General features: G+C 43.0%; 2 protein-coding genes and 1 long non-coding RNA gene across 5 annotated transcripts; all 3 read left to right on the top strand.

The window, feature by feature from the left end:
- The first annotated feature begins 4,674 nt into the window (after nt 1-4,674).
- On the top strand, nt 4,675-37,052 carry arhgef11 (Rho guanine nucleotide exchange factor (GEF) 11). 3 transcript variants are annotated; one of them, XM_048970859.1, is made up of 41 exons: nt 4,675-6,792; nt 18,163-18,251; nt 18,329-18,433; nt 18,650-18,699; nt 18,779-18,836; nt 18,984-19,180; nt 19,264-19,335; nt 19,480-19,587; nt 19,681-19,729; nt 19,952-19,989; nt 20,208-20,297; nt 20,460-20,519; nt 20,610-20,714; nt 20,854-20,952; nt 21,088-21,130; nt 21,485-21,581; nt 21,659-21,781; nt 22,026-22,049; nt 22,151-22,271; nt 23,024-23,117; nt 23,326-23,352; nt 23,518-23,647; nt 23,736-23,942; nt 24,059-24,106; nt 24,188-24,336; nt 24,491-24,631; nt 24,822-24,898; nt 24,985-25,110; nt 25,347-25,464; nt 25,661-25,839; nt 26,734-26,809; nt 26,921-27,103; nt 27,204-27,285; nt 28,014-28,094; nt 29,368-29,417; nt 29,559-29,729; nt 29,835-30,050; nt 34,064-34,159; nt 34,430-34,734; nt 34,854-34,986; nt 35,228-37,052. In XM_048970859.1, the coding sequence occupies exons 1-41, from the start codon at nt 6,758-6,760 to the stop codon at nt 35,269-35,271; spliced, it is 4,296 nt and encodes a 1,431-aa protein (XP_048826816.1). In that variant the 5' UTR covers nt 4,675-6,757; the 3' UTR covers nt 35,272-37,052. The 3 variants fall into 3 exon arrangements, with proteins under 3 accessions (XP_048826816.1, XP_048826817.1, XP_048826818.1); XM_048970860.1 differs by lacking the exon at nt 23,326-23,352; XM_048970861.1 differs by lacking the exon at nt 34,064-34,159 and having other exon boundaries at nt 4,678-6,792.
- A 16,566-nt stretch (nt 37,053-53,618) lies between these two features.
- Nucleotides 53,619-55,148, top strand: LOC125705225 (endonuclease domain-containing 1 protein-like). Its single transcript, XM_048971668.1, has 2 exons — nt 53,619-54,002; nt 54,271-55,148. The coding sequence occupies exons 1-2, from the start codon at nt 53,676-53,678 to the stop codon at nt 54,937-54,939; spliced, it is 996 nt and encodes a 331-aa protein (XP_048827625.1). The 5' UTR covers nt 53,619-53,675; the 3' UTR covers nt 54,940-55,148.
- A 221-nt stretch (nt 55,149-55,369) lies between these two features.
- On the top strand, nt 55,370-57,179 carry LOC125704866 (uncharacterized). Its single transcript, XR_007381262.1, has 2 exons — nt 55,370-55,474; nt 56,805-57,179. It is a non-coding gene; the product is annotated as an uncharacterized LOC125704866 (long non-coding RNA).
- The last annotated feature ends 391 nt before the right edge of the window (nt 57,180-57,570 follow it).

Below are 57,570 nucleotides of genomic sequence, written 5' to 3'. Positions count from 1 at the left end.
CAGTAATGTTGTTTAAATCTGCTGCCGAAGGTGCCATTGATGTATTTATATTGATAAAAATTACAAGTAAACTAGTCACACTTCTAATCAGAGCAGGTAGACAGGTGTCATTGAACCAGAAATTAAAGAATAAGATACTGTAAGAATGTAAACAGGACAGTAGGGGGCGCTATTATAGGTGCAATATCATCCCTACTTGTACAGAAAATGATGTTAAATAGCCTTACCATCATTAATGAAATATGAAAAGTTTTCATAGTATTTAGAGTTTAAGTAGCTTATTGTTTGAACACGTATAAATGTCTTGGATAGACTTAGTGTTTTTCTTTACCTGCTGATGCAAAACGCAGATATGAAGTCAGCCTGGCTTTAAGTATATATTTAATCATAACTACAGAGCAGGCATTTTACCTATACTACAATCCATCCTTATTTGATCTGTTTTTCCAAGTGTTTCCAGTGCTCTACTATAAAATAAAAAACTACTGAAATATGACTAATGAAATTTCATTTAGAATAAATCCTTCATTGAAGATGTGAGGCCAAACATAAGTCAAAGTAAACTATTGTCATTTGGACCATACAATTCGACAGTGCATAGTAACCTGACGTAACGCAACATAACCTGAAGTATCGGGCATTTATCATTGCGTTGAAGGTAGAAAACACAGTAAACGAACAATGTTTAGTGCAATGTTTAAAACATCTTTCATGTTTGTGTAATCATAGTGATTTTGCCATTTTTCTCACCATACTATTTTGGCGCAAAATAAGGGAGAGACCCACGGTTTGTTGAAACAAAACTTTATTGTCCTCTAATCCAGTGAAGGTAATGTGGCAATCAGAACCTCCTTAGCTCATGTAGCGTTAGCCAAATAATCCATGTGACTTTTCAGTAAGAATCCAAGGGGAAATAGTAGGGAACATTACCAGAATGTGTAATATGTATGTTCATAGTTTCATGGTGTATTTAGATGTTAATGAAGTTATGTATTTAATAGATTGAATATTTCTGTGAGAGCACCGCATGTCAGACTTATGTTTTTCTATGCATTCAGACACAGGAAAGAAGCAGGGTGGCGAAGAGTAAACACAGTTGTGGCCAAAATTAGGCCCCCTTATGAAATTAGGCAACACTCCTGATTCCAATATTAAAACGACCATTAACAACAAATGTTTGTTTTTTAAAGTGTATCTGTGTCCAAAATAACAAAGTCCACTAATTGTAGTTTGGATATTTTATTGACACACTGAGTGGAAACAAGGGCAAAAATGAGACATCCAAAATTAGCCCCATGCCCATGAATAGTCAATACTGTACCCTTTTTGAGCCACAACTGACAATCTATTAGAGTAGGTCTTTACAAGATTAGCACAGGTCTCCTGAGGGATTTTGGTCCATTCCTCCATTGCAAATTGTTCTAGCTGGTCCAAATTGTGTGGTTTCCGAGCATGGACATTCACTTTGAGCACTCGCCACAGATTCTCAATGGGATTGAGGTCTGGGCTCTGTGCGGGCCACTCCCAAGATCTTGGTTTTGGTATCCTTGAAAAACTGTTGAACTAATTTTGATGTATGCTTTGGGTCACTGTCTTGTTGGAAGACCCAGCAACGACCTAAGCCTAAACTACGAGCAGATTTCTGCATATTCTCCCTCAGAATGTCAACATAATTCTTTTTTCATGATGCCATGCACCCGAACAAGGCTCCCTGTGCCTGAGGCTCCCTGTGCCTTTATTCGCACAGCCCCACATCATGATGCTCCCACCACCATGTTTAACTGTGGCAACTGTGTTCCTAGGGTTGAAGGCCTGTCCCTTTCTTCGCCAAACATAAGCAACATCCATGTGCCCAAACAGTTCCAGCTTAGTCTCATCAGACCAAAGCACAGACTTCAAAAAAATCTTTACATTTCAAATGTTCACGGGCAAACCTCAGTCGGGCTGTGATGTGCCGCTCTGAGTAAAAGGGGTTCTTCTGGGACAATGGCCGTGAAGCCCACCACGGTGAAGAGCCCTCACAACTGTGTTCCTTGAAACATCAACTCCAGAAGAGGCCAGGTCAGCAACAATCATCTTGGCATATGTCCAGAGTTCCTTGCTGACATCTCTGACTATTTTTCTCTCCAGAGTTCTTGAAATCTTGCGCTTACGGCCACGGCCAGGTTTGTTTCTAACAGAATTTGTCTCCTTGTACTTGGCAATGATGCAATGTACAGCAGTTCTAGACACTGTGAATCACTTGGAAATGGCAGTGTAGCCTTGCCCCTTATCATGAGCCTCTACTATCTTCTTTCTGAGCTCCAGACTGATTTCCTTTGTCTTTGGCATGGTCAGTAACAGTAGTCCCTCTCATGTGTTCAAGAGCCCTGTTCCTTGGGAGTCTTTTTATGCTGATTGAGTGTTGTTAGGAAGCCAATTGACTGCAGGTGTTGTTAGGAAGCCAATTTATTGCATAGGTGTGGTTTCAAAGCTGATTGGTTAATTAGTGTAGGCGTGTTTTGAAAGCAAACATTAACATGGGGCTAATATTTTCGACCACCCCATTTTTTACTATATTTGTATAAAGCAAGACTAAAAATATATTTTATATTACAAAATGTATCAAAAGCTAGTAAATAGCACTGGTGGATGTTTGATTATATCAAGTTTCATCAATGTTGCAAACTTTGGGAAGAAGTTTAGGAAAATGTTCCATGATTCCAGGGGGGCTAATAATTTTGGCCTCAACTGTACGTCAGAAAGAACAGAAAAAAGGTATGGAATGGTGGATAACAATAATAATAATAATAATAATAATAATAATAAAGGTGGGGGCGGCATGGTGGTGCAGTGATTAACACTGTTGCCTCACACCTCTGGGACCCGGGTTCGAGTCTCCGCCTGGGTCACACGTGTGTGGAGTTTGCATGTTCTCCCCATGTCGTCGTGGGGTTTCCTCCGGGTACTCCGGTTTCCCCCCATAGTCCAAAAACATGCTGAGGCTGATTGGAGTTGCTAAATTGCCCATAGGTGTGCATGTGTCAGTGAATGGTGTGTGAGTGTGCCCTGCAATGGACTGGCCCCCCATCCAGGGTTGTTCCCTGCCTCATGCCCATTGCTTCCGGGATAGGCTCCAGACCCCCCGCGACCCGGTAGGATAAGCGGTTTGGAAAATGGATGGATGGATAATAAAGATCACCCATCTGTAGTTTCATTATTACTATAGCACGTTTCAATAAGAAACACATCTAGATCAAAGGAAACTGAAACCACAACAGCAACAAAGATTTTAGTGTAATTATACATACTACTATGTCTAGTATAAGTTAACTTGCAACCCCAAATAGATCAAGTTATCAAATACTGAATAATTAATCATACTGAATGTCACATACTGAATAATTAATCATACTGAACGTTACTGAACTATAATACGTGTAGTGCATACATTCCATTGTATTATATATTAAATTTATATATTATATATTTTTTTATTCCCGTACAGCAGTCTATACTGTGGACCTCTTAATTCTGAAATGATTAAATACCATTCAAATTTTATTTATATGTCATTTTAAAATAACTGGCTAAGCATTTTACATTTATTTATTTATCAAATGCTTTTGACACCAGAGAGGAAAGACAGCAAGATCAAGCCAGTTAATAGGGAACGTTACCATAACTTTAGCAAACGTTATTTAAAGGTCTCCTCAAAGGTGCAGAAATTGTTCTTACTATAAGGTTAATGGAATGTTATTTCGACATATTACATTTCAACCTAGGTTCCGTCAATGCTAACACGATAATGTTATTACCTGAAATCCATTTTATGTGATTTATGTAATTGCTCCCAAAGGTAAACATTAGTGTACCCCCAATGGTACAAAAATGTTCCCCACAGTCCATTTCCGTACCTTAAAATTAGACTAAAAGTACATTTACCTACAGCTAAGGGTACAATTGGTAGACCCCTGGGGGTGCAGCCCCAGTGACAAATAATTGTATCCTCAAAGGCACAAATTGGAACTCTCTTCCGACAATGTAGTCAACACAACATGCATTCTGTAATAATCACCAGTTCTGTGAGACACTTGTGTATAATGCCTTGGGTTTTTGTGGGCAGAACATGTATTATTTTTTCAATTATACCATACTTGCTTCGATCAAACATCTAGTCATCCAAATGAATAAAAATGGCAGGTTACTTTGCACCAGTCAGCTGGGCAATTGGGTATAAATGTTTTATGTACCACTGAGTAAGATAACTAAAGAGAAAATGAATCTTTAAACAATTAATTAATACATTCACTCATCTTCCAAATGGACATGGCCACTCTGATACTGGAGCCTATCCAGTGAATTACAAGGAACACAAGAAATGGGAACAACCTGATTGAGACACATAGCGGGGGGAAATATTCAGCCCCATCGGGGTGAAAGTCTACGGAATCCCCATATTTTTTTTTATAAATAAATTACAAATGTCACAACTCTGAATTAATTTAGACAAAAGTCTCTGCCAAACCAGCAACGTAAACGTGAATTATGGGCGCTCATCACCTGTGCCGGAATCTGAGAAAGCGAACTGCGCAAAGCAAAAACACAACATGGAGCTGTCAGGTGCGAATAAAGGTTTATTACATAATGCTGCCATATAATAAAAGCGACTGACAGCAAAAGGGCAGCCGTTGACCATTCAAGCGAATGAAAGACCGGGTCTGATTGGTTAGTGCTGGATCCCAGTTTTCCGCGGAGCGTCTGTGTACCAGTTGGCCGTAGAGAATCTGATAGGGATTAATCAGACAAACAAACTGTGCCAGAAAACAGGAATCATATGTTATAAAAGAAAGAACAAAGAAGGGGAAGCAGCACTTACAAATGCTGAATCTAGCATCGCGGGATGCGCCGGTTTGATTACCACTCGGACTGTGATCTGTGTCGAAATGAGAGCCGCCGCTTGAACCTACCGAAGTACCTCCCCGGCCCACCATGAAGGCGGAGAGAGAGTTCAGCCCGTCGGCCACTTTTGCTTTCTCGTGTACGTACTCGACGTTTCGGTAAAATTCCGTACGAGAGTCGCTCGTGCGGAATACTGCTGGACTGAGACGGCGCCCGGACGGATCCCGACGCCAAGGCGGCTCCCAGAAGCCCAAGACAACAGTCTGTGTCCCTTAGGCGTCGCCAGGCAAGAGCGGTGCTTGCTTTCCGGCCTGGAATTTCCCTGGATCTACAGATGAAGGAGCTTCCGACACAAAATCGCATATGGGGGGTTCTTCCATGTATTCTTAAAACAGCAAAGCAGCACGTACTTTTCCAGTCAGCGTAGTCTACCAGCGGTCCATCGCTAATAACTTACTAATACAGCCAATACTTTATGTGGAGTCCAGGTAGCGCCGGACTGGTGTGTTACGCGCGAGCTGTGCAGCATCGCGGGTTAGTTTACAGTTTAAGCTCGCGGGAAGCCGCGCCTGTAACACCGCGGAGAGTGTGAGCTTAAACTCGGCGGGTCTTCGGGCTGTGGTTAATGTGCGATTACACCTGCTAGTACGGCCGCTGACATCCAGTATCGGACTTCGGCGCACTTCGTACCATCAAGAGGGTGCTTCACTCAACGACATACAATAAAAATATTATTTAAAAAATAAAGCGAAAGCAGAGTAGGGAGTACTAGGGCAAAGCAGCTCGCGGATGTTTGCCTGAATTCGGCCATGGTCGAAATCCTTATGGCGCTCAAGTGATTTACCAGCGTCACGTAATAACATCATTAATAACCTTAAAGTGGCGGGTCGATGTATAGTTTTCTCTCGTATCTGCGAATTATAAGTCCGGGATAAAGGAAGACGTGGCTTGTGTGAGGCACCGAAGTCGCGGTGCTTGCAGGACAACAAAAACGACAAGGAGCCCAAAACAAGAACAGCAAGGTGTCTGATGGCGTTAGTGGGGAGCGCAGCGCGCATGTAGAGACAAAGGGCTGCGGCTGAAGCGGCGCTGTAGCCCGGCCGCGGCACCCGGACCTGGGCACCGGCGTGTTGGCGAAAGTGGAGGCTCGGCAAGCTGCGACTCCGCGGGAACGTCGGGGGAAGCCGATCGGGCGCGTCCCTGTTCAGCTAAAGAAGCGTTTAAATTCCATGTTGGGACATTATATCTGCCGTACATTTATAGGGCCAGTGTTGTAGAGTAGGAAATGCAGAATCTGAATAAAATGCCATTTTCGAGCTTTGGCTTCGTGGACAAGGAAATATGTGTGGAAACCTGTTCCCGTGGATATCTTAGCAGTAGATCAATGGAGTGCTGGCTTAGTGCGTGAACATTTTGACTGGAAGTTAATCCTTTTTATATATATGTATAATTACCAGCATTTCATATAGTTATTTATTTTACTTTGTCATTCTTTAATTATGGAGTCATTTAAACAAATGGGTTTTATAGAGGCATTAATTACATTTATTTTCTGAATTGAAGCTAGGATATTCTTTTAAAACATTTTTTAACATAGATAAAGATTCTTGGTCCTACAAATGAAAACACGAGAAACAACGCAGTCTGTTTCCTGGTTCAGTATGAAGCGTTTCACACTCCAACGGAGTTAACACGAATTCCCAGGACTTTAAGGGAGAAGCATTTATTAAAAGAACAGCTCGTTAAGGATAAAGAGGCGGATAAGTGTCCAAAAGCAAGAAGAGGATGAAAATTATCCCAGAGATCATCGGCAATTTCTGAGGAGCAGCTCAATTGGTGGATCAGATCCAGCGCATGAGACCTACAACCAGCATTCATGAGTATCCGCCTCCCAGCCTCTACTCTAGACAGGTATGTTTAAGTGCGCATGCCATTACAACTACAGTTTCATTCTGAAGTCTTGTTATTCTATGTGCAATGTTTAAAGCATCTATAACGCATTCCATACATGTCCTTCACCTTTAAAATCTGGTCTACATTCTCTTGAAGTGAAGCTGACCTGTTTCAACTGATCAGTGCTTGGTAGTGGCAGCTTCTGCCTGGACTTGACATTCATAGTGTTTAGTTATGCAGTTCTCAGTCAAGATCTGCGTGAAGATATCTTTTTTTTGTATTTGAAACATCTCAGGTACTGAGTATCTCCATTGTATGATCTGCTTTAATATTGATTGTATTCATTTATTTGTCTGTCTTCTGTCTGCCCGTCACTCTGACTGTGCCTCCTTGTTCATATGACTTTTTTGCGGAAGCAGTAACTCCAAGTAATATGGACCACTAGCTTGGTCCAGATGTTTCTACTTTTGCAGTTCCTTTAAACACTTGAAGTTTCACTTTCAGGCCTGCTGCATAAATTTTCAAAGTCAAGGTTTATTTGTCACTTACAGTTGAACTAGGATTGGTTGGGATCCTCCTTTTGCACATCCAGTTATTCTTCACTTTTCGTTGCATGTGCACAGTTCAGCCTCTTGTATTTCTGTTAAAAATATCAACCTGTAAGATTTACAGATTTAATCCCCTTCACTGCAGTATTAGATTTCATCAACTTTTGATCCTTGCATCTTCACTTTCAGTCATGTGATTGATTGTCAAAGAGTAATCAGTGTGTGCATTATGTATCTTGAGAGAGCAGTGGATCCACTTTGCAGGACATTATAAAAAGCTTGCAAAAGGCTTTCTATGAATGTTGTGCCTTTATACTGTAGTATGTTTTCTGGTCTTTCCCACTTTTGTTTCCCATCCACATCCTCTTTGTGTCATGTGCCGATAGGCTGACCTCTAAGAAAGACACGCAGTTTCCCAGTTACAGGAGATTTAGAATTGATTTGCTGTGGCTGATATGAATAAATTATATTTTTGGTGACAAAAATTGGAAATGCAAGTGAACTTACTAGTATTTTAAGCTGAGTAAATAAACTTCAGTAAGTGAGTGGTGGTCTTGCTCTGTGCCTAGTCAGTGCCTTTCCTGTTGCTGCTGATTGATGATGCTGAAGTAGAGTTGTGGTTCCGACTATATACTTTACTCTTTCCGCATATACTAGTTAGCTTAGAGTTAAATAATCTAAAGGTTAACTTAGAATTTGGAGCCTATGTTCCTATGGCAGGTTGGGGAGTTCCAGGCTTCTTTGCATGGCTTTGTGGTTTTTCATTTCTGCTGAATATTTGGAACTGCTGTAACTATATTAAGCCAAACCCATGATTGTGATCTTTCTTAAAAATGCGAGCTTTTATCTTCATGAACAATTAAATCTGATATGTGTGTACTAGGGCAGAATTATTTATAAATAGGACTAGATTTCAAATAAGCCATGGTGATATCATATCGATTTTATATGGCGCATGTGCAATAATCACCAGGCCTTCAGATCAGACGCGAAGCATTTGGCCAGTTGCCAACTTTTCGATGCTATACAGGCATTTATTTACGCCCAATATTTCGTAAGCAGATTAGTAGTACAGCTAAAATATTGAGGCATTTTATGACGCCCAAAAGTTAGCAAATTCGGCATATCCTTATGTTTAATAAATGTGTCAGACTTTAAACTGCAAAAAGTACCAACACTCCACCTATGTCTTTTTACCTTGTTTTTCCGCAAGTTCTCCTCTTAAAAGATAACATGGATGCTGAGCTTTTACTTTCTTCACTGACACTTCAGTACAAATCATAGTATACCAAAACGGCATAATGTGGTGTGCCCTGCTAACCAAATTTAATAAAGATTACTAAGTTTTGGGTGTCACAAAACGCATCTCAATATTTTCGCCTTTGATATGAAGCCCTACTGATTATTGCACATGCGCCATATAAAATCGATATGATAACGCCCAGCCCTAATTTCAAAGCGAAATTGTGATTTGAGACAACGCAATTAGTAAATCGCAAAGGCTGCGATTTAGGACATGCATTATACAGTAGGGTTTAGAACTGTTGTGGGAATAGTTTTCCAAATTCATGCTGTGCTTCCTGAGTGACAGTCATGCTCACCAATTAGAAGTGGCCCGAGATGATGGAGTATACGCTCACAAACAGCAAACATTTGAAACCCAAGGAAAATGTTGCATTTGCGGTGCGGAAAAAATACTGATCCCGCTACTAAGCTATAAGTGAATTGCTTTCCTATTTCATGGTCCGAGATTGTTTCAGAACGGTCCTATCATCGATAAAACTGGCGACCTCCTTTTAACCACCAGCAGTGACATGCTTCAGCCTATCACGTTTTGTTTTTGTTAATTAATGGACAACTGCATTAGCATAACCCATCAAAACAATGAGACAGTCAGTAATCCTCACAGCAGAGGAATCTGTGATCCCCAGAAAAGCCGTAAAACCCATAATACAATCATGTTTGTCATGCGTTTTGTCATGCTCATTGATTTAGGTATCGATTTCCATAGATTGATCTTTTGAAATGTAATTTTAATCCAACAACGGTAATAAAATAAAAGCCTCGCTTTAATATAAATGCTAAAAGAACAGATCGCTTTAATTGCTATTACAATTGGGTATAATAGTAATGAATCCTTTATTGCCTTTTTGCCTCCCTCAAGTTGCTCTTTGTAGAGTAAGCTGTCTGTGAAGGGCAGCCACCTGTTGGGGCACCCAGGGATCTGGGGGTTAAGGGCCTCGCTCAAGGACACACGGGCTGAGGCTGGGTTTCAACCGACAACCTTGTGATTACAAGCACACAGGCTTAGCCGACTGAGCCATACACTACCCCCCAAATGGGCACGGTATTATATAGATATGAAGAATATATAAGATACAAAAGAGTGATGCATATAATGTGTTCTCATTCGTTTTGTATTTGTAAGAGCAACAAGGCAAAGGAATGATAAGCCGCTTCAGTCAAATACAATGCAGGGTTTTTGCCAACTTTGTTCAGCTGCCTGGAGTGAGGCTTTCTGTTTGAGACGAGTCTGCTCATACATTTACGTATATGTAAGAGATTTATTACCCTGCAATTAGTCTGTAGGGGTTGCAAACTGCACTAGCGTTTTTGATGCAGCTAATTCTAAGTTCATAATGGAATAATTTAGATTTGCCATAAGATTTCTTGCACGAGTCTGAAAGCGTGTTACCCAAACCCGTGAGAGTTTGCAACCCTCAACATTTTATAAAATACATACTACATTTGAAATTTTTCCAGATTTCAGAACAGCCACTCTTACGGACATTGCGGTTTTTGGTTGAGAGTATTAGATTCGCTGCTGATATTATTAGGGGCCAAGCTGTTTGCTGCAAGATCGCTATTGTTTTTCTTTTTTGCCGCAATTGTTTTCTTTATTACTTTTATTTAACTTAACACACCACATATTTAAATTCTTATCCTTGCATTAGAATACAGACCAGTCAACATTTTGACGGTATTTCATGTAGTAATGCTGCGTCATGTTTTACATTTATTGCACACTGAATATTGAACGGATGCTTGAATTACAAAGCATTATATCACAAATCAATTCGTAATTACAATGTCTGTCAGAAAACTCATGATTAGATATTTTCCCCAAATCGCTCAGCCCTGAACAAGAACATACATAAGAACACAAGAAATTTACAAATGAGAAGAGGGCACTTAGCCCATCAAGCTCGTTTGGGGACATAAAATCTATCTATCTAGCTCTGATTTGAAGGAACCCAGGGTTTTAGCTCTAACTACACGCTGTGTAACACAGTGCATTCTCAAATTCATTTCTGTTAGGGCTGTCCAATTTTGGGAAAAAGTGTTGCTTTGGTGTCAAAGCTGTCACGGTTACTCTATGCTTAATTATTTAAAAGTATTGATAAAATCTTCCTTCACAATTGCTCTATAATATGGTGGAAGGATGATGTCGCATACAGGATGAGTCCAAATAAAGAGAGGGGAAAGCATCATTTGTAAGAACTTCGCATTAAAAACGAATGAAAAGACAGTCATCTGTCAGTATTGCAAAGGAGAACTTTCACCACAGCACTACTGCAATGCAAATACATCTTAAAAGAGCACATTCAGGTTTGACGGACTCACCCAATAATGTGAGGTTAGCCATAGATATGCCCCATTTGGCCTCTCGAAGTAGCCTAGCCTGTTTTTGACATCACTTTGACTTTAAATTATTTTGCTTATGATTCCAGTATGTCAGAAAACATCCATCCATCCATCCATTTCCCAAACCGCTTATCCAATTGGGTCGCGGGGGGTCCGGAGCCTATCCCGGAATCAATGGGCACGAGGCAGGGAACAACCCAGGATGGGGGGCCAGCCCATCGCAGGGCACACTCACACACCATTCACTCACACATGCACACCTATGGGCAATTCAGCAACTCCAATTAGCCTCAGCATGTTTTTGGACTGTGGGGGGAAACCGGAGTACCCGGAGGAAACCCCACGACGACACGGGGAGAACATGCAAACTCCGCACACATGTGACCCAGGCGGAGACTCGAACCCGGGTCCCAGAGGTGTGAGGCGACAGTGCTAACCACTGCACCACCATGCCGCCCATGTCAGAAAACAATGTTGCTAAAACAAAGGTTAGTCGTGTTATATTTTAAAAGTTATATTATAAAATTATATTTTGAAAACATGTTTTCAGTAGGGCTGAATGATACTAGAAAAGTTTCAATATTTAGGAGTTGAAAATGAACTACGTAGCCACATAGAACTTAATATCTACCAACAGAGTCTGACAGATAAGTTGGTGGTGTTGCTGTGAAGTGGCAAGTCATAATTAAGGCAGTGCTGACGACAAATCACTAGCTTTTTCTCTATCATCTGATTGTAGCATAAAATATTTCCAAGCAGCGAAATACAAATGTCTTTTTGCTACCAGTTCTTGTTCTTCACTCTGTTTGCTTGTTTAATTTCTCGCAAACGCACCACACAGTCTATGAATGAGTTCAACAGCAAGGAAAAGAATGGTTATGGTTGTCTTCGAGACCGCATGCAAAAGCAGCGCTGATAAACTTTGGGTTTATTTTTTAAACCTGCACTAGACAATGTTGAAAAGGAACCATTCTTAAAATGGCAAGGCTTGTTTGGTTTCCTAAGACTGAATAAAAATATTTTACTGCAGCTTATTGATGATTTGAACCCAGCAGATTGTTGCGGTCCTTGTGATGTGACCATTGGATAAGCATAACGTGTCTTGTTGACTGTTAAGATCAGACATCGTCCCAGCCTAGTGGCGCAGTGCGTAGGGCTATCGCTGCACACTGCTGCTTTGCATGTGTGGACTTGTGTATTCACCCTGTGTGTGCGTGGGTTTTCAGTGGATCCTCTGATTTCCTTATACTGTCCAGAAACATTGAACTTATTGACATATGTGTGACTGAGCGTGCACCCTGCAATGTGTGGTTAGTTCCTGCCTTGCGCCAATTGCAATTTATTATATAAACTCAAATCGTCATATTAATTGAAAGATTACTCAATTATTAATATAATCGATAGTGACGTCCATACTTTCCAAGCTGGTGGCCCTCAGCAAATTTTAGTAAGCATGCAGAGTGTGTTTTATTCACGCTAAAAGCTTTCCAGTAAGATGGGAATATGTTGGTCAAAATCCACTTCTGTCTTTCAGTTTCAATCCATCATGTTTTCACAAAGGTTTTGTTTTGAACAGTTGGGTAGTTTTCTGAAATGTCATTATAGTTGAATTTCCGGGGTAACATTAAAAACTCAGCAGGGTATTGTATAAACAACAACTGATGTTACATTTATGGTAATAGATATACCAGGGTGGCTAATCTTATCCAATAAGAGCCAGTGTCTATGCAGGTTTTTAGGATAACCTTTAGGTCAGCTGTTGAAATCCAAGTGTGAGGACTTTTCAGCCAATCGGTCCTCTAATTAGCAATCTAAGTAGGGAGTTGCAGTGAGCCTGCACACACAATGCTGCATAATGTCGTTACGGTCAACAGCCGGCCTCGTATACGATAATAGTCCCATGAGATTATAATACTTGATGATGATGATGATGATGATGATAATAATAATACAAAAACTACACTATTTTATTTTGTGTATTTACTGTACTGTACTTTTTATTTTAGTGTACTCTTTCTGCTTTCTACTAACTATGCATTTCTCAGAACACATCCAAGTTGGTATGGTTGTTTACAGTATGCAAAGATTCTGCAGAAATCCATCCATCCATTTTCTGAAACTGCTGAATCCCAACTGGGGTCGCGGAGCCTATCCTGGAAACAATGGGCACAGGCGGGAACCAAACCTGGCCAGTCGCCAACACACCGCAGGGCACACGCACATACATACATATACACACACACACACACACACACACACACACACACACACACACACACACACACACACACACACACACACACACACACACACACACACACACACACACACACACACACACACACAGAGGACCAATTTAGACTTGCCAATCAACCTATCCTGCTCTCTTTTGGACCGTGGGAGGAAACCGGAGCCCCCGGCAAAAACCCACGTGAACACGGGGAGAGCGTGCAAACTCCACACAGAAAGGACCCGGGACTGTATCCAGGAGGGGGTGCTAACGACTCCACCACCACGCCACCCCTAGATTCTGCAAAAATTAAAAATAACATGAAATATCATCATTTGCATTTTAATTTTCCACTCATATATGCGTAAGTTGTGAAAAATTAAAAGATAAAATTGTGTAATGTGGGCTCACCACCTGCAGCTGTGGGGGTGGAGTGCAGTGTAGATCGGGTGGTGGTTGAAGGCACGGGCTCCGATGGATTCATCGTCAGCTACCAAAACTGGCTCTTTATATGTAACCTCTCTCATGGGAAAGGAGCCTGGGCTGGTTCGGGAGGTGAGGAGATGCCGACTAGATATAATTGGACTCGCCTTAATGCATGGCTCGGACTCTGGAACCAAACTCATGGAGAGGGTTGGTCTGTATTCCACTTTGGAGTTGTCCATGGGGAGAGGCACCAGGCAGGGATGGGTCTACTTATAGCCCCCTGGTCCACGGCCAGTACGTTAGACTTCACTCCAGTGAGCAAGAGGGTCGCTGCCCTTCAACTTCGAGTCGGAGGAAGGGCTCTGACTGTTGTCTGTGAAATAGCGTCGTACACCAGTTCAGAGTATCCAATCTTCCTTTGCTGGAAGGCGTCCCTTCTGGGGACTTCATTGTTCTGCTGGGGGACTTTAACGCTCACATGAGTAATGACAGTGAAATCTGGAAGGGTGTGAGTGGGAGGGATGGCCTACCTGATCGGAATCTGAGCGGTGACCTGTTATTGGACTTCTGCGGTAACCAGAACTTGAATCCTGTTCGAACACAGGGGTGTTCATAAGTGCATCTTGCACCAGAGTACCCTAGGGCACAGTTTGATGATCAGTTTTGTAATTGTATCATCGGATCTGCCCCCACATGTTTTGGATACTCAGGTGAAGACAGGAGCTGAGCTGCCAACCGATCACCACCTGGTAGTGAGTTGGATTTGGTGGCAGGAGAAGGGGAGTGCGAAGTTCAGATTACTGGCTTTTGGGTGTCTCAAAACGCATCTCATTAATATTTTATGTGCACTAATAATCTGGTTACCAAATTGATGGTGTAACGTCTATATGCTACCGAAAAGCCGGTTTTCCGGACAAATGTTTAACCTGTCATTTAAAGCCCAGGTGTGCCATATACCATCCTATAGACAGCCCTATTTTAATGAATGTTTCCTTTCTAGTATAAGTTAAAAAAAAATTAGTGTGAAAGGTACAGCTGCTCCTTTTGCATGCGCTCTCTGAGCCAATCATAATCGTTTTTGTCCTTGCTGTCAGACTCACTCATAGGCAGTGAGGAGAAAAGTGAAATGGTCACTAAAATATATTAGCCTATAGCTGTATAGAAATATTTTGGATTCCATAGAGACAATATTGAGCAAAGGCAAGTGATTTTTCAGCACAACTTGCAATAATGCCAGCAATTTACATGACACCCTTCATAAATAAGTTCTGTTTGTCCCTGTTTGGCTTCGTATGAGTATTTGTCACAAAAAATCTCAGTAGTATTTGAGATTTTTCCTATGTGGTACATAATTTGGGTCTGGTTTCTATGCTTAATCACAAAAATAGTTGTGTCCTGTTTGTATCATTTGTACATTTGATATTCACGGTTGTGGTTATTCATAAATTGTGTAGACCTATTAGATGGATCGGGTATCGGCCATATGTGACCAATCCACGTACTATACTTGTTTTGGTTTTCGGCATTGGGTATAAAGATAGCTCCTATTTTTTGTTAAATCAATTTGTACAAAAGTCGCACTAGAACTCTTCCCTATATTAGACATGTGTGCCTGCCGCGCAAATGAGTGTGAGCGCAGTGACTTCTGCCTGCTGTGATGTCATCCACATACCCTTCATAGTAAGGGGAGCATACGAATATCAGATGAGGGTGACGGTCTGGAAGTGTTTTATGCTTTTAACAACTAGTAGTACAAGGAGTTGCAGTCTTTGTAAAATATTTTGAGAGATGGAAGTAGCATTTAGTCTAAAATCCCATTAAACAAAGCACATCCTTTGCAACTGATCCAACATGCAGCTTCCTGACTCGTTTTCAAGCTTCCCAAGTTCTCCCACACCACACCACACCATTGCTACACTCCCTCCACCGGCTTCCTGTAGCTGCCTGCATCAGATTCAAAACACTGATACTTTTCAACAAAGCCAAAAATGGACCAGCACCCTCCTACTTAAAATTCTGTCTTGCTCCATGCTCTCTCTGATCCTTCAACACCACTTGACTGGTCCCACAACCTCTCAAAGTGCAAGGAAGACATGCACCTAGATTCTTCTCTATTTTGGCACCCAAGTGGTGGAATGAACTTCCCCTAGATGTTCGAACAGCTGAGTCATTGGGTGTCTTCAGACAACGACTAAAAAGTACAAGGATTAACATTTTTCGGGAACATCTTTCGGAAGTACAAGGATTAACATTTCCCGGGTTTATACTCTTATTTAAAAAAAAAAAAAAAAAAGTATTACTTGCCAACTGAGTTTTTTAAAGTGATCGTATTCTTAGCTGGATTCTGTGGAACCCGTATCAGAATGTAATCATTGAGACTTATAAGCACTTATGTAAGTCGCTCTGGCTAAGGGCATCTGCCAAATGCTGTAACTATTAAAAAAAAAAAAAAACAATGGATGATTTGCGGTTCACTAGCTTGGGCTATTTTGTGCACTCGTTACATCTTGAGATACACAACGGACTGCAATCGTAATGAAGTGTAAGTCACGCTGTTGCCAGTGGGAGACAAATTGTGGGGCATTTTAAGCATTCAGCACATGCATATACTCTCTTGGAAGATATTAACACTCAACTGCAAATACATAAAAAATACTTAATTTATAAACGAGGTTTCCGTATGCCAAATTTTTAGCATACATTTTTTTCATTTGTATTTACTAGTTTAAAATGTTAATATGTATATATTATATATGGTTTTATTTAAATATTAAAGTAAAAAGAGCTCATGTATTGGAATCTGTATTGGCAGCTGTGTATCGGAATCGGATCGGAACTGAAAAAATGTGGATTGGCCCGTCCCTAATGAATTGGCCTTTCACTGCCATTATTTATGCATTTTAATGAGTCTTTAATGCTGCTGAGCTATAAGTGAATTACCTACGTATTTCATGGTCAGTTTGTTTGTGTAAAGATCCTATTATTAATAGAACCACCACAACCTCCTTTTAACCATCTGCTGCGATGTACTTCCACGTATCACACCTTTTGTTTTTGTTAATGGGCCTTCAAATTGGCATTCTGCTAACCCATCAAGAAAATGAGACGGTGATCCTCATAGCGGCAGAGTTAATGTCGCCTGAAAAGCCGTAAAACCTGTAATAGTCGTCATATGCTTTTATGCTCATTGATTTTAAGTATCGATTTTGAAAGATTAATCTTGTGAAATATTAATCCCACACCGGTAATAAAATAAAAACCTCGCTTTAACATAAAGCTATCTGGTCTTTTACTATTTAATTGCTGTTACAGTTGGATATGGGTAGTCCCTCTTATTTCAAAAAGATATACAAAGTGACACAGAATCTTTTCTCATGTTCGTTTTATATTTGGTGGACTAACAATGCAAATGGAATGTCAAGCTACTTCAGTCAAAAACAGTGCATTTTACTTTTCATTTCAAATAAAGCGCTGGGTTGCCAACTTTGGTCAGCCTGCTGAAGTGAGATTTATATGTATGTAAGACTTTACCGTAATACCTTGTATATAGTCTGTAGGGTTTGCAAACTGCCCTAACACTTTTGGTGTAGTTTTTAGGTTCATAATGGAATAATATAGATTTGTCGTAAGATTCCTTGCATCAAAGTCTGAAAGCGTGTCACGCCTAATGCGTGAGAGTTTGTAACCCTGAAAACATTATTTTTTTTGTTTCACCTAAATTGATTTATAAAAAATAACATTACACAGTTGTTAAAAAGTGGAAACTTTGACCAACATAAAATCCCCAATTAATTACATCTACCTCAACCCAACATGGGGCGCCAACTCATCACAGGCCACACTGACACACCATTCACTCTGCGGGCAATTGGGTAACTCCAATTAGTCTCAGTATGTTTTTGGATAGTTGGGGGGTGGAAACCGGAGTACCCAGAGGAAACCCCAATACGACATGGGGAGAACATGTAAATTCCACACACATGGAATCTTGGCGGACACTCGAACCCAGGTCCCAGAAGGGTGCTAACCACTGCAACACTGTGCCACCCCTGATATAACAACAACAATAATAAAATCACAATAGAATTAAGCTACCAACTTCAATAAAGCTGTTGAGTGAAAAGCGCCCAACCATGAATCCAGTTCACGCACTGCTGATTGTAGCCCTTTGCACCTTGCATATGTGCCAGATGGGTCCTGTAAATCTGTAATTCTGTGCCTTTCCTCCATTTTCAGCACTGGGGCTTTATTTGTATTTCTTTATTTCTTTTATTTCCCTCTCAATGCCTCACCATAGTCCTTTTGCTGCCTGGTGTGTTTTCTTCAGTTTTGTCTAATTTGTTCTTAGTGATTGCCATCTCTCCCTCTCATTCCTTAACAAACGAGAAACCATAACTAGTATGACTAGTTAAAAAAAAAACAATTGTTGGTCCTTTAGCCTTCCCAGTGGCCTCTGTCCTGGGCATCCATCTCTCGCATGTCAGTCCCAGTAGCTAAAACACTACATATAACTGCATCTGCCTCCCCTCATCTTTTCAGGTTTACCAGCTTAATCATGGGGGACTCGGAGCGCAGGGCTTCTGGGAACCAACAGAATGAATCTTCAGATTTGAACGCGGAAAGCACAGGTACGACGTGCCACCAGCAGTTGTCCCCGTGTCTTTGTTGGGGACTGCTCTTTAAGGGCTTTCCCTCGTCTCCCCAGGTCAGGGTCTGGTCCAGCGATGCGTAGTTGTACAAAGAGACGAGCTGGGTTTCGGCTTCACTGTGTGCGGAGAGAGGATCAAGCTGGTGCAGAACGTACGGCCAGGTCAGAGACGTACCCCTGCTTCGCCGTTCCATGTGCCATGTGTATCTGTGCTCTTACCTCATTGCCAATGACACTGGGTCCCTTTAGACCCCATGAGCTGACCTGAGCTGCCTGTGGCAGTGTGCTTTGTTTGTACAGTGCTGTAGGACTGCTGTAAGGATAAATTGTATTTCCTTATAGACTGACTCGGTCTGTCTTTTTCCTCCTCCTCGGCAGGGGGTGCAGCTGTAAAAGCAGGAGTCCAGGAGGGTGACCGAATCATTAAGGTTAGCCAAGCTCCACCTCCTATAAAAAATGTCCGGTCCTGTTTCATTTGAGTTAACTTGGTGTAATTCCGTCTGCTAGGTCAACGGCTCGCTAGTGTCAGCCATGACACACCAGGAAGTGGTGAAGCTCATCAAGTGTGAGTAGCATCTGCCAGGCAGGAGAGCGAGCCTGATTTTTTTTTTTTCCGTAGGAGAAAGAATGTGAAGTAGAATGTCTACTGACCAAAAAACATAATTGCATATTAGTTCATAGCACTGTTTTCTCTCTGCCTGTATCATTACAGCTGGAACGTATGTCGCCATGACGTTACAAGGGCCGCCCCCTTCAGCTCCAGCTGTCCCTTTACAGCATCTCCAAACAGACCTTTCATCCAATCACAGAATAGCAGTGGGAGGAGATACACTGCCAACTCCTCCCCCTCTCCCTCCAGCTTCCACCAGCAATATTTTCCAGAGAATCACTGGACCTAAACCTTTCCAGGTAATTCAGATTGTACACACTTCACAGCTGAGATACACGGATAAACATCTGCCTATTTGTAATCCCTCACCTTTCCTTTCCAGGACCCACAGGTGCAAAAGCATGCTTCTCAAATCCTCAGGAAAATGCTGGAACAGGAAGAGGCTGAGATTCAGGTAAGTTCAGCTTCCTGTGCCCTCTAACTGCTATTGGCAGTGACACGAATGTCCGTCCAACACAGGTTGAGCATTCATACGGAGGAAGGTAGCGGTGCTCCTCTGGACCAAACAGCCAGACTGACCCATATCTGTTTTTCACAGAACCTAACGGAAGAACTGTCACGAAACCCCTCCCCATCACTGCAGGAGCGAATAAGAAGTGCAGAGAGGCGTGCTCACCAAGTCAGGGTGAAAGTTCAGCAGGAACTGGTGAGAATTATCAAGTCAGCAAGGCAGAAGTGGAGGAGACTATATGAGACTGCCATGGGGTCTTGAGTGTTTTTTTTGGATTCCCTATTTTAGGATGGAACACGATCTGAATCATTGGCCAAATATTTTAGGGCCGGAGACGGTGAGTGTATGTTGTTGATTATCATTATGCACGTGTGTGTGTGTGTGTGTGTGTGTGTGTGTGTGTGTGTGTGTGTGTGTGTGTGTGTGTGTGTGTACTGACAAGTACATGGTTACTTGTGTGTTTGAGGTGGGGACATTTTATGACCAAGCATGTATATATCCGTTTTAGGTGTTCAGAATTGATGAATAGATGCGTATGTATGTTTTTGTTGGTTTGCAGGGAGCCTCTCCGTGGATTCAAACGAGGGAGATTTTGAGGTGAGGATCGGTTCAGGCAGGGTATGTGTATATGTGCATTCATGTCTTGGTGGGGACACATTTTGAGAAGAAAAAGTCTCTCAAGCACAAGGCATTTATTTGCATCTTTTTTACGTATTCATTCACTGTCGAAGTTGTATGTGTGTGTGTGTGTGTGTGTGTGTTAGTCAGCATGATTACTGACTAACAGCATAACCCCAATTCAATCTTTCCTTCAGGCCTGTGAAAGCCCCAACTACTCACCCTTATTCTCCTTCAGAACGCCTCCCTCTTGGAGGTGCAGTGATGACATGTCTTCCATTGAAACGGTAAAGACTTTCTTTGTTGCTTGCTTGCGTGCCTGCGTACACACACACACACACACACACACACACACACACACACACACACACACACACATACACAAAGCTCGCTGTCTGATACTAACTGTGTAACTCTTAACAAATCTGGCCATGTGCTCCTTTCCTCAGGGTGTTCACACCCAGATCATTGGTCCAGAGGATTATGACGATGCCGGTTTCCTTAATGAGGTGAGTCCTGTTTCGTCTTGTGCAGTACGGATATTTCGTGTGGGTGTGGACCGTGGGCGTGTCAGTGCTGACGTGCTGCCACTGTCCCAGACCAACGGGCCCTTCCAGGACATCGAGGTGCTGAAGACCCGGCCAGCCCACATGATTGTCTTCATGCGATATGTCTTCAGTCAACTGTTAGACCCTAACCCACTGGTGAGTGCCCCCCCCCAGGAAATAACGATGTACTGGGTTTGAAATAAACTTTCACGATATCCGTGATTGCACTGGGAATATGTTTAGCTTCACCTGTGATATTCCAGCTCATGGCATCCATATACCTTGTCCTCTGCAGCTCTTCTACCTGTGGGTGGAAGCCTACTTGGGTGCCAGTGCCAAAGATGCCCGTACCCTTGCCCCACGGATTTGCTCGTACTTCCTGGACCCAGATGCTGTACGCACCTCTGACAGTATACACAGACACAAGTCATTCACTCACACATGCAAAAATGCTCACAAATTAGTACTTGAACACACATTGTGATTTTTAAACTGAACATTGTAACTTTTTTTTTTTTTTGCAAAATAGCCCCTGAAAATTCCTGTTCCGGAGGAGGTCTTGTCTGACATTGGTAAGATATCTCTTGTGACAAGATACTGCCTTAATTAATGGATAGTCTCCTGACAGCGTTTTATTTCTCAAGGTGTTGTCAGTGTCCTTGTATTAATTGTAGCTTTTCTTTGTGCCAAATGCTTTATTGCTATTTCTCAACTACTGAATAATTACTGTAACTGTTTATTGTAACAATCATCCAGGGCCTTTTGTTGTTATCCTCTGTTTGCGTGTATGATGATGCTTTCTTATTGTTTTTCTAACACTGTATGTCCGCCTGTCTATGGGTGCGAGTTGGATGCTGCTTTTGTTGCACATAGCATTTGTATCTTCACTATTCTTCATTTTGAGCCCGTTGTATGCTGTCGTGCAGAGAGTCGCCTCCAGGCACAGGAGGATATAAGAGGCCCTCTGTCAGAAGTACAGCAACAGGTGCTGCCTGTTATCCAGGACCAAATACAACGCTATAGGTACAGCCTTCAGTAATGTGGCCGCTGTGTGCTTTTGTGCTTGTACGTGTCTGTATATTAAGTGCCTCTACCAACAGGAACCAGCAGACAATGGGACTGAGTTCTCTGTTTGGAGAGGGAGATCTGCAGCAGCTGGATGGAGACCCCGTCAAGGACAAGCAGGTGGTGGACAGACAAGTGTCCGCACTCTTGGAGATACTGTGAGTATCAGCGTGTGCGTGTCTGTGTGTACGACTTAACGACAGGCCCGGAATTACAGTGAAACAAGTATTTAACAAAACTCCAGAGTACCTTGTCTCAAAGGTCACGCTACTGCCGGAGCAATGAAGAGGGTGCAGCCTGTATCACATGACAGCAGGAGAATGCTAGGGGTTCTGTGTATGCGTGTGTTTGTCTGGGAGTAACGTTGACTTCTTTTTCATTTTTGGGCCCCATTTCTTCAAGGTTAAAATTCGAGGAAGACCGGAGGTAAGGAAGCCTTTTGGGGAAGTTTGGTTTTTCTCTGCGTTCAGAAGGACGTGCAGTGAAGTGAGGCGTAAACTCTCTCTCTCTCTCTCTCTCTCTCCCAGCTCTTCCCTGGTGTCTGCCGTGTTGCTCTATCTGCGCTACGCCGGCATCAAGACGCGGCCTTACCCCGGACTGCCGGCCGAGAAAGACAAGTGGTTGGTCTTTTTCCCTAAGACCAAAAAGGTACATAGTTTTTCTCCCCTCTGTCAAGGTTTATTTTACTAGCATAAAACCTAGTTCATACTTTCCGCGTGTGCGAGGCAGCTTGTGTTAATACAGTGGATGTGGATGGTTACAGTTGCCGCATGCATACTGCAGTGATATTCCTCCAGACCAGCAGGGGGCAGATGTCGTCTCCTAGGTCTGAATAAAGCTTATTCAAAAACAGAATGAGATAAGGTTTATAACGGCAAGCTTCAAGTCTGTTTCAAATGTATTTAATATTTACTATTTACCTCTGCCCGATCACTTTTGTCATTGAAAGTATTATTCGATTCTTTTGATTAAAATATGATTTTTGGGTAGAAATCAATAATAATCAAGCCATACGTGGAATATATAGAGCCCCTTAGAGGTCAGGGTGGGAAAATATTGGGTTCCCTCCCGATAGTTTTGCGATCCCACTACACTTGCCCAGTTGTGTTCAGTAGCCCAGCTGTCTTGTTCATAGTTATTGGTGGTGAATTGGCACAGTGCCATTATTAATAAATACGGATAAAACTGAAAGCGCACGAGTACAAGCGAGGTAGAAATTGGCCTTAAGAGTGCCGTCATTTATGCTGTTCAGAAAATTAACCAGCAACAAAGTACAGAGTGGTGCATATAAATACACATTAATACAATATTTAATGCTACATAAGGAGTATGGTTGGTTTGTTAATCCCTCTCTGAATGTTCCAGACAGCAATTCTTTTGTATTGGTCTCTTTCTTAAAGCTCAGTGGTACAAAGAAAGAGAAGGATGGGGAGGACAAGAAGAGGAACCCGATCTTGAAGTATATCGGCAAATCAAGGAGCACATCCCAGTCCAGTATGCATGCACCTCACGCTCACGCACACATGCACACATAGAGTCCATCCCTGGTCAGTACAGCAGTACCAGATCCGGTATGAGCACAGACGTGTTTCAATGTGTTGTGCCTAGTTGCTATCACTTTATTTTCCCCATTTTATTTTCCCAACTTGTTGCTTTTAACTTTGATTTGGCAGTTTTGCCCTTTTTCGCTTTCTTTTCCCAGCATTCAACATCTTGTCTTCCTTTGAAGGTATTTTTTTTCTCATTTATCCATTTTTAGTCTCGTTTTTCTTATTTTGTCTTTACTACTAGTTTGTATTTCCTTGGATGATGTTTAGAATGGCTGAGGTTGTATTTTTTGACTTCTGGAAAAGTAACTGTGTGTGTTGCCCTCCTCCCCTCCCCCACCACGTAGTGAAGTCTGGCAACGTGCGGCACATCATCCAGCAGTTTGAGAGCAGCCAGCCGGACGTGGCGGTGGGCGAAGCTGATCCCCAGAGGCTCTCCTCCAGCAGCCTTGGAGATGAAATACTGGATAGAGACAGGTAGGGATGTGTGTGTATGAGAGAAAGACACACAGTGTGTGTTTGTGACGTTTATGTATAAGATTTATTTCCATCCTCCTCCGCGCAGCCCGACGGTGTCAGTGCGTTTGGCTCGCAGCGAGTCACTGAAAGCTCAGGGCGAGGGCCGTCGTCGGGGGGCCGGGGCCACCGGGGAGTCTGTGCCGCGCTCTCGTAGCGACGTGGATATGGACGACTGTGGAGAGGAGTGTGAAGCGGCCAGGCTGCTCCTCGTACAGCACAGCAACTCCTCCTCGGCCTCCAGCAGCTCCGCAAGGTCTGACCTGTAGTCCGCCAGCCATGTGCGCTGTTCCCACTTACATTGTGACGTGTGAAGAAACTGTCACCTTCCTCTGAAATTCCACATTGATTTTTTTTTTTCCCCTCCTCCAGATCGCTGGAAAATGCCACCCCACCGTACACCCCTCGTTCCAGACGGAGGTGAGCCTACCATTTCATTTCCTTTACCAATATAGGGAAGGCTTCTGGTGGTATGTGGCTACTCTGTCCCGTCCCATATAGGAGTATGGAGTCCCCTGTGGTGCTGCTCCCTGATGCCCCCAGCCTAGATGAGGACGTCACTGATTCTAGCAACTGGCAGGAGACAGTGGACCCAGAGACCCTGGCTGAGCTCGGACCCCGCGAAGTGGACCGGCAGGCGGTCATCTATGGTAACTAGACAACTGGCTGATCAAGTCCTTAAACGATCAAAGTGAAGCACATTGCTACCTGACCTCTTGCTCTGTCACCCAACACCTACGTCCAGTCTCTTTAAACATTGCCTGAGCTGAATAGAGGCTTCACTTGGTGTCTCTGTCCCTGCAGAGCTCTTCACTACAGAGTCATCACACCTGCGCACACTCAGAGTTCTGGACCAAGTGTTCTTCCAGAGGATGAGAACTGTACTGAGCTCAGAGGAGCTGGCCTGTATTTTCCCCAATTTGCCCCGAGTATACGAGCTGCACGGTCAGTAACTCTAATGCTAATTGGCTGCAGCATTTTCAATGTGGCTTGTCAAGGCTGGTTTCGGTTTGTTTGTTTGCATGTACGATTGTAAGCTTCTCTCCATGCTTTTCAGTGGGAGTCATTTGGCTTCTCTCTAGTGTTAAACGTTTCTCCGCAACCAGGCTGACCTTATGCTGATGTTGCGTTGCAGCCAGCTTGTGCGAATCCATGAAGAAGCTACGGGAGTCGCCCATCGTTCCGGGGATCGGAGACATCATGCTGGCCAGGGTGAGCTCCCGTCTGCTCCCGCTCCTCGCCTCACTCCTGCATTTCTGCCTATCTCTTCAGCTCATTCCCCGGTCTTCCCCTGTCAGTTTGAGGGGGCGGCCAGAGCGGAGTTCCAAGAGCAGGTGTCGCAGCTCTGCAGTCAGCAGTCTCAGGCACTGGAGCTCATCAAGAACAAACAGCGCAAAGACCCACGGTTTGCCCATATCGTACAGGTAGAGCTGTCTTATTAACCTGGCAAGAGAATCTATTCTCTGTATTTCTGCCTGCTGTGTTTGGGTGCCGCTACAGGCGGCTGACCTTTGCTGCCAAGCTTGCTCTCGCCTTCAGAGAGCAAGATGGGGTAGGCGAAAAGAGAATTTCCTCATGGGGATCAATAAAGTATAATCATCACCACCATATAATCTGTTTCTCAGTCGGTTCAATTGTTGTTTTTTTTTTCCCTCTCTAGGAATGTGAGGCAAACCCTCACTGTCGCAGGCTGCAACTGAAGGATCTGCTCGTGTCCGAGATGCAAAGACTCACCAAGTACCCGTTGCTGCTGGACAACATCCTCAAGCACACGGAGTGTGAGTTTCATTCAGACACTCAGTCGGTGCCACTGAAATTATCTTCATGCACATGTGGCATATCCAGGTTCTTTCATGTGTGGAGCTCTGTCAGAGCATGGCTACCTGTGGAAATGAAGTGATGGATGGGATGAGGTAATGAACGGTACCCTGAATGTGATCAGTGAAGCCTCATGCTCCTCCTTCCGCTCGCCAGCCGTTTCCCCAGACTTCCCATTGCTCCAGCGAGCGCAAGTGTGCTGCCGTGGGATCCTGCAGGCCGTGAACGAGGTGGTCAGAGAAACGGAGCACAGGCAGCGGCTCAGCCAGTACCAGCGCCGGCTTGACGTGACACCCCTCGAGAGGCAAGCCAATCCTGTAGCATCACAGTTCAAGGTATCGCTGTTCTTCCTTGTTTGAGGCCCGTGCGCAGGTGGTCTGATGATCACATTAACCGTCTGGGGTCTAGGGGGTGGCTGGTCTGGGGCACGGTCACACATTTCACTCAATATCATAAACTTAATTTATGGCAAATTATTTCTTATATATTTGTTTTGGCATTACACTCATCTTTATTTTAATGTACTTCGTAAATATGTTCAATTTATGTGAAGTTTGTAATTTGACATCAAAGTATAGACATTGCAAAATGCAGTTTGGAACACTTGCAGAAACATTATAAAAGTACATAGTAAGCAATAGTGGAAGTTTGTTTTGATCTCAGATATCTGATCACCAAAGTCTTGGCTACAGGAAGATGACTAAATGGTGTAGTTGCAACATTCAGTTGGATAAATACATAAGAAAAACCAAACTCATGTCACTATTTCTGAGCTCCTTTCATTGAATATGTAGCAACTTTCATGTGTATAAATGAACCATTCACACCTGGCCACACACCTTTATGGCGCTGATGGGGATGTATCTGGATCGCGTTTCACCGCTGCGTCGTTCATCTAATTACCATGCGAATGGGATTTGAATACGCAGTAATGCGGCTATTTATAATATGAATAGTGATCTTCAGGTGACATGCCCCCCATGCAGATAAAACAAAGTAAGGTGACATGGTTTACTTTTTTGCCGATTTTAACCTAATTTTAAAAACTTTAATACTTCCGACATCTGATGTTTTGAAAAGAAGACAGATTACAGACTTAGCATTTTTTCATGTTTCTACAATAAGATTTCGGCAAGTTATGAACTGAAATACACGAGAAAGTTACGTGGCATCGCCGACGATCCCGTCGACCCCAGAGGGTTAATGTACCTTTTCATTCTGGTTTTTAGAATCTGGACCTGAGCACAAAGAGAATGATTCATGAGGGAGCACTCATCTGGAGGGTCAGTAGAGAGAAAGCAATAGGTGAGACCTCAGCTTCAGGTATCTGTACTGATATTGACGTTTCAGTGCAGTTTTTGTGTTTCTGATCTGGGTTTTGGGTTTGTATTAATTCCATTGTGGATTTTCTCCCAGAGGTGCAGGCGCTGCTGTTGTCAGACCTGCTGGTTCTGCTCCAGAGAGGACCAGATGATCGTCTGGTGCTGCGATGTCCCTCCCGCTCACTAGGAGGTGTTGTTGGGGGCAGCAATGAACTGAAAACGTCCTTTTGCCCTGTGGTGCGGCTGGATTCTTTGCTTGTGCGCTCAGTAGCCACTGGTGAGTTTGTTGTAATGACCCTATTATTGATGACTTATCACCAGTTGCAATTTTGTAGCTGGATGGTAGATAACTGACAGCTCAACCTCCATTCCTTTAGACAACAAGGCCCTGTACGTCATTAGTACCTCAGAGAGACAAATCTACGAGCTGGTGGCAGGAACCTTGTTGGAGAAGAACCTGTCAGTACCTCTTAATTATTTGCTCCTCTGTTTCAGGGTGTTTGTCATGTATATGAGTGCATGATGGTTCAATGGCCAACTGTTACCTTACAACTGCAGGGTTGTGTTTGGTGTTTGCATGTTCATTGCCTGGGTTTCCAAACACATTCAGTTATGTGAATTAGTTTCTGTAAATTGTCTGTTTCCGTGTGCGTGTGTGTGGCATCCTGTCCAAAGTCGCTGTACTCTGCCGTATTTAGCCTTGGATAGACTCCAGGCCCCCCTTGACCTTGTACTGACAGTCCCCAGGTTACGAACGAGATCCATTCCCCAAGTCTTAAGTTCCCTTTAAGTCAAATTTGTAGGTATGTCGGAACAACAATAATAATACATTGCATAACAATAAAAGTATAGTAGTGCACCTCAAGCCGACAAACCACTCAAGCCACACAATGTTTTCATGAGTGTCAGAATAGTGCATTCAGTCATTATCTCGAGCTGTTGTATAACTCAAATTCTTCATTCAATAAGTTTTATTGCATTTGTCCATAAGTCAGACGTTCTTAACCCAGGGACTGCCTGTACTTCATAAGTAGTTAGAGGACAAATGTCCTGCAGCACTCTTTCTGTTTGCAAACTTGAATGCAGTTACACTTGCCCTGAGTTGTGGGGAAAGGATTTGCTTAGATGTTCTCATTCCAGTGAGAATTACTGATTTAGAAGAATGGTTTCTCTCAACTCATTTGCAGCTGGAAGAACTTGCTTGAGAAAGCAATCACATCAACCACTGGCTCTACAAACCCTGTAAATAATGGTTCACCACCCCTCTCGTGAGTCTTTTGGTTTATTTATTCTCTGTAGACGTTTAGTGTTAATGTTATAAATTATAGTAATCCCATTACCAATCTCAGTAGGCCTGCAAAAAATGATTGTTTTGATGACCGATTAGTCCTGTGGGGACGGCACGGTGGTGCAGTGGTTAGCACTATCACCTCACATCTCTGGGACTCGGGTTCCATGTGTGGAGTTGGCATGTTCTCCCCGTGTCATCGTGAGGTTTCCTCTGCATTCTGCAGTTTCCCTCCACGGTCCAAAAGCATGCTGAGGCTAATTGGAGTTATCAAATTGTGAATGGCCACACAGACCGCCCACAACCCTGAATAGGAGAAGCAGTTTCAGAAAATGGATGGATGGATGCATGATTGGATGGATAGATTCATTCTGTGATCAAGGAATTGACTAAGGGATTAGTTGGGCCAAAACACAGGCCTTTTAAGAAAAGTGCAAATCAAAGCTTTAACATCAAAAGGTATTTTTCAAGTTGTAATGAAACCTTTACACAGTATGCAGAATCTCTGCTTGAAGTGACAGAGTGGCATAGAAACAAAGAGCTGCTGTCTCTACCGTATTAAGTTTTGCAATGGTTGTGCTTTATACTGTGGTATATGGTATTTTGATGGTATTTTCGAAAGAAAAGCTGTTCTGGGATGTCGAACTCTTGACGATCAAATTCTCTGGGCAGGAATGGGGTAGACATTGTTTAAAATAACACAGTATACTGCATTACCATAATGCCACCCAAGACTAGTAACTTTAAAACCGTTCATGAAAGTTTGCCTGTTGCCTGTCTCTAAATCGCGTTGCGTACACCACTCTGTCATAAAGCGAATTTTCATTGTGCAGATAGTCTGACGATTTGCAGTGATTTTCCATATTGATTTGTTCATTATTAACTTAATATTTATTAATAATTTATTATAATTATATTATATAATTATAATATTAATAATTATTCATTATTAAAAACACGCTCGTTCACGCACAACTCTTTTTGGGGGCAGCGTGCGGCTCTGTGGGCTAAGCCTGTGTGCATGTAATCAGAAGGTCGCAGGTTAAAACCCCGCCTCAGACTGTGGGTCCTTGAGCAAGGCCCTTAACCCCTAGCTCCCTGGGCACCGCTACGGGTGGCAGGCCTTCGCAGACAACTTCCTCTATGAAAAAAGAGCAAGTTGTGGGAGGCGTTAAGGCAATTTCCCTACGGGGATCAATAAAAGTATTGATTATTATTATTATTATTATTATTATTATTAATAAATCTTTCAGCTCTTCCAGTCTTCGTATGGATTCCTCTGGCAGCCATGTGTACCAGACAGGTAATGGAATACTCGGAAATAATGTTAATAATGAAATAATATTAATAATGAAATATGACATTTTAATTGGTATATTAGTCATTGTTCTGAATATATTCAGAGTCTATGGAATTGTATCTTGACTGTCATGTTTCCTCCCAGAGGATTCACTGACAGAGGAATCTGTAGGGATGGACAGGGACATGCCTAACGATGTGGGTGGGGTGCTTGAGCTTCCCCCCCAGACCAATCAGTCTGAAACCTTCCTTGCAAGTGAAGGGCATGGTTGCCAGCAAAAAGGGCTTGGAGTGGCAGAGGCTGCACTGCGAGATTGTAAGATCCAGAGAAAATGTCACCGTCATCCATATGTTATTTCTGATATTTCTAGCCTAGCTAACAGTGTTTGACCAAAACTTTTTCTTTTCATTCTTCTCTCAGTGGAAAAGCTCAGGCGACTCGTATTCAAGGGCCTGGAAGAAGACGCCTGGAGTCAGGACTCTGGTGCCACGCCTACAAATGAGGCTACCAATGAGAGAAGCCCTCAAATCGATGGGGTGGAGTCAGAACCTACATCTAGCTTTAAGTGGGAGACTGAGGAATTGGGAACCCCACCGCTGGAGGCAGAGGACCACAGCGTTCAGGTGGTACGGAAGGGTGAGTGTGCTTTTTGCTCCTCCAGGGTGAAAGATGAAACATGGCAGAATGTTTTTGATTGTGATTTTGCTTTTCCTTCTTGTCTTATAATGATTTGGTCTCTGTGTTATCATATAATATCATAATGATTATATTCTATGTTGTATAATATTCCATACCATCATGATTTTTTCTATACAGTAATATATTATGGGCCATCTCCACATTGATGTTTCGTTTCTCTTTATCTCCCTCTATTTCTCTCAATTTAGTAACCTTTATTGGCGTCACAAATACATGTCATTCAAACTGAATAACCTGCTAAACACGATTTCTGTGAAAAATCAGTTACAGTAGCTTTCAGGAAGCTTTCAGTGTCTGCAAAACCTGCTTGGGACTTAATTCGGTTCATAGCTTTCTGGCAAAAGCCTCTAAGTGCAGGTTTTTTTTTTGTAAAATATTCTAAATGCATTGGATCAGTCAGAGACAGGAATTATGATCATGTGACATACAAAAAGTAGCATGCAGAGTGCACACACACAACACTGGCATATGTGCTGCAGTGACACTAACTGTAAACAATGTGAAAGGCCAGCTCTAGTCCTACAAAGATCCCTTCCTTGATTTTCGCATCACTGATCCGGGAAAATTTCTGTCTTAAGTACATAAATCAGTGGCTATGGGACAAAATCTGTTTACCAGTGTATCCATTTTAAACTTAGACAGGTCGGTGCCAACCCGAACACGATAACAAGGTTAAACGAATCATTGTCAGTTCAATACGATTCGATTTAATCAAGCAGAATTTCGATTCATTGATTTTTATTAAATATAATAATAATGAATATAATAAGATAAGACACATTGCGTGATGTGCTGAAAATAAACATGGATTTTCTTAATATTTCTTGGGCAATGTTATGAACTTCATACGCTGGATTGTTTTAACAACGATGATTTCAACTTTTTTTTACCTTAAAAGGAAACAGTCAAAATTCTAATTGAACATCTTACCTTGTCTGTTGTGGAGAGACAGCATTTTTCTAGAACAGATGTAAACTACCCAGACATCAGGTTGGATTTTTACAGTTTGTTTCATCTAGCCATTTAATGACAACGTGGAATGTGAACTATTGTAGTTCTAAACACTTACGAGTACAATCTGCAGTGGGATTTTGAACAGAAATAGAAAATGAAGTAGTGAGTCAGGTTATTGCTTTTTTTTCCCGCTAAAATATAAACTGATTGACATGGTCTGGAGAATTGACCTGATAGGTCTTCCTCCCTCCTGGCTTACCCGTCTGCGGTACGGCTCTAAAAACAAAGCTAAAATGGCCAAAGACAGTAAAAAATACCCGTTTATGTCTGTGACGACACAGTGTTCACAGTGTTCAGTATGTTGCTCTTGGCCTACTGAACAAAATGACCCTTCATACTGGGTAATATGTCTAGCCAACCACCTCCTATCACATGGACTACCGACTCTCCTTTTTTACATGGGTGAAACTCACACTGATGAACTTCTTGACCACCAGACAACCTGCAGTCTTTGAAACAGGAAGAAACAAATAGCCAGTAAAAAGGCAAATTCGACGACATACCAGAAGGCCAACCATGTTTTAAAGCTGAGCTGCACGAAAGCTTGGTGGTGCATACAAAGGCAGAAATCCTACAATTAAACATAGTTAAGATGCTTCTTATACTTTTATTTGCAGTTTTCAAAACCGGATAAACTGGAGCTGGTGTGGGTGAATTTGAGCAAACATTGCTGCCGCTGAATTGACGAGATGTACATTAATTGTTCCCAAGGACTAGACCTTTCAAAATTCTTTTAACCACAGTAGAGGTTTACAAAATAATTGCAATGCTAGAGGAAACCCTCATTACCATTTCTATTAGCGCAAGTTTTTTCTCTCTCTAGTTTGTTTGTTTGTCCTTGTAGCTAAAACTTTTAGAAATCATTATGTTTTTGGTTAGCATCTCATGACTATCAGGATTTAAACCAGACCATGTTTGTGTGTGTTGTGAACGTTGTTTGGGTCATTTAAGTGTTTTATTTCAGGAAGGTCCTATTTTTGTGGTATTTCTCAAATTGGGGAGCAGACTAAGTAGTGGAAACACTTCCATATAAACAAGAAACATGGAAACACCGCTGTTTTTTATTTTAATTCTGTTTTAAGAATGGTAATTGCGGCGCCATTCATTCGAGAAAGATCTTTTTTTTATTTAAACAATTTGGATCGAATTTTGATTAATGATTCTGAGTTTTTGAATGTAATATTAAGGTCAATGTAGTGGAATCTACAGGATTTCTGCTTGATGCATCGAGTAAAAGAATCGTTACCGCTAATAAAGTCTGTGTGTATTAGTGTGTGAGAAAATAACTATTAATATAAAGGCTTATTTTATTTAAATTATTCTGTTAGTGGCTTACATGAAGAAAAAACCTTGCCAGCAAAAGACCAACCTACATCTGACACCCATTTATGTATATATGTTTGACAATTTGTAAATTGGCCACTACTACAAAGACGAGATCAGGAAAATTTCAGAAAACGTACTTGATCCTGAACCCACGGGTTAAGAGCAGTGTGATACGTGTTATTGGTTAGAGCCATTTCGTAGTGCAGTCAGCTACAGCACTAATGCGTTTTTGAAACGCACTCAGTAAAATCACATACTAAAATACATGTATCCAATGGGAAAAAATAGGGTCATGGGGATTTAATAACTAGCGCCAAACAAAATGAATCAAATAAAAAATATTGAAATGTAATAATATGCATTTTTAAAAAGAAATTATCATCATGCATTAAGATATTATATATCTTTTATATAGCTTGTCATTTTTATATAGCTTGTCTGGAGTAGTGCGTCGCAGCCACCAAGTGGCCGGGCATGCACATAGCACGAACACAACGTATTACAGTACTGTATGTGGAGGGGCACTGAAGGCAATATGGGTATAGACGGACTACAAGAATCAAATGTAAGTGACAAGTTATCATAAACACACATCTTTTAATTCAAATATTTCTAGATTTGTAGGAACTAAGACTTTCACCTGTGCAATGAGTTGATGTACAAGAAGTTTTTCGATTTGAAAACCAGTCTGATTCATAGAAAAGAATTGGGTCAAGACAATGATTCGTTCATTATGGTTCACTTGGATAGCTATTTTTGCATGCATGTAGTTTCTCACTACAACCATATCTTGTATCTCATGAAGTGCATTTCTCGCTCTACAAACGCAATTCTGCATTGTATTGGACTTGTGTTTAATGTGTCAATCATGTTAGAACAGATTCACGGTGTAATACCACACGTTGTACTGGGACTGACCCTATGTGTTAATAAATGGTGTCCCCTGGGATAAATACCTAATTACAGGTGTGCCCTGGCAGAGAAAAGGTAAGCTTGACATGGCCACAGAACGCACAAAATAGTAATGAGAAACATTACCCATCAGGCCAGTATTCTACCATGCCCCCTCCCCCACACACTTGGCAATTTCTTTCTAGTTGCGCTTCTGCCTAGAAGAACAGCCAGTTTTTGTCTCAGATACTATTGAAACATGGGAGGGACTTCCTTATTTTTACCGAAAAAAAAAAAAAAAAAAGTCATGTGCCTTGCATCTTTTTTTCCCCTCACTGTAGAAGAATGTGCATGTCTTCTGTCTGTCAGTGACCACAGATCCTCTCCTGTTTGTGGAGAGCCTGTGGTCACAGAGGCTGTCCTTGGTCAGGATCTCTCTGCTTTAGTCTGTTCTCGCAGAAAAGCTGCTCTGCTTGGATTTGCTCACTAACAATCAAGCTTACTCTGTGTGTTCCTACCCTCATCAGCTGCTGTTTATTTTTGCTTATGCTGTATGTCCTGGATTATGCCGTAATTGGTCCATGATATGCACGTGCTTTATTCTTGCTTCTTGAGCTTTTTCTTTCATCACCGCACTACCCAGCACATCAGCATGCTGACACATACCTCACCTTTTCTGTCACAATCACACTTCCTTTCTCTGTGTCTTCCGCGCACAGCTGAGGGGGTGGGCTCTGCTTCTTTCCCTGATGACATCATTGATGTCAGCATTCTCTCCAGCCAATCAGCTGAACCAAGCGGAGCCTGTGAAGAGGGTAACAAATTTGTGTTAGTAGTGGAAAAGTCCTGATGAAGTGCTACAGTATGGAGTTTTTTTCCTCCAAATTAAAATGTTAGTCATTCTATTCAGAGTATCCCACTGCAAGTATAGTATGTCTTTTTGAAATAACTGTTTCACTCCGTAATGTGTGACGAGCAAAAGGTGATAACAAAGCTAGCTGTCCAGATGGGACAGTTTGGCCTCAGAGAAGAACTAGAAGGATGAAGTGTCCATGGTCTAAGGTCTGTTTATCTGTGTGCTTCAGGAAACACCTTCTACCTGGTCTTGCCCCAAGACACGGGTGAAACTCAGACTGATGAGCTCATTAACACGTACAACACTGAAATGGCACAGCTTGAAGCAGAACAAATGACTTCGTCATCTGTGCAACAGAAAAAGTTGCAGGACGCATTGAGTCCGTGTCCAACTGACCACGGCCATTCCGAGGATCAGAGTCAAGAGGCCGCTTTACACCAATCACAAGCAGGTGTTCGGAGTCATGTGAGAAAGAACATGAATGAGGTTTTTCACACAATCGACGAGTTGATGACCAAATTGCTGCAGCTACGGGTAAACCTGCCTGACTTTCTCAGCCATTTCAGATATGACTCATAAAAAACATTATGTATAGTTAATGGGTGATGCATGAAACAAGTGTAATCTTGTGCTTTCTCTTCCAACGTCTGCAGGAAATTGAGGCTACTCATAGTCAGATTCTCAGAACATTGACAAACCAACCTGCCAATAAGGTTTCTGTTGACCTTTCACAAACCCCGCCCACTGCTGCCTTGGACATTTCACTTGATAGAGTATCAGTAGATGGTGAGTCGGTTTATAGCAAAACAGGCTTTCTTAGAGGAACTGCACAGCTGTTGATCTCTCCAAATATCTATTTTCCACTTTTGGTGGGGCTGCTACCATAATGCATTGCGATATAATTGCGAAATGTGCAGATGTGTAATAATCGCCAATACTACCTTTTGAGCATCACTATGCACATCTCATTAATGTGTTAGGTGTACTACTACAATCATATCAACCTTGCTCTGTCTACCTCTTTCAGGGGTGGAGCTGTCCCAGACAACAGTCCAGTCTACTGGATTTTGAGACAGACCAGAAAGACCTTTTTTTTTTTAAGCATTTCTATGCTAATTCTCAATTTAAGAACAGTACAGTTGCATATCATTATATACTGGATTGCCTGAAATCCTTTTCCAACAGGATATCATCAAGCAAGAAGATCGCATGTCCAGGGTTATTTTTTATGTTTGAACTTTGGATTAGGAATTAAAGAAGAACACAGGGAGTCTGGGAGAAGGAGCTAGTATGAATTGAAGGAGGATGCATTAGAAGAGCATGGCACTTTAGTTCCATTTGGTACATCGTCATGTGTGTATTAGCCTGAAACTGTAAGTTTTCCAGACTCCAATTTGAATGCACATGCTTTTTGAGCCACTGTAACCCACCTGGAGCTTGAACTGGAAATAGTTAATGATTTTGAACTCTAAATGTAAAGCTGACCTCCCTCAGAATGTTTAAATTCGAGGTTCAACACATACGTGATTATGTGCATCAAATATGGTCTTTCTGAGTTTGATGCAAAATGATAAAGGAAGATTTCAGTTTATTAATGAAGGAAATACATCAGGTAGTTGTGAAATCTACCCCTTTGTCAGATTCTGCAGCAAAGTTTCTGTTATTTTAACATAACACAGTTGGTCTCTCCCAGTCCCACACCTACTCCAGTGATGTACTCCACTGGTCCTTTGGGAGTTTTCCACAGTGACCTTTTGTACTTTGTGGAGACGGTCACTTGCCATACCCTGAACTAGTGATGTATAACTCGAGAGTTTTTCAGAAATAACCAGAAGTACAGATGTTGATGTTGCATTGATTCTAGTCTGTAACCTTATTTTGGTAATGCACTATTAACATGGCTCATTGTAATTAAGGCTGTAATATGAGCAGGTACTGACTACATGTAGGTGTGTGATCAAGCTCTAGGGCAGGCGGACTCTGGTCCACATCTGGACTGAAATACAATATAATCCAGACTGTAAAATTGATTTCCCCCACCCCGGTAGACAAAACTTACCCATGGGGACCTTGGCAGAGGTGCTCAAACGGGGTGTGGCTGACCAGTACTTTTTGCCTCCTTGGTAAATTTACACGATCACAAATAGGTCCCACTCGGAAGACTTTGCATAATCGACAAAGGGCACTTGGAACATCGCGGGTGGGGAGGGGCTTTTATTTAATGAGGTAAAGGAGAAAAAAGGGGAAAGCCACCTGTCGTCCTCTGATGGATGACGTTACCCAGATCAATAATTCACACACAGTTTTGAAGTGAAACAGTGTTCCTCCCTGTGCACGTGCCTGGACCTTTGTGTCGATGATGAAATTTGGGCCTTAGCGCGAAACATTTGACACTGCCTGCTCTAGGGCCTGCATGACACTATGCGGCAGTGAGATAAATATCTCCCCCTGCTGTCAGATCCACAGAAGTGTGTATTACATTCAAACAATGATGCTAAACTACTCTTCCTGCCTTTTGACCTATAGTACTCCACTGCCTCATCCTTATAGAAGCAATTAACGTCACTTGTTTGGATAATTGGTTGCCAAGTGCTTCCTGTGTACCTGGAACCTCGGTGTAGACCTGCTGTATTTATGCACATAACATTCATGGTTGGTTTAAAGCTACTTGACTTCTGTACCATAGAAACCCCATACTTTATATATTATTCTGTAAAACTTGTTTATTTTTATTTTTGTAGATATGGAAAAAAGAACTGTAAATTATATTTCTGGTTTTAAAATATTAGTTGCCCTGAAGGAAGATGGGCTTTTTCAGATTTGTGTTTTGTGTCATTAAATGTTCAAAAATGGCTTTTGTGTCTTTCATAATGTGCTTTACTTCTGTGCTAAGCAGACTTGGCTGAGCACCATTAAGATATGTTTCTGTATGTGAACTGAACCTGTTCATGTCTGACCTTATGTATCAAATACATTTTAATTTGAAAACTTATTGGGAGGTGCTCAGTGTCTGTCACATGCATTAGAATGGGGGTGCTATTACTAAGGTTGATTGTAATTCACTTATCCATAATATGCTGTATTTAGATCATTTTCAATGAAAATCAGCATTTTGAAACTATCATACTGGGAGGTGCTCAGTGTCTCACACGTAATAGAGTGGGGTGGGCTATCACTGGTCCTGCTGAGCACTGAAACTCCTGCCTTGGAGAAATTCAAAAAGGAGGATGCAGCAGAAGTTCATGAAGGCTGGGGATGCTCACAGAGTCCACTGCATGTGTACAGAAGGGAGTAGCTGGAGTGTGTGAGGAGTTACTCGTAGTAGCTCCTCCAAGCATCATCTCAGGTAAGTGAACATTTCACCTGCTTCCCTTATGCTCTTCAACCCCTGGGTCAACACTCACCTACACAGAAATTTTCTGAGGGTAGAAAAATGATTGGTTCAGGGGGACCAAACAACTAGAGGAAGTTGGACCAATTGTTCTGACATTTGGATCCTGTCTGGCTTGCTTTCTCTCTGCCTCACTCTCATTATCAAATGAGTTTTATTGGCATTAACAGTTTTTTCCCTATGCTTTTTCCCCCTCTTGTCAGATATTGCTTTGTGCAAATGTAAGGACAACCAAACATTAGTGTGGCATTATTCTATGCTTTGCTTAAATATTAACAAATCACTAAAAACTGCAAATAGACCTTAGATAAAGTGTTCATGAGTCTTCCATAGATTTCCAGTAAAGCACAAAACCAAAAAATAAAATGGAATTTAGGGCGAAGCAATGCTTCCTGTGTAGCCTTAGAGCGATCGCTTGTGGATAGTGCATATCTCACAATGTGATAAAAATCTGTTATTTTGACTTTATGGGCGTGTTTTTCTGGTTGGCCCAAAGAGAAACTAAATTTTATAAAAATCTGTGACTACAATCAATAAGCTAAAATATCCAAAAGTAATTTGTTTCTGTGTGTATACACGGAGTGCTGGTCTAAGTCTCTGGATCAGGACTAGGGTAAAATGTTATGTTCCTACAGGAAATACCTGAACTTCAAGAATGAGTGTCACCATTTTTAAATGGAGGCACTGCTCTACTGTCAGTCTGCTGTACATTCAGCTCTGAAGCATGAAGGCACATGGTCAACAGGGGGAGTTCAAGACCAAAGATGTTATACAGTGAGGGAAATAAGTATTTGACCCCTTGCTGAATTCTTAAGTTGACCCATTAATAAAGAACTGAGAAGTCTGTAATTTCACTGGTGTGTTTATTTAAACAGCAAAAGATAGATTATTAACAAAACAAGCAAAAAAAAATCATTATGTAACAGTCACAAACCAATTTGTCATTTATATAGGGAAATAAGTATTTGATCCCCTACTGTCACGCCCAGCTCGTACGATCCTCCTGTGTGCCACGCCCTCCTGATTATCCACATGTGCTTCCCTGATCGTACCCAGCTGTGTCTAGTTATTTTGATCAGTCCTGTCTATTTCAGTCCGTGTCTTACCTCAGTTCCTCGTCTGTCATTGATGTTAGTCTGCGTGAGATGTTTCCTGCTCCCCGTATACCCAATAAATCCTGCCTGCTTACCTGCCCGTTCGCCCCACCCGTCTTCGACGGAACGTAACACCTACAAGCCAGCGAAAAATTAGGTCAAGTACATGTGCACTTTTTGCCGATCCTTGCCTGAAGGATCGGCAAAGCAAGAGCCGCCTTCATCCAGCTCAAGAACATCTGGGCTTCCAGAGAACTGACCTTGACCACCAAGATCCGTCTGTTCAATTCCAATGTGAAGTCAGTATTGTTGTACGGCCCAAAACCTGGAGGACAACCAAAACCAACATCCGGAGAATCCAGACGTTCATCAACACCTATCTCAGAAAGATTCTTCACATCCGCTGGCCAGACACCATCAGTAACACCAACCTATGGGAAAAGACCTGCCAACCTTCAGTAGAAGCAGAATTCTGGAAGAGAAGATGGGGATGGATAGGGCATACCCTCCGCAAACCACAAACCGACATCACCAGACAGGCTCTCAGATGGAACCCCCAAGGCAAGCGGAAGCGAGGCCGTCCAAGAAACACCTGGAGACGAGACCTCGAGGCAGAAATGACAAGGATGGGCTACACCTGGAGTCAACTAGAAAGAATGGCCCAGGACAGAAACCTCTGCAGATCTACCTTTGGCGGCCCATACCCCGGAAGGGGTGGAGGGCGAAAATTAAAATGACATGTGCACTAACACAACACAAGTAATACTTAAGTATTAACAGATACCAAGCCATCATTGTCATTTAATGACACAAATTTGTTAAATAGTATTCTTGGGCCACTAACCTGTCTACGTCTTAAACCTGATCACTCTGGGAAATACCAAAGAGATGTCTAAGGACATCGGAGAAAATATTGTTGACCTTCACAAAAGTGGAATTGGCTGCATTACCATCAGCAAACAACCTGATTAGGAAGTGACAACTGTTGGTGGAATTATTTGCAAATGGAAGAATGACAGTTATTTTGTCTATCTCCCTTGGTCTGGGGCCCCAAGGAAGATTTTATCTCATGCAGCATCACTGATATTAAGAATGGTGAGGGCTAACCCCAGATATACATGGGAGGAGCTCGTTAATGATCCCAAAGCAGCAGGGACCACAGTCACAAAGAACACCATCAGTAACACATCCTGCCGTTACGGTTTGAAATCCTGCAGTGCTCGCAAAGTAGCCCTGCTCAAGAGGGCCCATGTTCAGGCTCGTCTGAAGTATGCCAGTGAACACCTGAATAATTCCAATGAGGTTTGAAAGAATGTTATGTGGTCAGATGAGACCAAAATTGAGCTGTTTGGCATCAACTCCAATCGCTGTGTTTGGAGGTAAAAGAATGCTGACTAGGAAAACCATGCCTACTGTCAAACACGGAGGGGGAAGCATTATGCTTTGGGGGTGTTTTTCTGCCAAGGGTACAGGACGGCTGCACCACATCGAAGGAAAGATGGACGGGGCCATGTACCATAAATTCTTGGATGAGAACCTCCTCCCTTCAGCCACCCTTTCAGCAGGTGGGTCTTCCAGTAAGACAACCACCCAAGGCATACGGATAAGGCGGGAAAGAAGTGATTCAAGAAAGCACATTAAGGTCATGGGGGGCCCTAGCCAGTCTCCGGACTTTAATCCCATAGAAAACCTATGGAGGGAATTCAAGCTTCATCTATCCAAGTGACAGCCTAAAAACCTTAAAGATTTGAAGGAGATCTGCAAAGTGGAGTGGATAAAAATTCCTGATTATCTGCACACAATCCTGGTGACCAACTACAAGAAATGTCAGACAGCTGTGCTTGCAAACAATGGTTATTCCACCAAGTACTAAAGTATGTGTTCTATGTGATCAAATTACATAATGATTTTTACTTGCATGTTTTGTTAATAATCTATCTTTTGCTGTTTAAATAAACATACCAGTGAAATTACAGACTTCTCAGTTCTTTATTAATGGGTCAACTTAAGAAGCAAATAAGTCAATACTATACTATACTATACTATACTATACTATACTATAATAAGTCAAATACTTATTTCCCTCACTGTATATCTATTCAGTGAATTACCTGTATGCTTCCAGTGTTACCAGTAATGCTGATGTATGCATCACATTGAAAGGGATAAGTTTCCCCAGGAGAATGTCAGCTGGATCCTCTGAAGTATGGATTTGGAATGGAAGTACCACATTCACAACCCCCCCAGGATCAGTCAGAAACGTAACAACACCCCTCACCCCCCCCCCCCCCAAAAAAAAAAACAAAGCAGGTAGACACCAGGGCAGGGTGCAACACAGGAACAAACATACATAGGAAGCAGAAGCTAACAGCAACTAGCAAAGACACACTCAATGACCCACTAAAGACGAGAACATGGACAGGCACTTAAATACCTATGTCACATGACTGAACAAAAAACAGGTATGCACAGTAAAACATGAAGGACTAGGAACACTAAATAGGTGAAGGCAATCAACAGATAAGACATTCAAACATCAGGGAAAAATATAAACAAAGGACGTCACTACAAACAGGGACTAACAACAGAACAAAGAATCGTACAGAATAACACCAATATGTAACACAAGAAAAAGCCCAAAACCATAAATGTTAAAAATACAAATATGGTTCAGGCCCCGAACACATAATTAAAGGGATGCTTGGATAATGCAGCCACCCACCCAGTCTGTTAAGCTATATGGTAGCCAGGGATACTGGAGAGCACACCAGGAGCTATAAACTATGGGATGTCCAGCGACACTTGCTGGTCAAATAGGCAACTGACATACTGAAGGGGGCAGGTGATCCTGAGTTTTGCACATGGATAACAATCTCTTGAGTTTCATGATGGAGAGATGTTAAGGAGTAACATACATTGATTTTACTGCCTGATGTGGCTCTCCTGCAAGACAAACCGGTGAATTGAGTACTGGGACGTGCTTGAAGCTTTGACCCAGACACTTAACCAAAGGTCGAGCCTCCTTTCCCCGCTCCTCCTAAATGTCTCTGGGTTAGGATTAGGACCAGAGTCCGCCAGTAGGTGACCTTTGTCGTTGTGCTCCACTCTGGACACAAATTCCTTTTCTTTGGTATTCAACTGGCAGTCGTGCTGGAGAACAGTTGCAAAATGGGGGCAAGGAGGGAACAAAACATAGGCTCTAAAAGTGGACATGTAGGCTCAGCCTTTCTACCGGAAAAGCCTAAACTACGCAGTATCAGGTAGCATGCAATTTACTGGGCTTATAAGTGGGCAAGTACATGTAACAATCTCACTATAGTATTCTCGGTATTGATGTCATTGACAAACATCCCATTTAGCTGCAATAGAAGCTGTTGTACCCTAGAGGGGATCTTCCTTCTCGGAATGAACCAATCCGGGTCCTTCTCATGAAATATCACCTGGAAACGGCAATCCAGAAACTCTTACTCTAGAATCTTTCTCCAACTGAACATGAGGGACAGAGAGAGTCCCGAAACATGAGACTCAGATCCCATAACCGACAGAGTGATTATACCTTTATTGGGTTTTTGAGTAAGGCTCTTGTACCCTAGAACTGCTCCAGTTGTGTCAGAGAATAGTTTGACCCTGCGTTCTGAGCCCAAGCTTTTACATTTTTGGCCAGTTTTTCTTAAACTGTACATTGACATATTCAAACTGAAAATATTTGTAGATATCAAAAATAAAAGGTCAAAAGTGAAGTATGATTTTTCTTCCAGTAGGGGGGGCAATTGTTGCATACTCATGGCAGGTTCCTTCTTTGACCTGTGACCTAACCATGAAATGCTGTCAGGCTTAATGCTCAGTCTTAAAGTTCTGTAGTTCCCTACATAGTCTTATTACCATACAGTTGTCCTGGTTTTGCTCTTGCTGTTTTAACACTACACTGCACTTCAAAGTATACACCTCAACTCAACCCCATGTATAGGTAATTTATGTAACATATTAGAATATTGTTTGTGTATTGTTTATATAATATATTATTATATATCATATCGTTTGTATATTGAGTTCCATTTGTATCTTTGGTTATTGTAATATTTGTCCATTTGTAATTTTGGTATTGTAAATTTGTATTATTTGTTATTGTATTTAACTTGTTACTTATCTTCTTACTGTCCAGGAGCAACTGAACCCACATAATTTCCTCAGGGATTAATAAAGTATTATCAATATGTTTTATTGTAGGCCTTGTTTTTTTACTTTTATGTGCTTTTGGTGCTATTTTTTCTCCCGTTTCTATTATTTTCATTTCTTCCTGATTCCTATCTCTGATTAATCACTGCTGCACTGTTGCTTCAGCATGTTCTGCTGGATCCTGCCTCTTAGCTTGGTGACATGCATTTCTTCCTGATTTCTCTCCCCAGATTCACTCTTTCCAGTTTCATCTGTATCTATCGCACAACCCAGGGTGTAATTCTGCATCTTGTGTGCCATAAATACAAACCTTAGAATAATAGACAATGAGAAAAAGGGGCCTTTTAGAAGTGGTGACAGGTTGGAGGTTAAACAGAGAGAACTAAGGTGAAAGATTCGAAAGGGAATTAAGATTAATTTTATTGATCCCAGAGGAAAATTATGGTGCCTACAGAAGCAAGAACACAGTCCATAGATGAATATTCATGTACTTCTAAACAGACAAGATACAAAGGCTTGTGATGGAGCTGGCCTTCCTGATGAGTTTGTTCAGGGTCAGTCCAGTGAGGGAGCTGGCCTTCCTGATGAGTATGTTCAGGGTCAGTCCAGTGAGGGAGCTGGCCTTCCTGATGAGTTTGTTCAGGGTCAGTCCTGTGAGGGAGCTGGCCTTCCTGATGGGTTTGTTCAGGGTCAGTCCTGTGATGGAGCTGGCCTTCCTGATGAGTATGTTCAGGGTCAGTCCAGTGAGGGAGCTGGCCTTCCTGATGAATATGTTCAGGGTCAGTCCTGTGAGGGAGCTGGCCTTCCTGATGAGTATGTTCAGGGTCAGTCCTGTGAGGGAGCTGGCCTTCCTGATGAGTATGTTCAGGGTCAGTCCAGTGAGGGAGCTGGCCTTCCTGATGAGTATGTTCAGGGTCAGTCCTGTGAGGGAGCTGGCCTTCCCAATGAGTTTGTTCAGGGTCAGTCCAGTGAGGGAGCTGGCCTTCCTGATGAGTATGTTCAGGGTCAGTCCAGTGAGGGAGCTGGCCTAACTGATGAGTTTGTTCAGGGTCAGTCCTGTGATGCAGCTGGCCTTCCTGATGGGTTTGTTCAGGGTCAGTCCTGTGAGGGAGCTGGCCTTCCTGATGGGTTTGTTCAGGGTCAGTCCTGTGAGGGAGCTGGCCTTCCCGATGGGTTTGTTCAGGGTCAGTCCTGTGAGGGAGCTGGCCTTCCCGATGAGTTTGTACAGGGTCAGTCCTGTGAGGGAGCTGGCCTTCCCGATGGGTTTGTTCAGGGTCAGTACTGTGAGGGAGCTGGCCTTCCCGATGGGTTTGTTCAGGGTCAGTCCTGTGAGGGAGCTGGCCTTCCCGATGGGTTTGTTCAGGGTCAGTCCTGTGAGGGAGCTGGCCTTCCCGATGGGTTTGTTCAGGGTCAGTCCTGTGAGGGAGCTGGCCTTCCCGATGGGTTTGTTCAGGGTCAGTCCTGTGAGGGAGCTGGCCTTCCCGATGGGTTTGTTCAGGGTCAGTCCTGTGAGGGAGCTGGCCTTCCCGATGGGTTTGTTCAGGGTCAGTCCTGTGAGGGAGCTGGCCTTCCCGATGGGTTTGTTCAGGGTCAGTCCTGTGAGGGAGCTGGCCTTCCCGATGGGTTTGTTCAGGATCAGTCCTGTGAGGGAGCTGGCCTTCCCGATGGGTTTGTTCAGGGTCAGTCCTGTGAGGGAGCTGGCCTTCCCGATGGGTTTGTTCAGGGTCAGTCCTGTGAGGGAGCTGGCCTTCCCGATGGGTTTGTTCAGGGTCAGTCCTGTGAGGGAGCTGGCCTTCCCGATGGGTTTGTTCAGGGTCAGTCCTGTGAGGGAGCTGGCCTTCCCGATGGGTTTGTTCAGGGTCAGTCCTGTGAGGGAGCTGGCCTTCCCGATGGGTTTGTTCAGGGTCAGTCCTGTGAGGGAGCTGGCCTTCCCGATGGGTTTGTACAGGGTCAGTCCTGTGAGGGAGCTGGCCTTCCCGATGGGTTTGTTCAGGGTCAGTCCTGTGAGGGAGCTGGCCTTCCCGATGGGTTTGTTCAGGGTCAGTCCTGTGAGGGAGCTGGCCTTCCCGATGGGTTTGTACAGGGTCAGTCCTGTGAGGGAGCTGGCCTTCCCGATGAGTTTGTTCAGGGTCAGTTCAGTGAGGGAGCTGGCCTTCCCGATGAGTTTGTTCAGGGTCAGTCCAGTGAGGGAGCTGGCCTTCTTGATGAGTTTGTTCAGGGTCAGTCCTATGAGGGAGCTGGCCTTCCTGATGGGTTTGTTCAGGGTCAGTCCTGTGATGGAGCTGGCCTTCCTGATGAGTTTGTTCAGGGTCAGTCCTGTGAGGGAGCTGGCCTTCCTGATTAGTTTGTTCAGGGTCAGTCCTGTGAGGGAGCTGGCCTTCCTGATGGGTTTGTTCAGGGTCAGTCCAGTGAGGGAGCTGTCCTTCCTGATGGGTTTGTACAGGGTCAGTCCTGTGAGGGAGCTGGCCTTCCTGATGAGTTTGTTCAGGGTCAGTCCAGTGAGGGAGCTGGCCTTCCTGATGGGTTTGTTCAGGGTCAGTCCTGTGAGGGAGCTGGCCTTCCTGATGCGTTTGTTCAGGGTCAGTCCAGTGAGGGAGCTGGCCTTCCTGATGAGTTTGTTCAGGGTCAGTCCTGTGAGGGAGCTGGCCTTCCTGATGAGTTTGTTCAGGGTCAGTCCAGTGAGGGAGCTGGCCTTCCTGATGAGTTTGTTCAGGGTCAGTCCTGTGAGGGAGCTGGCCTTCCTGATGAGTTTGTACAGGGTCAGTCCTGTGAGGGAGCTGGCCTTCCTGATGGGTTTGTTCAGGGTCAGTCCTGTGAGGGAGCTGGCCTTCCTGATGAGTTTGTTCAGGGTCAGTCCTGTGAGGGAGCTGGCCTTCCTGATGAGTTTGTTCAGGGTCAGTCCTGTGAGGGAGCTGGCCTTCCTGATGCATTTGGCATCACCTGAACTGATGGCACTTCCTCAGCAGGTCATAGTGTAGAAAGGCACTAGCCACTACAGACTGATACAACATAAACAGTGACTTGCTACACACATTAAAAGACCTGAGCCCCCCCCCCCAGATCTTGTAGCCCTGCACCACCTTCTCCTTTGTGATGCTGATGTTGAGCTGCAGTTTCATACATAGTTTTTCGTCATGCATTGCTGATTGGACAGATAGACTTGCAGTCAGATATTTTAGACGCGCTTGGAAACCAGGCTTCTCTGTATGGTGATTGAGAGATAGGAAAAACTACCAGTAACATTACTGCTCATGAGTGACAAGTTTCACATGCTGTCGGCAGTGTTGGCTCACAGTATTCATTGATTTAGTCACATGCAGGAGCAGAGAAGCATTTCATTGCAACCCAGAGTGACAGTTTATCATTTTATATGTCATTTATATTGCACCTTTCAACCACTGGCATTTGTAAATATTGCAGCTGAAGTCATTATCATTGAGTCTGGAAAAGTGGTGGTTCTAACTTGTATAATGGTCTGGTTGAACCCCCCCACTTCAAATGCCCCCCAGTCAACAAAAATTGTGTGTCCATCTCCTACCCCCTGCCTCCCCTACGAACAAAAAAAGCACCATTCGGTGCTGTCATTTATATTAAGACATTCGAAAATGCAAATAAACAATGATAAAACATAAAACAATATAAACATAAAAAATATGCAAAATAATATTCATAAATACCAAAAATAAGTAACAAAGACAAATAGAGACAAATTGGAGTATATAAATGATAAAACAAATTATTTCAAAATTACCCTGTTGGCTAAAAAACATACTATTGACATATTAGCCTATTTCATTACATGCATAATATTTTACTTATAGCAAAATGAAACAGCTGCACATTTGAGGTCAACCCACCCCTGCCCCCCCTCCCCATCTCCTACTTCTGATGTGGTAGCCTGCCAAGCTCACAAACTAGAATCAGGGTGCCCTGATGTGTAGGCAAAGTGTCAAGCATAATTTAAGATGGACAACCCATTGCTCACATTTGGCCTTTTGTCTTAAATGTATTTTCATTTTGAAACTGTCATACTGGGAGATGCTCAGTGTCTATCACAGGCAATAGAGTAGGGTATGCTATTACTGGTCCTGCTGAGCACTGAAACTTCTGCTTTCAAAAAGGAGGTTGCAGCAAGTCCATGAAGGTTGTGGATGCTCACAGAGGTCACTGCATGTGCAGAGAAGGAAGTAGCAGGAGTGAGGTGTTACCCAGAGCAAGAACCCTGTTTCTGAATCACCAAACATCACCTCAGTTATGCGGATGTTTCTTTTTTTTTGCTTCTCTTATGTTCCTCATCACTCCCTGGGCAAACAGCACTGGACAAAGCACCAGTCACAGATTTTGTGTATATAAGAGCCACCTTGGTTTTTGTGGAAGATCACATCACAGTGTTAGGTTTATCACAGTCATCTAGATCTATGACTGAGATCACTGCAGTTTCTAGAAGCCTTTCACATGCTAAGGCCTGTTAATAATTTGTAGAGAAGCATTTGCGCCGCTCGCATTACTTCCTGCAGCACCCCCTCACCCACCCAGCAGACATGACAGAAAGTCCATTGTGGTTGGAGAGCGTCACAGGGTCCTTCAGACATGCACTCGTTTGATCAGATCCAGTGAAGTGATCACATCCTGAAACTAACTTTCTGCTTGGAAGATACTTAGGTGTGGTGTGCCATTGAGGTGTTAGTGTACAAAACACCGGCACTATTAGTGCAGGTCACACACAATAAAACACGACAACAGCACTACAATAAAATCTCATTTGCATTTGAAAGTTTGATGTTACGTATTTAATCATCCTTATAAGCTGTTTAGCCTGTTAGCCTGTTATATTTTGAAGTGGTTACATAGTCTTATTACCATACAGTTGTCCTGGTTTTGCTCTTGCTGTTTTAACACTACACTGCACTTCAAAGTATACACCTCAACTCAACCCCATGTATAGGTAATTTATGTAACATATTAGAATATTGTTTGTGTATTGTTTATATAATATATTATTATATATCATATCGTTTGTATATTGAGTTCCATTTGTATCTTTGGTTATTGTAATATTTGTCCATTTGTAATTTTGGTATTGTAAATTTGTATTATTTGTTATTGTATTTAACTTGTTACTTATCTTCTTACTGTCCAGGAGCAACTGAACCCACATAATTTCCTCAGGGATTAATAAAGTATTATCAATATGTTTTATTGTAGGCCTTGTTTTTTGACTTTTATGTGCTTTTGGTGCTATTTTTTCTCCCGTTTCTATTATTTTCATTTCTTCCTGATTCCTATCTCTGATTAATCACTGCTGCACTGTTGCTTCAGCATGTTCTGCTGGATCCTGCCTCTTAGCTTGGTGACATGCATTTCTTCCTGATTTCTCTCCCCAGATTCACTCTTTCCAGTTTCATCTGTATCTATCGCACAACCCAGGGTGTAATTCTGCATCTTGTGTGCCATAAATACAAACCTTAGAATAATAGACAATGAGAAAAAGGGGCCTTTTAGAAGTGGTGACAGGTTGGAGGTTAAACAGAGAGAACTAAGGTGAAAGATTCGAAAGGGAATTAAGATTAATTTTATTGATCCCAGAGGAAAATTATGGTGCCTACAGAAGCAAGAACACAGTCCATAGATGAATATTCATGTACTTCTAAACAGACAAGATACAAAGGCTTGTGATGGAGCTGGCCTTCCTGATGAGTATGTTCAGGGTCAGTCCAGTGAGGGAGCTGGCCTTCCTGATGAGTTTGTTCAGGGTCAGTCCTGTGAGGGAGCTGGCCTTCCTGATGAGTTTGTTCAGGGTCAGTCCTGTGAGGGAGCTGGCCTTCCTGATGAGTATGTTCAGGGTCAGTCCAGTGAGGGAGCTGGCCTTCCTGATGAGTTTGTTCAGGGTAAGTCCTGTGAGGGAGCTGGCCTTCCTGATGAGTTTGTTCAGGGTCAGTCCTGTGAGGGAGCTGGCCTTCCTGATGGGTTTGTTCAGGGTCAGTCCTGTGATGGAGCTGGCCTTCCTGATGAGTTTGTTCAGGGTCAGTCCTGTGATGGAGCTGGCCTTCCTGATGAGTTTGTTCAGGGTCAGTCCAGTGAGGGAGCTGGCCTTCCTGATGAGTTTGTTCAGGGTCAGTCCTGTGATGGAACTGTCCTTCCTGATGAGTTTGTTCAGGGTCAGTCATGTGAGGGAGCTGGCCTTCCTGATGGGTTTGTTCAGGGTCAGTCCAGTGAGGGAGCTGGCCTTCCTGATGAGTTTGTTCAGGGTCAGTCCTGTGATGGAACTGTCCTTCCTGATGAGTTTGTTCAGGGTCAGTCCTGTGAGGGAGCTGGCCTTCCTGATGAGTTTGTACAGGGTCAGTCCTGTGAGGGAGCTGGCCTTCCTGATGAGTTTGTTCAGGGTCAGTCCTGTGAGGGAGCTGGCCTTCCTGATGAGTTTGTTCAGGGTCAGTCCAGTGAGGGAGCTGGCCTTCCTGTTGGGTTTGTACAGGGTCAGTCCTGTGAGGGAGCTGGCCTTCCTGATGAGTTTGTTCAGGGTCAGTCCTGTGAGGGAGCTGGCCTTCCTGATGAGTTTGTTCAGGGTCAGTCCAGTGAGGGAGCTGGCCTTCCTGATGAGTTTGTTCAGGGTCAGTCCTGTGAGGGAGCTGGCCTTCCTGATGAGTTTGTTCAGGGTCAGTCCTGTGATGGAGCTGGCCTTCCTGATGAGTTTGTTCAGGGTCAGTCCTGTGATGCAGCTGGCCTTCCTGATGAGTTTGTTCAGGGTCAGTCCTGTGATGCAGCTGGCCTTCCTGATGGGTTTGTTCAGGGTCAGTCCTGTGATGCAGCTGGCCTTCCTGATGGGTTTGTACAGGGTCAGTCCTGTGAGGGAGCTGGCCTTCCTGATGAGTTTGTTCAGGGTCAGTCCTGTGAGGGAGCTGGCCTTCCTGATGAGTTTGTTCAGGGTCAGTCCAGTGAGGGAGCTGGCCTTCCTGATGGGTTTGTACAGGGTCAGTCCTGTGAGGGAGCTGGCCTTCCTGATGAGTTTGTTCAGGGTCAGTCCAGTGAGGGAGCTGGCCTTCCTGATGGGTTTGTTCAGGGTCAGTCCTGTGAGGGAGCTGGCCTTCCTGATGCGTTTGTTCAGGGTCAGTCCAGTGAGGGAGCTGGCCTTCCTGATGAGTTTGTTCAGGGTCAGTCCTGTGAGGGAGCTGGCCTTCCTGATGAGTTTGTTCAGGGTCAGTCCAGTGAGGGAGCTGGCCTTCCTGATGAGTTTGTTCAGGGTCAGTCCTGTGAGGGAGCTGGCCTTCCTGATGAGTTTGTACAGGGTCAGTCCTGTGAGGGAGCTGGCCTTCCTGATGAGTTTGTTCAGGGTCAGTCCTATGAGGGAGCTGGTCTTCCTGATGAGTTTGTTCAGGGTCAGTCCTGTGATGCAGCTGGCCTTCCTGATGGGTTTGTTCAGGGTCAGTCCTGTGAGGGAGCTGGCCTTCCCGATGGGTTTGTTCAGGGTCAGTCCTGTGAGGGAGCTGGCCTTCCCGATGGGTTTGTTCAGGGTCAGTCCTGTGAGGGAGCTGGCCTTCCCGATGGGTTTGTTCAGGGTCAGTCCTGTGAGGGAGCTGGCCTTCCCGATGGGTTTGTTCAGGGTCAGTCCTGTGAGGGAGCTGGCCTTCCCGATGGGTTTGTTCAGGGTCAGTCCTGTGAGGGAGCTGGCCTTCCCGATGAGTTTGTTCAGGGTCAGTCCTGTGAGGGAGCTGGCCTTCCTGATGGGTTTGTTCAGGGTCAGTCCTGTGAGGGAGCTGGCCTTCCTGATGAGTTTGTTCAGGGTCAGTCCTGTGAGGGAGCTGGCCTTCCTGATGAGTTTGTTCAGGGTCAGTCCTGTGAGGGAGCTGGCCTTCCTGATGAGTTTGTTCAGGGTCAGTCCTGTGAGGGAGCTGGCCTTCCTGATGAGTTTGTTCAGGGTCAGTCCAGTGAGGGAGCTGGCCTTCCTGATGAGTTTGTTCAGGGTCAGTCCTGTGAGGGAGCTGGCCTTCCTGATGAGTTTGTTCAGGGTCAGTCCAGTGAGGGAGCTGGCCTTCCTGATGAGTTTGTTCAGGGTCAGTCCTGTGAGGAAGCTGGCCTTCCTGATGAGTTTGTACAGGGTCAGTCCTGTGAGGGAGCTGGCCTTCCTGATGGGTTTGTTCAGGGTCAGTCCTGTGAGGGAGCTGGCCTTCCTGATGAGTTTGTTCAGGGTCAGTCCTGTGAGGGAGCTGGCCTTCCTGATGAGTTTGTTCAGGGTCAGTCCTGTGAGGGAGCTGGCCTTCCTGATGCATTTGGCATCACCTGAACTGATGGCACTTCCTCAGCAGGTCATAGTGTAGAAAGGCACTAGCCACTACAGACTGATACAACATAAACAGTGACTTGCTACACACATTAAAAGACCTGAGCCCCCCCCCCCCAGATCTTGTAGCCCTGCACCACCTTCTCCTTTGTGATGCTGATGTTGAGCTGCAGTTTCATACATAGTTTTTCGTCATGCATTGCTGATTGGACAGATAGACTTGCAGTCAGATATTTTAGACGCGCTTGGAAACCAGGCTTCTCTGTATGGTGATTGAGAGATAGGAAAAACTACCAGTAACATTACTGCTCATGAGTGACAAGTTTCACATGCTGTCGGCAGTGTTGGCTCACAGTATTCATTGATTTAGTCACATGCAGGAGCAGAGAAGCATTTCATTGCAACCCAGAGTGACAGTTTATCATTTTATATGTCATTTATATTGCACCTTTCAACCACTGGCATTTGTAAATATTGCAGCTGAAGTCATTATCATTGAGTCTGGAAAAGTGGTGGTTCTAACTTGTATAATGGTCTGGTTGAACCCCCCCACTTCAAATGCCCCCCAGTCAACAAAAATTGTGTGTCCATCTCCTACCCCCTGCCTCCCCTACGAACAAAAAAAGCACCATTCGGTGCTGTCATTTATATTAAGACATTCGAAAATGCAAATAAACAATGATAAAACATAAAACAATATAAACATAAAAAATATGCAAAATAATATTCATAAATACCAAAAATAAGTAACAAAGACAAATAGAGACAAATTGGAGTATATAAATGATAAAACAAATTATTTCAAAATTACCCTGTTGGCTAAAAAACATACTATTGACATATTAGCCTATTTCATTACATGCATAATATTTTACTTATAGCAAAATGAAACAGCTGCACATTTGAGGTCAACCCACCCCTGCCCCCCCCCCCCCCCCCCATCTCCTACTTCTGATGTGGTAGCCTGCCAAGCTCACAAACTAGAATCAGGGTGCCCTGATGTGTAGGCAAAGTGTCAAGCATAATTTAAGATGGACAACCCATTGCTCACATTTGGCCTTTTGTCTTAAATGTATTTTCATTTTGAAACTGTCATACTGGGAGATGCTCAGTGTCTATCACAGGCAATAGAGTAGGGTATGCTATTACTGGTCCTGCTGAGCACTGAAACTTCTGCTTTCAAAAAGGAGGTTGCAGCAAGTCCATGAAGGTTGTGGATGCTCACAGAGGTCACTGCATGTGCAGAGAAGGAAGTAGCAGGAGTGAGGTGTTACCCAGAGCAAGAACCCTGTGTCTGAATCACCAAACATCACCTCAGTTATGCGGATGTTTCTTTTTTTTTGCTTCTCTTATGTTCCTCATCACTCCCTGGGCAAACAGCACTGGACAAAGCACCAGTCACAGATTTTGTGTATATAAGAGCCACCTTGGTTTTTGTGGAAGATCACATCACAGTGTTAGGTTTATCACAGTCATCTAGATCTATGACTGAGATCACTGCAGTTTCTAGAAGCCTTTCACATGCTAAGGCCTGTTAATAATTTGTAGAGAAGCATTTGCGCCGCTCGCATTACTTCCTGCAGCACCCCCTCACCCACCCAGCAGACATGACAGAAAGTCCATTGTGGTTGGAGAGCGTCACAGGGTCCTTCAGACATGCACTCGTTTGATCAGATCCAGTGAAGTGATCACATCCTGAAACTAACTTTCTGCTTGGAAGATACTTAGGTGTGGTGTGCCATTGAGGTGTTAGTGTACAAAACACCGGCACTATTAGTGCAGGTCACACACAATAAAACACGACAACAGCACTACAATAAAATCTCATTTGCATTTGAAAGTTTGATGTTACGTATTTAATCATCCTTATAAGCTGTTTAGCCTGTTAGCCTGTTATATTTTGAAGTGGTTAAAGACCCATATAAAGAAAATAAACCATCTAGCGTTCTTTGCCTCGTTCAAAAGGAAAGGCATAAGCAAGTAACCTGTGAGAGGCCTTTCTATGGTAAAAGTAAGTGAGCAAAATTTATTTATATTGTACCTTTCAAAAACAAACATTACAAAGTGCTGTAAAGGGAGGTAATATAAAACAAAATAAAATAGATATAACAAAGCCACCAATAACTGTCTTAAGCTTACATTTAAACAATTCAGCTGATTCAACTGATCTCAGCACCAGTTGATTGTTCCATAATCTGAGAGCAACAGATTGAAAACATTCTTCACCATAAAAACCTGGAGCTGAGAAGACTGTCAATCCAATTGTCCATTAGTTGGAAAGTGCTATACCATTAACACAGGGCATCTGAAAGGTCACATTTAAAAATGAATTCTAAGATTTTTAACCTTCTTTGGTGAGATATGAAGGATAATATAAATATTTCCTTGCTCATGAATTTAGCAGAGATGGGGCTGGGGGGTGGGTGGAGTCTGTGGTTTTTAAGACTAATATAACAGCAGAGAGACGCTCATCTGTGCAGAGCGTACATCTCAAGGAAGAGATCTTACTTTGCTTGTTCCACCAGTTCAGGAATAGAAAATGTGTGTGTGTGAAGGTGCACTCTTGTCTCTCATTGTGCTGTTTCTGCCTCTCACTGCACCGCATGTTGTGCACAGATTCAGTGATGTTCTGGAATGTGAGCAGTTCTTTTTGTATAAAAGACCTCCAGAGATATCCGGCATTCTTGTTGGAGGAAATGTTCAAGATCAGAATCGTTATAAAGTAATATGCCAATTTTTCCGTAACAAATACAGGTTTGCTACTCTCTATGATACAATCAAAAGGATCCCTGTGTTTTCTGCTTATAAATTCATTGGGAAAAAGGAGCCTCCTACAACAACCACACGTGACTATCTTGAGCCACAGGTAATATTAATATGTTTTAAATGTCTGTAGAGTAACCTATCATGTTGAATGCCATTTGTTCAATTATTTGCTGAATATTTAAGGCTATGTATCATTACTGTATATTCTCCTATGCATAAGGTTTGATCTTGTTAATTTGCTTATGCTGTTAGATTATGTAAATGATACCTTTGTAGAGCATTATGAAGTGATATATTATCCAGGCGACCACTGCAGCTCTGTATATGTAAAATTACACATCAGTAAACTTATGATCTTGTCCCCACAGCTTGAAGAGCTACAGAAAGAGATGACATTATTTTTGAGAAAGCATTGTGAAAAGCAAGCTACTGCTCACGATTATAAAAATTCAAAAGAAAAAGAAAATCTTACCAAGGGTCACCTCTTTCCGAAACAACATTCCAGTGATCATGAAACACAAAATTCCACCATGACTCTCACCAACATTGTCCCTCAGAATGCAAACTTCAATGCAGGCCCATGGAGCCAAATGGAGCAAAATGTTACAACTTTAATGAACACGCACTGCAACGGTTCAAATGGAAACACAGAGGCTTATGTGGTGACTGGAGCTGTTCCTGGCAATCAGACACTGGCGCACAGAGTGAACATCCCTGCTCTGATGTGGACGGCTTTCCGCTGTAAGACAAATGATGGGGAATGGATGTCAATGGCACACTGGGGCGAAAATGCAAATACGACGGAAAAAATGGAGACAAAGACAGTTACAGAGTTGGAGAGAAAACTGAAAGAATCTTATAATGCTGACATGGTGAAGATATTTCCACAACAATGTGAGAATGGGCACCTATCCTCCATGGAGAAGTTGTACTACCATTCGCATATGTTTCATGGGGACCGATTTAAAGAACGTTTGAAGAAACGGGTTATGCATCATCAAAGGAAACGTCTCCGCATTCTCCACAGTGATAAGTGACAGGACTGCAGAGGTCCTCAGTAACCTTTCTTGCTTTCCCCATGGGGATCAATAAAGTGTCACTCATTCATTCATTCATTCATTCATTCATTCATTTCTCTCTGCCTCAGCCTTATTAACAAAATGTGTTCTATTGCCATTAAGTGTAATATTTTTCCTAAGCTTTGGTTTCTCTTTTTAAATTGTATTTTGTGAAAAAGAAAATAAAGATAATTAACCACAAGTGTAAGACTCTTCTGTGTTTTACAAACAGTTCAAATATTTATAAACAACTAAGTAAAGTTTTCTTACTGTATTGTAACCGGTACGAGTAGCGACCATATAGCTGAAAAGGGGACCTTTATTTTGATACCAAGCGGGGACTTTTATGCTGATATGGGGGCGCGGTATTCCAGCAGATTTATACCCGCGTAATCTCGCGATTCGAGTCGAAGTACTGTTTGGTCTCGAAGGTTTCCTGGGAAGAGGGAGTGCGGCAAGTAGTATTCCTCTGGACAAGGCGGACCGCTCTTTGTGAAGTTTTTGGGCATTGATGGTGAGGGACGAACGCATTTGCACAAGGGGGCGAAGTTTTGTACCCAGAATAAGATTGTTTGCAAAGACAAGGCATGGGTTTTATCTTCTTTCCTAACATAGTTAATGGCTGTTGAGCCGGACAGAGTTTTAATTGTTGACGGACGCGATGGTAATATATAAAAGAGCGACCGGAGGTGAAAACCTGATCGGTTGGTGTGTGGGCGGGTCCTCTGGAGGTAGATAAACGCTTTTGCTGTGTGGGATACATGTTGGGTTTTATGTTTATTACGAGGAATTGAGTGTGGGTTTTATAATTTCTGTTTTGGCATTTGCAGGAAACCACAACTTTTGGGGAAAGTTATAGCCACTGTTTCTCCTCCCCTCTTTTAGGGCGCAATGTATATACTGCCTTTGTAAAATTATTTGCAAACGTTACACATGTATGACTCCGCTGATACTAGGGACTTGGAAATCCTGCTTTGGTCGCTCACTCTAATATTCCGTGTGATGACGTCATCATTTTTTCAGCGGTGGCTACGGGGTGGGTGCGAATATGCGGTTTTCGCGGCTAGCTCTGCATTCAACTTATATGAGATCCGCCGTTTTGAATAATTTATTTATCCTTGATTTTCTTTTTACCGGATCAAAATCGGTTCAGTATTCGCGGAGCAACAACAATTTGAAAACAAGGTAACTTTCACGCACAAAATAAAAATCGAAAGAATCGTGGGGCATCGATTATTTGTGCACAGGCATATTTATTGCACCCTAAATGTGAAAATTGCCAACTATGATGACGATTGATGCATGCCCACACTATACAATCGTGTGCCCACTTCTGGATGATTGAAGATTGAAGGGATTTTATGTGCTGTACGGAGGATGGATCAGTGTCACGTGACTACCGATCTGGCTCCTGATTGGTTGGACATCATGCCAGTTAATGTAGATACCCCCAAGTAAATTTTCATTTCAACATTCAACAACAAAAATCACTAAGATTGGTTAGATATTGGCAAAGTTCTGGTTGTTTAAGTGCACCATACCCTATTTACAATTTCTTACATTTATTGAATGAGGCGCAGGCTGCCCTCCGCCTATGCAGAGCGAAGTTGTTCTAAGTAGTCACGGTTTTTTCTGCAGCTCTAATTGTAATTACATTAGAACAAAAATCCCATTTCAGGCATATTAAATCTTCAATATGTCTGGTTCTATTAAAGATATATTGACAAATGAGGTATCGTTTTTAATCTCTTTCCATTAAAATAGGTGTGAAGTTAATCAAGACAATTTCCAAGTCCCTACTGATACCGTGGACTATCTCGGGTGACTCTGTCCGTACCCTCTAGCAGGCTGTCCCTAGGCTTATCAGGTGGAGCCTGGGACCAGTGCTCTGACGACCCCAGTGTGTGTATTGGAGTGGATTTGCTGTGCGCTGTCGGTATGTTTTTTGGTTTTTATTTTGTTTTGGAGTGAGGACTACTTTGTTGTTTTGAGTGTATGGTATTTTGATTTGTTTAAACCAGGGGTGCTAATTGAGCAGTAGGGTCCCAGCCTGCTGTGAGGATACCTCTGGCCGCCCAGTGGCGCGGGCCGGGGTTTTGAACTACCTACTGAAGGACATACTTCACCAGTGGAAACATCAACCAGGTCACTGGGAGTTATTGAACCCGCTCCTCTTTGTTGTGATTGTTAATAAAACCAATAAATACTTTTATGATCCAGCCCTAATCCCTCCTGTGTGCTCGTTTTGGATACCGCTTGATTAGGGGGGTACTCGCTCAAGGTCACAGTATACAGCACTTTTCAGTGGCATGAAGTCGCAGGTGTTTTACATGTTAAAACCAACAAATATATATAATAAAAACCTGAACCAGTAAAACACAGAGAAAATATAAAAACAAACATTGTAATGAAAGGCCTGTCTAAAGTTTTTAGCAGGCATTTAAAATTGTAGACCGAGTCTGCAGATCGCAGGGTCATTGGAAGAGCATTCCAGAGTCCTCAAAAGCTCGGACACCCCGGGTCTTTAAGAGATTGTGTGGGATGGATAAGAGTATCTGAGGGAGCCTCCATAGCCTCAGCCTCCTTCTCGTCCAGGTCACACTCGTGTGT

This window comes from Brienomyrus brachyistius, chromosome 12, assembly GCF_023856365.1.
Source record: "Brienomyrus brachyistius isolate T26 chromosome 12, BBRACH_0.4, whole genome shotgun sequence".
NCBI classification, from domain to species: Eukaryota; Metazoa; Chordata; class Actinopteri; order Osteoglossiformes; family Mormyridae; genus Brienomyrus; species Brienomyrus brachyistius.
Note: the sequence above shows the minus strand (reverse complement) of the source record. Positions and strands in the feature narration are given on the sequence as shown.

Bases quoted from the DNA above. Each gene is read 5' to 3' on its own strand.
- LOC125705225 (XM_048971668.1), top strand. From the start codon at position 53,676: ATGTGTGTGTGTGAAGGTGCACTCTTGTCTCTCATTGTGCTGTTTCTG. The intron at 54,003-54,270 runs GTAATATTAATA...TTGTCCCCACAG, and splicing joins GTGACTATCTTGAGCCACAG to CTTGAAGAGCTACAGAAAGA.
- arhgef11 (XM_048970859.1), top strand. From the start codon at position 6,758: ATGAGTATCCGCCTCCCAGCCTCTACTCTAGACAG. The intron at 27,286-28,013 runs GTCAGTACCTCT...ACTCATTTGCAG, and splicing joins ACCTTGTTGGAGAAGAACCT to CTGGAAGAACTTGCTTGAGA. The intron at 28,095-29,367 runs GTGAGTCTTTTG...TAAATCTTTCAG, and splicing joins AATGGTTCACCACCCCTCTC to CTCTTCCAGTCTTCGTATGG.